The sequence below is a fragment of the Talpa occidentalis genome, unplaced genomic scaffold (genome assembly GCF_014898055.3).
Source record: "Talpa occidentalis isolate TD23 unplaced genomic scaffold, MPIMG_talOcc4v2.1 talOcc4.15, whole genome shotgun sequence".
NCBI lineage: Eukaryota > Metazoa > Chordata > Mammalia > Eulipotyphla > Talpidae > Talpa > Talpa occidentalis.
This window is the reverse complement of record NW_023601543.1, coordinates 53675423-53747219: the sequence shown is the minus strand read 5'-3', so window position 1 is coordinate 53747219 and position 71797 is coordinate 53675423. Positions and strand designations below refer to the sequence as shown.

At 44.4% G+C, this 71797-nt stretch overlaps 2 protein-coding genes and 1 pseudogene across 2 annotated transcripts; 2 read left to right on the top strand and 1 right to left on the bottom strand.

Moving 5' to 3' along the window:
- The first annotated feature begins 22079 nt into the window (after positions 1–22079).
- On the top strand, positions 22080–29272 carry TSR2 (TSR2 ribosome maturation factor). Its single transcript, XM_037512348.2, has 5 exons — positions 22080–22189; positions 22346–22436; positions 24543–24634; positions 25170–25340; positions 25574–29272. The coding sequence occupies exons 1-5, from the start codon at positions 22106–22108 to the stop codon at positions 25706–25708; spliced, it is 573 nt and encodes a 190-aa protein (XP_037368245.1). The 5' UTR covers positions 22080–22105; the 3' UTR covers positions 25709–29272.
- FGD1 (FYVE, RhoGEF and PH domain containing 1) lies at positions 26551–67805 on the bottom strand. The gene is given in 19 exon segments (XM_037512347.2): positions 26551–27467; positions 27993–28136; positions 29651–29812; positions 29989–30114; positions 30468–30569; positions 31369–31399; positions 36979–37058; positions 37223–37315; positions 37707–37853; positions 37990–38048; positions 43748–43886; positions 43993–44149; positions 46397–46545; positions 47270–47359; positions 48582–49020; positions 49146–49323; positions 49606–49779; positions 67498–67783; positions 67785–67805. Coding segments are annotated over 19 exon segments (2883 nt in total). The 3' UTR covers positions 26551–27161.
- On the top strand, positions 33551–34121 carry LOC119246133 (40S ribosomal protein S15a-like; annotated as a pseudogene).
- Positions 67806–71797: the final 3992 nt, after the last annotated feature.

Sequence of the window (71797 nt, the reverse complement as noted above, 5' to 3'; positions counted from 1 at the left end):
CTCTAAAATTTAAAAAATTCTCCACACTAAATTATCACACTATGCTTTTGGACTTAATTTTCAATGTTTCTTTTTGTCATCTTTACATGTTCTTTTACCATTTTTTTCCTACACAGTCAAATCTGTCCTGGGACTTTAAATTAGAACCAGCCAAATCCCCCAAAACTATTAGGCTCCACTATTGAACCCAGATAATCAATCCAGATTCTTGCTGCCTCCAAGATTGACCAATTGCTCTAATATGCTTATCTCAAATCATTGTTTTTGACATATTTGATGTTATTGGTCCTCGTCTAAATTGTAGTGTTAGTGCTTTGACTTTCCATTAGTATTTTTATAACATGAAAAGAGAAAATGTAATAAAATATTTGAATTAGTGTACAAAATCTGCTCCATCAAGATGGCTGCATTGAAGTAATGGGAAGGTTGACTGGAAGCTTGAAATGTTTGTCATCTGAATTATTCAAGTCCAAATTCAGCACAAAGATGATTTGTGTATGTGTATATAGAATTTATGACTATGCCTATTTCATAAGTTAAATGTACAAAAACTGAGAACCTCCTCTAAAATCAGATAACCCTGATATAAAGTAGCAAGTATTAAAAAAAATCCAACTTAGAAGAACTAGGGAAGTTGTGGGAAATCAAGTAGATGTAACATTGGATGTAGGCCTTGAAAGATGAGTAAAATTGAGACAGCCCAAGGTGGTGGGAAATGGGATTCTGGGGAGAAGCAATAGCTTAGATACTGAAAATGTACAACTGTTTTGGGTTAGTAAGAAGAGATTGAATTTTCCTTACTTTCACCTACTCATGCTATGGAGAACTTGTGATAAGGCTCAAGGACACATAATTTGGTCACTTTCTTGGGAGTTTTATGAGGTAATAATTGAGAGGGTAAAATGTGTTGCTATGAGGATCTATACTTTGACATATTTTATCCTGAACTTCTCCAATCAGTTTCTCTTTCTCAAGAATTTGGAATGGGGTTCAGACACTCCAGTTATCTACAGGTTCTAAAACTGGTCTGGATTTAAATTTAAAAGCTTGGATAGTTTCCTCTTTCCAATTAACCTGTTGGATTTTGCCTTTTCTCCTATGCAGGTGGTGGGGTAGCAGTGTCTATCCCCAGACCATCATCTTTCACTGAGCAGGCTAAGTGGGAACTCAGAGTCCAAGAGTTTAAACATCTAGATATGCTGTTTATAAATGAGGCATATTCTGCTCTAAACACTGTAGCTTAGGGTTTCTCAACCTCAGTACTATTGACATTATTTGTGGGGAGCTGTTCTATGAACTGAAGGATGTTTTGCACCATCTCTGGCCTATACCAAGTAAATGCCAGTAAGCACCTCCTCACCCCCACAACTGTGATAAACAAAAATATCTTCAGACATTGCCAAATGTCCGCTCGGCACGGGGGAAGGGGACAAAACTGTCCTTGATTAAGAACCACTGCTCCAAGCCTTATTAGAAGGTTTTTCTCTGCCTCTTACTGCTTGTGATCTATGTACCAAGATGGAAAGGGAGAGAATTTAGGGCTATGAACCCAGAGGGAAGGAACTAGGAGATTCATTGGCCAGTCTCCAGTTTAAGTGTTAAGCTGGACACAGTCATTGCTTTTAGTCTCCTTGTGGCTCATATGCATTCTAATTCTCACCAGTGTAAGATCTGGATGTCTTCCTAATCTTGCGTTTTGACATTTCTTCTCATAGAGCAGAATTAACATCTAATGTGTTTCAGTTACTTATGATGAATATATACACAAATAATGTAGTGATGCTAGTACCTCTGCTTACTGTATGGGAAATGATGGTAGATACCTCCTGAATCCTGTGAAAGTTTGGGGAATGTGCAGAGATCATGAAACAGAACCTAATGGTCTCTCACTAGTAAGTTTGTGGATCTTGCCATCTTATACATCTCAGGGTAGAGAAGACCGGAGTAACCCTCAGTTTCATCACAGCAACAGCTAGGCCTCTCTCTTTCTGAGGACTTTTCCCCAATGCCAAACAAAACAGAACAACAGTGAAAGATGGCTCAGGTCATAACAACGAATTAGGATTTCAGGCACCTGGATAGGTATGCATTGAGAACCTCTGACTGAAGAAAATGTGAAAAGATACTTTGGATATATTTGCAGCTCTAATTTTTCCTTGGGGAGAAAAGGTTCACTTGCTCATATGAAGGACCTGATATTATTAAATTTTGTTGGACATTATAAGGGCCATTGTAGTTACCTTATATACACTGTGGAATCCAATAAGTATAATTGGGTTAGATAGCAGGTCCATATTTTTTTAACTACCCTCTCCACCAGTCACCTCCACAGAGGCTCCTCACAGCTCCACTGAATGGACCATGGGTCGCTGTTACCTCATTCCCAGGCTACACCTGACTGGACTGGACCAGGATACACATAAATTAAATTGAGTCAATCAGTTTCTCTTTCTCAAGAATTTGGAACTGGGTTCAGACACTCCAGTTAGCTACAGGTTCTAAACTGGTTTGGATTTAAATTTAGAGTTTTGGAAGCTATGTTTGGGTCACATGAACTGATGAACTGGAAGAGAAAGTGAATCCTCATTGCATCTGTTTAATGTGTGTCACCCCTACAAGATTAGAAGCTGAAAGAGCACAGGAACCATGTCTCTTTTGCAAACCACTGTAGTCCTAGAGTTTGGTACAGCACCTGATGCATAATAAACCCTCAAGCATTGAGTAAATTTATGTCCAGTCTTATCACTTAAGAGTATAAATAAAGCCTATATGTCTTCTTTCCTGATTAATGGTTTAAACTCTCATCTGCATTTATTTTATTTTTAAAAAATATTTATTTATTTATGTTTGTTTGTTTGTTTGTTTATTTATTTATTTATTTATTTATTTATACAAGCACTGGGTACAGTCAGAAGCACAGGAGGGTGAGAGAATTCACCAGAGCCAGAGCAGGGAACAGAACAGGCGGACTGACGAAACACTGCTGAGGGGAGCAGCGGGCGCGGCAGGAGAGGTCTGTCACGCCATGTGGGACACTCGCCAGCGGCCAGAACCGGCGCTGCAGAGGCAGCGGGCAGCTTTGCAGCCCAGCACTCAACAGCTGTGCCACCAGGGGAGGCTCTCATCTGCATTTATTAATAGGAGGTTACCATCTCCCTTTTGAGACTGCTGTCTCCCCTAATTTGGTAAAGAATCTAGGTACCTATTCATTTCAAGGTGATAGGTACTATTTCTAAATTCTAGGCAGAGAGGGAGAACTAGAAATTCCAGTCAGTCCACTAGCCCCATTGTGTCTCTTGCTGGCTCCCCAGATCTTGCAGCCTGCAAGAGTCTAGAGTACCAAGATTACAGTAATTTTTCATGCTTAGCTGTTGATCCACAAAACACATACCACTGCCTGCCAGATTCAGTCCTGGGACTTTAAACTTAGAACAAGCCAATCCCCCCCCCCAAAAAAAAAATATTAGACTCAACCGTTGAACCCAGATAAGCAATCCAGATTCTTGCCGCCTACAAGGTAATTTCTTTTTGGGACCACCAGAGTTCTTTCTTGCCACTCCAACAAATTTCTAAAATTATAAATCTAAGTAGAAGGGATTGGATTCTGAGACTTTGCCTCTCAGAAAGCCCCTTGCCTTCTTATTCAAATTGGTCTATTACCACCCAAGACTCTCCAGAACTCTGAATAATATTGCTAACACAGAGAAAAAAATCTTATTATTCCTTAGCAAAGAGTACCTTCCTGCTGTCCATCTATATGATTTAGGGAAGTAACCAAATAATAATAATTTTTTTTCTATAATAAAAATGTGCCCAGAGTGAGCCTTCATCTTTAGACATCAAAGACATGGGTATCACTGCTCTGTCTCTGGTGAATCCTTTCACCCTCCTGCGCCTCTGGCCTATACCCCAGCTCTAGTATAAAAATAAATAAATCTTTAAAAAGAAAAAGAAAAAGTAAAAAAAAAAAAAATAAAAAAAGACATGGGTATCATATTTTAAAATTCTACTTTACTAGGTACCTAGTTATGAAAGAACAAATAAAGGTGCAGTTACCAGGAATATGTTTTCAGTATAACTCTTTCAGGAATCTCAGTGTTCTGACTGTCCTCTGAAGTGCCTAACCATGCAAAGGCAAGAGAGAGGAGTGTCCATTAAGATCTCATCTTAATTTGATTACATCTGTAAAGACCTTATTTTTTTAAAATAAATTTTATTTTTATATTCCCCATACAATTGCAACCCCCTTATTTTGACCCCAATCCCTCCCCTTCCCACCCCCCAATCCCCATAGAATGTCTCTGGTTCATAGTTTTTTGTTGATTTTGATCTTCACTTTCTTATAGTTATTCATTTTCCTGGTCCCTTATTTAAGTTTTCTAGATTCCTGCTATGAGTGAGACCATCTGGTATTTTTCTTTTTCTTTCTGGCTTATTTTGCTGAGCATGATCCCTTCCAGCGCCATCCATGTTGCTGCAAATTGCATGTGTTTATCTTTTGTAAAGACCTTATTTCTAAATAAGCTTGGCCACATTTACAGGTACCAGGGTTAGGACTTAAATATATCTTTTGGGGCAATACAATTCAATTCACAACAGTGGCTAACACCATGAGAACATCAATACTTGTGTTAAGGGTTTTGTCTTTTACTGCTTCTAATCTTTGAGGTGCTAGAGATACTTGGTTTTGTATAGAAGCCAGGATAAGTTCCATTTCCTCCACTCTGTGTCATTGAAATAGGGGCACACGGGGCAACAGGGCAGGAGGCTGGATGGAAGGATTGAATGGCCACCCACCTGCCTGGGCTCTGAGACAAGAGAGGCACCTCAAAAGGCCAAAAGGCCAAAAATCAAAACCAAGGGGTATAGCTATACAATACTCACACAATAGGGGCCTATGGGCTATAGCCTAACAAAGGACAGTGCCCGATAAGAGGACAGGTCACTGTCTGTGGGTTCTCACCTGCGCACACAATTTTAAGAGACCTCAGTCTCCATTAACCACAACCATGGAGTTTATTTTACAAATAAGGGAAACACAGAGCTTACTATATCCACAAGTGGCAGGTTATCTCACCCAGATAGCATCAGTGATGGTCGCCACTGGTCACCGGGGGTGCTGGACAACACCGGCCAGTAGTGATGGTAATTATCAGTCCCTTAGAGGCGGTGTCAGAGACACTAAGTGTTAACAGCTCTTCCTGAGTTGTTGGGTTATACCAATAACAAACAGTTCTTTGAGACACCAGGCCCAGGGACTTTAGTGCTCCCTTCAGGCAACGTCAGAGACAGGATCAGAGTCTGGGCCTCTGATAACAGTGGTCTTTGGCTTTTCATCCTTCTTTGGAGGTTGTCTGCTGGATGCTTCATTTCTTCTTTCTTTGGAGGCCAGGAAAAGAGTCTTCTTCTCCCTTTGGGTGCTGGAACCGTCTTCTTTCTTCCTTCGAAGGCTGGAACCATCTGTCCTGTCCAGGGTCTGACATCATCTCTCCTATTCAGAGGCTGGCATTGTCTCTCCTTCAGCTTCTTCTGACCCTGACTTATATCCTCTTTCAGAGTGCCCCACCGACAAGTCTGATTGGACCATTTTTTTTAAGATTTATTTATTATGCATGCAAGAACTGGGGTACAGGCCAGAGGTGTGGTGGGGGGGGCGTTGAGAGAACTTACCAGGGACAGAGAGGGGAACAGAACAGGCAGAAACTGACTGAAATATACTGCTGATGGGAGCAGCAAGGGAGACTGGAGAGGTTCGCAATGCCATGTTCACTGCTCCCTGGCCAGCTGGGGATCGAACTCATGCTGCAGAGGCAGCCTCACAGCGCTGTGCTCAACCCCTTGGGCCACCAGAAAGGGCCCCTGATTGGACCATTTTTCAATCCTGTGGCTGATTGGACCATTTAGCACCAATCAGCTCATAGCTCACACCTGATTGGTCCATTCCATGAACCAAGAAGTACACTGTTACATAAAAGGGCTCTGAAGAGCAACTGCCACAACTGACTTATAAAGAGAACACAACCGTATAATCAGCATCCAGATCCCAAAACAGAAATGACTAATTCTCTAGGAGCCTTCTTCATTGCTCTCTTTGTTATTACTCATCTGAAAATTAATGCTATCCTGATTTCTAACACCAAAGATTAATTTTGTCTGTTTTATGTCTTCATATAAATTGAATCATACACTATGGACTCTATTGTTTGGCTTCTTTTATTTAATGTCATGTTGGTGAAAGTCTTCCATGTTGTTTCATGTGGAAATAATTTGTTCTTTCTCATTGTTATGTTATTTCATTGTAAAAAATATAATGTATACTACCCTTTAACCACTTTACTGTTGATGAGTATTTGGGTATTTTCTTATTGAGACTATTTTAAGTAGTGATACTACAGTCTTACATGTTTATTGAATGAACATATGTATACATTTACCTTGGGCATATATCTAGAAGTGGAACTTCTGGGTCATTGGGAATATTTATGCTTAGGTTTAGTACTTATTGCTAGTTTGCCAAAGTGTTTGTGCCATTTTATGTTTCCAATTAAGACATTCCATATCTTTGCCAACACCTGGCATAGTCAGTCTTTTCCATTTCAACTACACTTTTAGGTGTAGAGTGGTGTTACTTATGATTTGAATTTGCATTTTCATAATGACATATGAAACTGAACTATAAGTAATATGTTTGTTAGCCATTTGGATGTTCTCTTTTGAAATGCTGATTTTTTCTTACTGATTTGTAAGACTTCATTATATATTCTTAACATGAATCATTCATAGGATATGTGCATTTTAAATAGCTTCCTTCTCTTTTTTTGACTTGCCTTTTCACTTTCTTAACAGAGTCTTTTGATAAACAATAGCTTTTTTTGTAAGGAGCCCATTTTTTCCCCCATCTATGGTGAGTACTTTTTTTTTATAATAAATTTTATTTTTATATTCCCCATACAATTGCAACCCCCCCATTCTGACCCCAATCCTCCCGTCCCGCCCCCCCCCAAAAAAGTGTCTCTGGTTCATTGTTTTTTGTTGATTTTGATTTTCACTTTCTTATAGTTATTCATTTTCCTGGTCCCTTATTTAAGTTTTCTAGATTCCTGCTATGAGTGAGACCATCCAGTATTTTTCTTTTTCTTTTTGGCTTATTTCACTGAGCATGATCCCTTCCAGCGCCATCCATGTTGCTGCAAATTGCATGTGTTTATCTTTTTCGAATGCTGAGTAATATTCCATGGTATATATGTACCACATCTTCTTGATCCAGTCATCTATTTTTGGGCATTTGGGCTGTTTCCAAAGCTTAGCTATTGTAAACAGTGCTGCTATAAACATAGGTGTGCAGGTGTTCTTTGGAATTGATGTTTCTGTGTCCTTTGGGTAAATACCTAGGAGTGGAATTGCTGGATCATATGGAAGCTCTATGTTTAGTAGGTCCAGAAATCTCCACACAGCTCTCCATAGCGGTTGGACCAGTTTGCACTCCCACCAACAGTGCAGGAGAGTTCCTTTTTCTCCACAACCTCGCCAAATTTGTTGTTGCTAGTTTTTTTAATATGTGCCATTCTCACTGGTGTAAGATGGTATCTCATGGTAGTTTTGATTTGCATTTCCCTGATTACAAGTGATGTTGAACATTTTTTCATATGCCTGTTGGCCATTTGCATTTCCTCTTCAGAGAAGTTTCTTTTTAGCTCTTCTGCCCATTTTTTGACTGGGTTATTTTCTTTGTTGTTGCTGAGTCTCATCAGCTCTTTGCAGATTTTTGTGATCAGTCCTTTATCATTAGTGTCGGGTGCAAAAATGTTCTCCCAGTCAGTGGGGTTTCTCTTTGTTTTTGTTATTGTCTCTTTTGCTGTGCAGAAGCTCTTTAATTGGATGTAGTCCCAGCTGTTTATCTTTGCCTTCACTGTCACTGCTTTGGGTGATGTGTCTGTAAAGATGTCTTTGATGTGCAAATCACGTAGTGTTTCGCCTATATTTCCTTCTATATATTTTATGGTTTCAGGTTTTATGTCTAGTTCTTTAATCCATTTTGAGTTGATTTTTGTGTATGGTGTGAGGTAGTGGTCAAGCTTCATTCTTTTGCATGTAGCAACCCAGTTTTCCCAGCATATGGTGAGTACTTTTTGAGCCATATTTAAATACATTTTTTTATCTCTAGATAATATTTTGAAATATTTAAGCTTTTTCCCTGTATCTCACTCCTTCCTTTCTGGCAGGTAACATACTCTGTTTCATTGCCTTCTAGGAAGAATGTTGCTGAGTTGAAAGCAGATTAATTGGCAAAATAAGATATTTGAGCTTTCTTTTCTAAAAACCCAAGCACATTAGGAAGATTTGGGTTTGAGGGAGAACAGAACTTCCATCAGATTCAAAAGAAATATCCTTTGGGTTATGGGGAGAGAAGGTGGAAATAGTTGTCTGGAACCTAGACTTTGCTTCTTGGTCAGGCTCCAGAGAGCAATGGTTACTTAATGAACTTGAGGAATAGAATTGCAAGGCCTAGGGTTACAAACATTATATAAACATTTCTGTGTCTCAAGGCTGGCTCAGAAGCCAGAGAGGGCTTGTCAATCTAAAGATGCCAACCACAATTACAAATATTTGTGAGCTCACTTATCTTTTCATGAGACTAGATTCTATGTAATCTGTATTTTGTTACATGTACAACTGAAAATCAAGAGGGTAGAATATTTGATTTTATTTTTGCCGAGAAAAACCTCAGAACCTTTTAGTATTCTATACCCTTCCCTGGTTTATGTGGACCTATCAATTGAAAAATGAGGAATCACTTCATTTACTTTTAAAATTTGCTACCTGCCTAAAGGGAATTTAGAGAGTAATAAATAAAAAAAATTTAGAGAGAAAAAGAAAACAAACAAAGACGCCAAGAGGATAATATCCCTCATTAGTAACCTGTGAGGACAAATGACCCTCCTCAATACCTACCCCAGGTTTGGTGTTGCATCAGACCCCAGAACAAGTTAAGGAAGTCCCAAGAAAATAACTGAGATTAATGCTCCCCCCAAAAAAACTAGCACTAATAGAAATAGTTGCATCAATCTCCTTATATGACAGTTTGTGAAGTTTGAGATTGATTTGAGAAAGAGAAGCATGAAAAACTATTTAAAAATGTAGATGCAGAATATGGATGGAAATTGCTTTATGTGAACTGCAGATGAAGGTATAATCTTCTTAATATATTCCAGTTTTAGCCAGCATAGCTTCCTGAATGATCTAGGATTAAAATAATAGCATGCTTCAAAATGGAATTTTTTTCCTATTTCTCTGAACAGTATTATTTTTCTTGATCCTCTTAGGAGATCACCGAACTTTATTCCTCCTGTATTTTTCCTTTCCATTAAAAAAATGAAATTTGTTGCTTTCTTTAGATGCTAAAAAATGTTCTTAATTTTCCAAATAAAAATTAAAATGCTTATTTATCTTTTGAAATATTTAATGCATGCAAAAATATTTATCTTACATTGTTACAAATTTGAATATTAAAATAAACACCAATCTGTGAACCTACCACCCAATTAAAAACTAGACTGTTACCAATAACTTGCTTTAATCTGAATGTTTCTCTTGCTCTCATACCCTGTCTCTCCATATCGCTAAATTATATTTTGAATTTTATAGTAATCATTTGTTTAAAAAAGTTCCCATTGCCTGTGTATGTATTCATAAAGAATACAATATTTAATTTTTCCTTATTTTCAACTTTATAAATAAAATATACTTTTTGTAGTCTTCTGAATCTTCCTCTTTTCTCTCAGTATTATGTTTCTAAGGTTAATCCATTATTATATATAGCCATAATTCATCCTTTTTTTAATTAATTAATTTATTTATACAAGAACCAGGGTACAGGCCAGATGCGTGGGAGGGTGAGAGGATTCACCAGAGACAGAGTGGGGAACAGAACAGGCAGACTGACGAAATACACTGCTGAGGGGAGCAGCGGGCATGACAGGAGAGGTCCGCCTCACCATGTGGGACCCTCACCAGCCCGCTGGGATTGAACTGGCGTTGCAGAGGCTGCGGACAGCTTCATAGCGCATCGCTCAATGCCTGCGCCAACAGGGAGGCCCATTTTTAAAGATATATAATATCCCATTGTGTGCACATATCACAATTTATTTTTCTCTTAATGAACTTTTATGTCATTTCCATGTGTTTGATAGTATCGATAGTGTTGCTATCGTAGTATACCCATGAAAGACTATTTCCAAGGCACATACCTAAGATTGTAGAATATGGGTATGCTCAACTTTATTGGTTAAGTAATACCAAAACGTGTCTGAGTGGTTGTCCCAGATTACATTCCCACCGTTACCTAACTATCCCCCTTGCTATAACTATGCATTGGCAGACTTCAAAAATTTTGGTAATTCAATGATTGAATTGGCACAACACTGCGGTCTTACTATGCCTTCTTCTGGATACGAATGAGCTTGAATGTCCTTTCATATGTTTGACATTCTTGCTTCTCACCCAGTGAAATATTTGTCTTTATTTTTTTGTCCTTTTTAAAATTGAGTGATTTTTTTTTTCCCCAGTTTGATCTGTGGCAGTTCTGGATAAAAGTCCTTGGTCAAGCATGTGTATTTCAAATATTCGCTTCACAATTTATAGCTGTATGATTTCACTTTAATTATATGTCTTTTGTCAAACTAAAGTTCTTAATTTTAATGTGGTATATGCCAGCTATTTATTAATGTGTAATAAATTATTTCAACACTTTGCAATTTATTTATTTTTTAAAGATTTATTTTATTTATTTATGCATACAAGAACAGGGGTGTAGGCCAGAGATGCAGGGCGGTAAGAGGATTCACCAGAGACAGAGTGTGGAGTAGAACAGGCAGATCTATCAAAAGACACTCATGAGGGGAGCAGCTGGCAAGTCAGGAGAGGTCTGCTGCCCCTTGTGGGTTAGCTCCCTGGCCATGGATTGAATTCTTGCTGCAGTGGCTGATGATAGCTTAATAGCCCTGAGATTTAACTCCTGCAGCACCAAGTGTATTACCAGTTTAAAACAACAAACTTTAATCTAACATTTTCTGTGGGTAAGGAATCTGCACATAGTTTGACTTGTGATACAAGGTCTGTCATGAGGTTGCAGTCAAGCTGTTGACTGAGGCTATGATCTCATCTGAAGGCTTGACTGAGGGAGGATCCCATTCCAAACTCACTTATGTGGTGGTGAATGGACAAGAGTGTCTTGTCCTGGCTACTTATCCATAGAGCTGCCTCATCACATGACAATTGGCTTCTCTCAGTGTGAGCAATCCAAGAGAGGGAGTGAGTAAGGAAAATTACCCAAGACAGAAGCCACAGTGTTTTTATGACCTAATCTCAGAAGTGATATCCTATAACTTCTGCCTATTGTATTTGTTAGAAGCAAGTCACTACATCCAGCCCACTCCCTTGGAGGGGGATTGATCATACAATAGTATGAAAACCAGGGGGGCAGAATATTGGGACCATCTAGAGGCCGCCTACCATACACTCACATTTTTTCAATTTTATCATGTATCTTTTGTAATTCTGAGTCTTATTAAAAAATATTTTCCTGGGGAAATATTTCTCCCCTCTCTGAGGGGAGAAACCAACTGTTGTACAAAAATGAACAATAATGTAAGAAAATAAAAATAAATAAAACAAAAAAAGGAGAAATACTTTCCTGTCCCAAAGTAGAAATATATTCTCCATAATTTTCTTCTAAAGGATATTAAATTGTCAATATCCTCCAGCCAAAGGCCACCAGTAACCCACCTATAATTTAATACATTGGACTTTATTGCTAATCACAGGGAAGGAGAATACGTACCATGAAGAGTCAAGGGATGTTCATTATATTACAAAAAAATCTATTATTGGAATTGAAATTTGGTTGAGTGATTTGGAGGCAGGTCTATAAAAGTGGAAGTTTGGTCTAGATTGGATGCCATCAGAAAGTGGGGAGCAATTCTATAATTCAGTATCTCAATAAATATTATCTGTAAGGTGGGGAGAACAGCATAAGGCTAAAACTGCCAATGATAAGTAAGTTTCCGACACTCAAGAGAGGAGACATTTGTTATTTTGTGAGCCACACAGTGCTTAGACAAAATTATGAAGTGACTTTGCTTCACATTATGGTCTCAGAGTAATCTTGTCTGAGGTTTTCTTTCCTTCCTTCCTTCCTTCCTTCCTTCCTTCCTTCCTTCCTTCCTTCCTTCCTTCCTTCCTTCCTTCCTTCCTTCCTTCCTTCCTTCCTTCTTTCCTCCTTCCTTCCTCCTTCCCTCCCTTCCCCCCTCCTTTTTCTCCCTCCCTCCCTCCCTCCTTCCTTCCTTCCTTTCTTCTTTTTTTCTTTCAAGATACAGTTGACTCTACCTTTTAAAATATATACAGAATCTGACTTCTGCTCCTAGCTCCATGTCTACAAGCCAGCCCACCTCTTTCTGAGTGTTGACATTGGTATTTTGTGTTTATGGCTGAGCAGGAAAACAGTATGGCCTAGTTGTGAATGTCAGGCCAGCTCTTTTTTCTTTCTTAAAATTTTGCTTTTATTTTCAAGTGTCTAATAATCTTGTAATTGGATTTCATATGTAGTATAAGGCTCCAACTTCATTTTTCTTATCTATAACCAATTGTCTTACTATCATTTGCTGCCAATTTTAGTAAATATTGTATAAGGTGATTGTTTTACTAATACTGAGGAGTCGATATGTTAGAGATATAGACAATGTGATATCTTTTATATTTCTCTTTAAACACATTTTTTTGAGGATTCATGTGGTATTTGCAGAGCAGGAAAGGTTTTACTTGATTCTTTAAGGAATTCTATTAATATAAACTCTTCATGCCTTTGTGTTTACCTTAAAAAGGATCTCCAGAAGAAAATCATCAGAATTTACTGAGGTTAACACTTATATGGACAACTGATCTTTGACAAAGGAGCAAAGAATATGCAATGGAACATGGACAGTTTGTTCAATAAATGGTGCTGGGAAAACTGGACCACCACATGCAAAAAAAAAAAAAATGAAACTAGATCACTACCTTTCACTGTGCACAAAAATCAACACAAAATGGATAAAAGAACTGGACTTAAGACCTGGAACCACAAAATATATAGAAGAAAATAAAGGTTAAACACTACAAGACATACATCACAATAACATCTTTAAAGACTCATTCCCCCAAAGCAAAGAAAGTCAAGGAAAACATAAACGCCTGCGATTACATCAAACTGAAAAGCTCTGCACAGCAAAAGAGACATTAATCCAAACAGAGAGACACCCCACTGACTGGGAAAAAATATTTAGACTCCAGTCAACTGATAAAGGACTGATCACAAAGACATACAAAGAACCACGCAACTGAACAAAAACAAAATAAACAATCCAGTCAAGAAATGGACAGAAGAACTTAAGACATTTCTCCAAAGAGGAAATGCAAATGGCCAACAGGCATATGAAAAAATGCTCAACATCCCTTATAATCAGGGAAATGCAAATTAAAATTACATTGAGATACCACCTTACACCAGTAAGAATGGCACATATCAAAAAAAACCAAGCAACAACAAATGTTGGCGAGGATGTGGTGAAAAAAGAACTCTCCAACATTGCTGGTGGGAGTGCAAACTGGTCAAGCCACTGTGGAAAGCTGTCTGGAGTTTCCTCAGTCTACCAAAAATGGGGCTACCATATGACCTGGCAATTCCACTACTAGGGATTTACCCAAAGGACACAAAAGCATTGATTCAAAAGAACACCTGTATACCTATGTTTATTGCAGCATTATTTATAATAGGTAAAACCTAGAAACAACCCAAATGCCCAAAAATAGATGACTGGATGAAGAAGATGTGCTATATATACACAATGGAATACTATTCAACAATCAAAAAAGGTAAACTAATGCCATTTGCAGCAACATGGATGGAGCTAGAAGGAATTATGCTCATTGAAATAAGTCAGAAAGAAAAATAAAAATATCAGATGGTTTCACTTATAGGAGGAATATAGGGGAACCAAATAAGACATCAGTGGGAAAAATAATAACAATATAAAAGAAAACAAAAGCAAACAGACAAATATAAATCAGACATCCTAAGGGGAGTGAACGGAAGAGGGATCAGAAGGAGGGAGGGAGCAGTACTGGGGACTGTGGTGATGGTGCACGGGTGAATTGGTGTGGAAATTCTATGGGGACTACACCTGAGAGAGAAAAAAAGCAGGGCCTCCCTGGTGGCACAAGGGATTCAGCACAACACTATGAAGCTATCCACAGCCTCTGAAGCACAAGTTTGATGCCCAGCCAGCCAGGGAGCTACCCACATGGCGCAGCAGACCTCTCCCATCTTGCCTGCTGCTCCCCTCAACAGTGTATTTCAGTCATTCTGCCTATTCTGTTCCTCACTCTGTCTCTGGTATTCACCCCCTGCACCTCTGGCCTCTATCCCAGTTCTTGTATGCATAAATAAATTAATATTTAAAAAAATAAAAAAGTAATCATTGTTTAAAAATGAACAATGATGTAAAATATATATAAATAAATTAATTAAAAAATGAAACTATTGTTTCCCTGTTAGTTTTCTGCCTAGTTGATCTATCCATTTATAAGAATGGGGGCACTGAGGCCTCCCCGGTGGCGCAGCGGTTGAGCGCTGGGTTGTGAAGCTGCCTGCAGCCTCTGCAGCGCCAGTTCGATCCCCGGCCATCTGAGGAGGGTCCCACATGGTGCGCAGACCTCCCCTGCCGCCCGCTGCTCCCCTCAGCAGTGTACTTCAATCCTTCTGCCTGCTCTGCTCCCGGCTCTGGCTCTGGTGAATTCTCTCACCCTCCCACACTTCTGACTGTACCCAGTGCTTATATAAATAAATAAATAACTAAACTAAAAAAAAAAAAAAAAAGAATGGGGGCACTGAAGACCTGTAAAACTATTGTGTTGTTGACAATGTCTGTTTTCAGGTTTGGTAATAATTATCTTTTATATTTTGATTCTCCTTCATTTGGTGCATATATATTGAGGAGTGCTGTATCTTCCCGTTGTATTGTACTTTTATTTTTTTTTTAATTTTTTAATTTTTTTATAGAGGCATGTTCTATTTATTATTAATTTGTTTGTTTGTTTGTTTTGTTTATACAAGCACTGGGTACAGTCAGAAGTGCGGGAGGGTGAGAGAATTCACCAGAGCCAGAGCGGGGAACAGAGCAGGCAGAAGGACCGAAGTACACTGCTGAGGGGAGCAGCTGGCAGCAGGAGAGGTCTGCGTGCCATGTGGGACCCTCCTCTGGTGGCCGGGGAGCAGTCGGGGATCAAACTGGCGCTGCAGAGCCTGCGGGCAGCTTCTGAACCCAGCGCTCAACCGCTGCGCCACCAGGGAGGCCCAAGTACTTTTAATCATTATGTAATCACCATGCATGTCTCTTGTTATATATATATTTTTTAGCTGGAAATCAATTTTATCTAATATACATATGGCTGTACCTGATTTTGGGTCAGAGGCGGGGAGGTGCCATTTGCTTTTAAGATTGTTTGCCAACCATTTACTTTTAAGATTGTTTGCCAACCATTTACTTTGAACTTAAGTTCATCTTTGGAGCTCAGATTGGTCTCTTGACCTAACTGGCCACTCAGTGACTTTTGATTGGTAAGTTCAGCCCATTCACATTTAGGGTGATTGTTGATATGTGAGGATTTGTCACTGCCATTTAGCTTTCTTTTCTTTTCTTTTCTGTCTATTTCCTTGTGCAGGTTTTGGTGGATTTTCTTCTCTTCAAATTAGATAAGACAGCTCCTTTCAGCATTTTTTTTTTTTTCCAGAGGGACTGATGTCTGTAAACTCCTTTAGCTTCTGTTTTTCTGGGAAGGCCTTTATTTCTCTCTCACTTCTGAGAGTCTTGCAGGGTATAGTTTCATTGTCTGGGAATTTTTATCTGAAAGCATTTAAAATATGTCATTCTGAGCAACTTTACCTGTTTGTATGGTTGTGTCAAAGAAGTATGATATAAGTCAGGCGGAAGTACCCCTATAAGTTATCTGTTTGTTTGTTTGTTTTCTCTCACCACTTTCAGTGTTCTTTCTTTATCCTGAACTCATGGAAGTTTCATAACTGCATGTCTTGGTATAGGCATCTTTACATTTAGGTAGCCAGGTTTTCTTTTAGCTTCATGAACTTGCTTGTTTTGTTCCTTTCCAAGATTTGGGAAGTTTTCATTCTATTATTTCTTTGAACACAATCTCTGTTCTCCTCTCATTCCTTTTCCCTTCTAGAATACTCATTATTCTTATGTTCCCTTTCCCAATGGATTAAGAAAATTCTAGAAGTGTTTCTTCTTCTTTTTTTCTTCATGTCTCTTTCTTCCTCCACCCAGGACCTTTGTGAACTATCATCTTTGAGGTCACTGATTTGATTTTCCATTTGGTCTTGTCTTCTTCCAAAACTTTATCTAGAACTTTTAAAATTGTTTTTTTGATATTTTTGCATCTGTCATCTCTGTTATGTTCTTATTTAAACCATGAATTTGTATTTTCTGTCCATCAATTTTATTTCTCATGTCATTCATTTTTTTTCTCTCAGCTTTCTTCCAGTTTTCAATTTTTTTTTATCATGGCAATTTTGAACTCTGTATCTGATAGGAGGATAAAATCTTCCATGTTTTAGTGGTTGGATTCTGGAAGTCTGCTCCTTCCTTGTAATGACATTCCCTTGAGGTGTTAATGTGCCATGTATTATATTTTTCTGTCTCCCTGCACATGTCTCTCTCCTCCACTTGGCCCTCCTGTGTCTTCTTCTGAGTGTTCTATATATTCACCTGGCAGCTTAGCTCTGCCCCTCCTGAGGTGGGGCAGGGAACATGGAACCTCCCACTTTCATGGAGATTACTCTCCAACAAGTTCAGTCTTCAACATAAGTATGTGGTCATCACCATCTGAAGGCTTGATCTAGCTTGAATTGTTTGCCTTAACATTATTAAACTATTTAGATCATGACAACCCATGATCACGGATGGGAAGAACCAGTATAGTCAAAAATATTGACCTAGAGCAATATATCAATTTAACACAACCCCATCAAAATACCATCAATATTTTTCAAAGAAATTGAAGAAAAACACTAAAATTGTTATGGAGCCAAAAGAGGCCTCAAATAATAAAAGTATCCCTGAAGAAAAAGAAAATGGTGGCACCATGTTACCTGACTTTAAACTACTCTATAAAACAACAGTAATTAAAACAATATGATATTGGAATAAAAATAGACATAAGGATCAATGGATTGGAATTTAAAACCCTGAGGGCCTCCCTGGTGGTGTAGGTGTTAAAGACAGTGCTATTGCCAAGGTATCACCAGCCACTGCAGTACCAGTTTGATCCCCAGACAGCCAGGGAGCAACCCACATGGCACAGCTGACCTCTCCTGATTCACCCACTGCTTCCTTCAGCAGTGGATTTCAGTAGATCTGCCAGTTCTGCTCCCCACTCTCTCTGGCGAATCTTCTCACCCTCCTACTCCTCTGGCTTACACCCCAGTTCTTGTATGCCTAAATAAATACTTCTTTAAAAAAAAGAATTTAAAACCCAGAAAGAAATCCATAAACATATTAATACTAACTTTGTGATAAAGCAGCCATGACCATACAATGGGGAGTGGAAAGTCTCTTTAGCAAATGGTGCTGCGAAAAACAGACAGATACATGTAAAAGAATGAAGTTGGATCACTCCCTAATGCCTTACACAAAAATTAATTCCCACTGGATTAAAAATTTAGATACAGGGCCTACCCGGTGGCACAGCGGTTGAGCGCTGGGCTGCAAAGCTGCCCGCAGCCTCTGCAGTGCCAGTTCATTCCCTGGCTGCCTGGTGAGGGTCCCACATGGCGTGCAGACCTCTCCTGCCCCGCCCGCTGCTCCCGTCATCAGTGTACTTCGTCTGTCTGGCTGTTCTCCTCCCCGCTCTGGCTCTGGTGAATTCTCTCACCCTCCCGTGCTTCTGACTATACCCAGTGCTTGTATAAATAAATAAATAATTCTTTAAAAAAAATTAGATATAAGACCTAAAAATTAACATGTAGAAGAAAATACTAGTGATGTGTTCCTTGATATCAATGATAAAGATATTTTTTGAGATTTGACATCTATGGCAAGGGAAATAAAAGCAAATTTAAAAATTGTTATTAGGGCCTCCTGGTGGCACAGCAGGTTGAGCGCATTGCTGAGAAGCTGTCTGCAGCCTCTGTAGTGCAGGTTCGATTCCTAGCTGGCCAGGGAGCTACCCACATGGCTCAGCAGACCTCTCCTGTCTCTCCCGCTGCTCCCCTCAGCAGTGTATTTCAATCTGCCTGTTCTGCTCCCCACTCTGTCTCTGGTGAATCCTCTCACCCCCTGCACCTCTGGCCTGTACTCCAGTTCTTGTATAAATAAAAATAAATCTTTAAAAAAATTGTGATTACCTTAGATAAAAAGCTTTTACACAGTGAAAATGTAAGTCAATTTAAGAAGCATCCTACTGAATGGGAGATAACATTTACACATTATACAATCAACTGTTAGAGGGTCCTGATGCAAAAGAATGGGTCCTTTGCCCTCTATGGAAGAATTCTCCAGAGAGCTCTAGGTGTGGTTGAACCAGGTAAGGCTTTATTAGAGAGGGTCGTTCAGGAGGGAGCCAGTTTGGGAAAGTAGAATATAACCTGGCACTCTGAAGGAGTTAGGAGAAGATATTTGAAGGGTAAGTCCAGGAAGTGGGGAGGAAGAGAGCAAATTTATAGCTTGTTCTGTCTTGGGCTATGCCCAGGCACATTCCAACTTAGCATTTGTGCTCTCAGTTTTCTCTCTCCAAGAAATTGTGAGATAATCATTAATTAGCCTCTAATACTTTTTAATTTATCATGGCACCTTGTGGTCTGTGTGGTGGGTCCAATTGTTTGGACAGACTAGCCACTGCATGATTTAGTCCACCTGTTCAAACAGGCCCTGGGGCAACTCATCCTACCAGCTCATAGTTCCTTTTACCTGGGCTGTCTCACAATGAGGAGTTAATATTCAAGATATATGAAAAATGTATACAATTCAACAATAAAACTCCAAGTAACCAAATCATAAATGGGCAGTAGACCTGAACAGACAATCATCAAAGAGACTATCCAAAAGGCCAATAGATATATGGAATAATGTTCATCATCACTTTTAAAAAGGGATATTCAAGTTAAAAACCACAATGAGATATCATCTCATACTTGTGAGACTATCATATATTAAAAAGACACTCAGCAAGTACTGGACATGGAGAAAGTGGATCACTAATAAATTGTTGGTGGGAATGTAAACTGGTTTACATAACCATTTTGGAAAGTAATCTGATTTGCATAAAAACTTAGGATGGAAATACCATATGACTTAGCAATCTCACTCTTGGCATATAATCAAAGAACATGAGCCCATCCACTCAAAAAACTACTACACAATATTTATTGCAGCACTATTTACAATAGCTAGGATATGGAAGCAACCTAAATACCCATCAATGGAAAACTAAGTCAGAAAGGGGTGACATATCCACACCATGGAATACTATCCTGTCATAAAGAAACACAAAATGTCACCATCTATAGCAAAATGGAAATAATTCAAGGGAATTATGTGTAGTAAAGCAAGTCATTGTGACAAAGGCAAATATTGGGCATTTGCACAGTAGACAATTTGATGCATTAAAATATTTATAAAAACTAGCAGTCATTAATGAACAAAGGGAAGTTTCTGAGGTTAAAAGGGAGGGGGTATGGAGAAAGGGTCAATGGTGATATAAGGGATAGTCATAGGAATAAAAAATAATCATCATCAGGAACTTTGAAAAAAAAAGGAAATGTTTGCTTTAGAATATGAAGTAGGAATACTTAACCTGAGAAGCATGAATTTGTAAAGTGTCATGCATAGAATTCAAAGTGTCTGTATACTTGGATACAAAAAAAGACATCTTTTTTTCACTAACCTCCAATAGAATTTAGCATTTCATTCAATAATGCTGTAATAGGCAACCAAGCATGGAGGTATCCTAACAAACCTCTTAAAATACTGTTTATATTAATCACTAATTTGAACACCCGTAGTCATTTAACATGCTAATAGTTCAGATTAGTTAATGCATTGATAAAGAAACATGCATATTAAAATTAGTTTTTGTTTGTTTTTTAGAGTTGTAGGTAGTAAAGCCAGGACTTGAACTGGGGTACAGGCCAGAGGTGTGGGAGGTGAGAGGATTCACCAGAGACAGAGCAGGGAATAGAACAAGCAGATAGACCGAAGTACATTGCTGAGGGGAACAGCGGGCAAGTCAGGAGAGGTCTGCAGTGCCATCTGGGTAGTTCCCTGGCCTGGGATCAAACTCGCACTGCAGAGGCTGCAGACAGCTTCACAGCGCTGTGCTCAACTGCCTGCACCACCAGGAGGCCCTGTCCCAATCTCTTCTTATAATGATACCAGTCATACTGGATTAGAGTGTGCATGAAAGGCCTTATTTTACCTTATCTCTTTAAAGGTTCCAAATACAGTCACAATCTGAGCTATTGGGAGTTAGCAATTTAATATATGAATTTGGGGAGAGGTACAATTCAGCCTGTAACAGCAACTATCAGCACACCTAATTTTTGAACATTTCATCACCCTCAAAAGAAGTTCTGCTGGGCCTCCCTGGTGGCACAAGGGGTTAAAGAAGAGCACTATGAAGCTATCCACAGCCTGTACAGCATATGTTCAATCCCCTGGCTGGCCAGGGAGACCTGGCGCAGCAGACCTCTCCTGTCTCGCCTGCTGTTCCCCTCATCAGTGTATTTCAGTCAATCTGCCTGTTCTGCTCCCCACTCTGTCTCTGGTGAATCCTCTCAACACCCTCCACCCCACACCTTTGGCCTGTACCCCAGTTCCTGTATGCATAAATAATCTTTAAAAAAAAGAAATTCTGTTTCCATTTAGAGTTACAAGCTATCACTCTTCTGTCCCCAATCCCTGAGCAACCATTAATCTCTTTTCTGTCTCTAGATTTGTTTGTTCTGTAAATTTCATATAAATGGTATCACATGATACATGGTTTTTTCTTGACTAGTCAGTCATGGTGTCCCCTTTCATTCCTGATTTCAGGAATGAAAAGCATTCCCTCTTTTTCTTAGTCATTCTAGCTAAATTTTATTTTTTTCAAATAACCAACTTTTGGTTTCACTGATTTTCTGTATTGTTTTTCTGTTTCCTATTCCATTTATTTCTGTTTCAGTCTTTATTGTTTTCTTCCTTTTGTTTGCTTCGGGATTACTTTGTTCTTTTCTTGGTCTCCTAAAGTAAAAGGTCTTTGTTATTTTTAAATATGGGTAGGTGTTTATAGCTACAAAATTTTGTTTAAGCACTGATGTAGTTGCAGCTCATAAATTTTGATATGCTCTGATTTCATTTTCATTCAAGATATTTTCTAATTTCCCTTGTAATTTTTTCTTTGATCCATTTGTTATTTAGGAGTGTGCTGATTTACACATGTTTGTGAATTTCACAAATTTACTTGCTATTGATTTCTAATATCATTCCATTCCAAAATCAGAGAACATACTTTGTGTGACTTCAATCCTTTTGAAGGATTTATGCTTTATAGCTTGGCACCTGGTCTGTCATGGAAAGTGTTTCAGAAAAAGTAGCATTTTGATGCTGTCGGATGCAGTGTTCTACAGACGCTAGGATGCTCTTTTAAAATGCAGGGATTTTCCTTTACTTTATGCTCCCTAAAGAAGGTTCATTACTTTGAGTGGGTAGGTGGGTGTGCCGAAGGCAGCTGTAATCTGCAGCTTCAATAAATGCCCCACAATTTTTCTGCGTAGTACCCAAAGTCAGGAACCTATAGCCCCACATGGCGTCCACTTCTGGGTCCTTTGATGTAATTATTACCTGTGAGAAATTGTGGTGGTGTCATCGACTGCTCGGATAAATTTTTCTATTGCTCTAGTCTTGCTGCCAGGTCAGCAGAAAGGCAAATCTGCGTTCTCAGACTAGGCTTCCGGCTTATTCGGCCTGGGCCACAAGGCGGAGGGATTGGGTATTAGTAGCGTCACGTGGTCCGTGCCTGGATGATGGCGGGCGCGGGGGAAGATTCGCGAGCGCTGTTCGGGGCTGGCGTCCGCGCGGCGCTGGAGGCCTGGCCGGCCTTGCAGGTAAGTGGGGCAACGGATGGGGATAAAGGTTAGAGCCTGGGAGAGAAAAGGAATTGGCGGGGCAAAGGCTTGGCTGAGCGACGTAAACTACGAGCCCCAACGCCACCCTAAACGGACTCCCAGGTTGACGTGGTGGCCATGGGCCTGTGTTTGCAGATTGCTGTGGAGAACGGCTTCGGGGGAGTGCACAGCCAGGAAAAGGCCGAGTGGCTGGGGGGTGCTGTGGAGGAATACTTCTTCCGCAATGGTGAGTGAAGGCACTGCGACTTGTCAGTGTGGGGCCAGGGGAGTCGGGTACTGGACCGCTTGCACTTCCTCTTGAGCTGTTGTGGGTTGATACCTGAGGGCGAGGTGGAATGAGTACAGGGTTTGAAACCTTGTAGAATGTGCCACTGACTCATGATATTACACTGGACAAGTCATTTTACCTCCCCAGACTGTTTCCTAATTCCCAGCATGAGCATGAAACTTTTAGTACATCTCAATTTGGCCGCCCCACATTTTAAGTGTTCAGTAATCACATCTGGCTGTTTGTCTTGCGGGTCATGTAAGTCCTTGTCTTGCGGGCCCTGCGGAGGAGCTTTTGCATAGTGTGATTTTTAGAAAATTCTTCATTCAGTTTTTCAGTCTTAGACATGACAATAGGCAGAGTTCTTTTCTGAAGGAAGCTTACCATCTAGTGAGGGATCCAAACGAATAAATGGGCATTTACACACAGGGTTATAGGTGTTGTGATATAAGGGGCTCAGGGTATTCAAGTTCACTAGGTAGGGGAGGCAGAGAAGGCAACACTCAAATTCTGTGGTATAAGGAGATATGTTATATTTGGAAAGTGGCAAGGATGTGGTTGCTTGCATGTGGATTGCGGCTTGGAGGAATAGTAAAGAATGAAGTCGAAGGTTGGGGAGGCCCCTTGAAAAGGTACTAGGAAGGGACTAAGAAGACCTTTATGTGTCTTTGATTTTATCCCTTAGGCCAGTGTTTGCCAAAATGCATGCTATGGAAGACTAATTCCATTTAGATGTTCAGTGAAGAAAAAGTGCCAATCATGTTATGCAAGAAAAGCTCTTTAATTCCTAAAGAGTCACAATATCATTAACATATTAAAGGCTTGGATAAAGATAAGAACCACCAAAAAGAAACCTGTTTGCCTTTTTTCCCATTAGCTGTCTATGGATAGCTCCCCATAAACCCAGCAGATTATGAAACACTGCAGTGGGTAATAGAAATTCGTGGGCAGGTTCTAAGATCAGTAATAGGGTGGTATTTGCTAGCTAGAAAGTTCAGAAAATAAGCAGGATGAAGCATTGACTAGATAGGGAAAGATGATGATTAGGCAGTTTCTGTCTAGAAAATGATGAGGCCTGAAGAAGGGCAGTGGCAATGGTCATGAAAAGGTGGATTAGGGCCTTGGAGATTGTTTGGCTATAGAGTAGGAAGGAAAAGGAGGCAGGTTTCTGGATTAGGTATCTTTTGAGGGAGTTAAAGCAATCCTGAAGGATGAGAAGTGGGTTTGGAAGGTAAAGTGATGAGTCTGGCTTTGGATATGGTGGTTCTGGGGTACCCGTGAAACAGGCAGAGAGTTGGAAATGGATTTGGGAGATATTAAGTTAGAGTGGTAAGGAAAGGCAAGGGAGTGAAATGAGCTCTCCCAGAGGGCAGAAGGCAATGAGCTTTGTGGAAAACTTCCTTGAGTTATTCTTTAATTCAGAAAAAGAAAGAGCATGGCTCCATAAGGTAACTGAAGCTCAGACAGGAGGGCTAAGCCATTAGGATGTTGGCTTAGGATGTTGATGTCAAGGCTATGATGACTTCATTATTGCAATACTTGCATCCATTACTTCTTACCCATTCCGTTGGTCTGTGGCTTCCTTTATCAGTCAGTGGAGCCAAGGTTGTGAAGGGTCTCTATACTTCAAAAACTTCAGCTTTTAAGTGATGGAAATTAACATGGATTTTGGGTTTCCCCTGTGCTCAGCGTTGTGTTAGATAACTCTTCATAACAGACCAGCTACTGTTAGTCCCACTTTTCAGATGAGAAAACAGGCTCAGAGATAATAACTTGCTGAAGGTCACAGAGAACACCAGTTAAGATACGCCAGATCCAAGTGCAGGGCTGGATGCTGTGTGAATAGAGGGTTTGGTAGGGTGCAGGAAATTGGAAATCAGGTATTTATATTTAGTGTTTTTTTTTAACCATATTAAAACCTGGAATGCAGAGAACTTGAGTGAAATAAAGAGTCACTCTTTGGGCCTTTATCCACCCACTAGATATGGACTCAGGTATTGAAGAGTCATAGGCAGCAGTGATTAATTTGACTGGTCTTTGATCAAAGTGTCCTTTCCTACTCAGCTGACTTAGAGATAGATGAGGTGGAAGACTTCCTTGGTGAGCTCATGACCAATGAATTTGACACGGTTGTGGAGGATGGCAGCCTGCCCCAGGTAAGCCTGTTTTGGACACAACTGCCATCTCCTATCCTGCAGTTTTTTCCTTCAACTGTCTTGTTTTGGGCTGGCTCTTGATTTTAGCCACTCTTTTCTTAAGTACTGCACAACTTCCTATGACTCTCTAGTGCCTAGAGGAGAAGGTCTAGTTTTCCTAGCCTTCCCAAACCCCTTTATTTCTCTTCGTACATCATTCTCAGCCAGTTCAGTTCTTCACCCCCATCCCAGTGGCAGATCTAGCCAGGTACATTTCCACCTTTGCCTCCCCCCACTGGGATTGCCTTCCTTTTTATTTTCTACTGTTCAAACCCAGTTCTAGTGCTTTCCCTGGTAAGAGGCCCTACTTCAGTGCTTCAGGCATTTATCTAAGCCCTTCATATGTGGTTGCTTCATTAGTGAACTCCTTGGGGAGAAAAGAACCCAATTCTCTTCTGGTAGATTCCAAACTGCTCCCTGCTCTTGCTGCAAACATGGGCTGGTTGTGTTGTAGGTTCTCTGGAAAAGCCTAGCTAGTTGGATGTTTTTTTGGTAGGTGAGCCAACAGCTGCAGACCATGTTCCATCATTTCCAGAGGGGTGATGGGGCTGCTCTGAGGGAGATGGCCTCCTTTATCACCCAGAAGAAGTGCAGTGTCAGAGCCACTGCACTTTCGACAGCCAGAGAGACTGATGAGGATGATGCAGATGGTGTGGAGGAGATGGAGGTAAAAGGGGTGCCCCTTGTGTGGGGGGATGTAGATATTCTTGATTTTCTGCGAGGTCAGCTAGTTTAATAAAGAAGTGATTGGGTAAGTGGTGGTAGTGGTTGTATTATACAGAGAGGATGGGGAACTTTCCTAAGGACACAGTCCTGGCAAAGCTGGGAGGGTGGTCTGGGTCTCCAGGGGCCATAGTTGGAAGGTATTGTATTTAGCTTTCTCTTGTATTTCTCCTCCAGGTCACAGCTACAGTTGATGGGGCAGCAACAGGTGGGGTTGGCCCCCAGCCTGAACCAGAGGGTCCAGACTCCCAGACTATTAAGGAAGAAGATATAGTGGAGGATGGCTGGACCATTGTCCGGAGAAAGAAATGAGTGGGGCTGGAAGTGGTTTGGGCTTTTGTTTGCTGATTATTTTGAGATTGTATGTAGGGTTTTTTTGAGGGTTGTGAACCCCTGAACTGGTTACCCCATCCCTACTTTCTCCCAGTTCCCCTGTCCAGTTCCCTCCAGGGGAAGAAGAGGCCTAAGGTCCTTGGTCTTGGGGGTGACGAGACCTGTTTCACCACCCGCCTTGGCTCTTAAATTATCAACTGAGTGAAGAGGCCTGTTTTCTCAGAACAGTGCCTTTTCAGGTATAGACACTGTGAAGAGGGAGAGACGAGTGGGTGTGGCTGGAGGAGAAGCTCAATGCTGGTTACAGTGAGCAAGTGGATTTGCGAAGGGAGAGGGCCAGGCTGAGAACCAATATTCCTGCTGGATCAGGAGTGGTGAGATGAACATGCCAACAGAAGAGAAATTAGTTGGAAGATGTGAAAGACAGTAGCTGTGGTATCTCTCTTCTTTCTCCTTCCACCATATACTGAGAGAAGCTGTGTTGTACCCCTGCCCAGTACTTGGAATTTGCCAGAGCACTCCTTTCCTGCAGCCCAGCCTCCAACCTTTAAAGTCTAATACCGTGGCTAGATTGGGGACTGGACTTTGTTTTCTCTTCCATCTCTTTTCTAAACTCTTCATCTCATCCCACTCAAGTCCAGGGATGAGGCTTAAGACCTCAATAAATAATACCTTACTGTTTAATATGTGGCTTTACCTGTGAATAACCTTGGAATCGGTCTACAGTAAATTGAGCTCAGCAAGGGAGCAGTTTCTGGGCCTACCCTAGCAGCCTGGTATTTTGGACAAACACATGGAGCACAGCAGCGCTCTGAAAGTTTCTGTAAGCCTGAAATAAACTGTATTTTTCTTTAAAAAACAAAGAGTATCCACTGTCTTCCCCCCCACCCAATCCCACCCCTGTTCCCCTGTCCTGCCCAGTGGCCCTGCCATGGGTCTGGACGATAAAATACTGGGTACCTTTGGGGCTGATAGAAACTGTAAGCCATGGAAGAGGCAGGAAGGGTCTGGTCAGCACCCCACATGAAGACACTGGCTAAAGAGGCAGGAGTAGGCCGGGGCTATGGGCCAGTGGCAGACATGGCACTTAACCAGATCTGCCCCCCCACCAATTTTGGGGGGGAATTGGGTGGAAGCAGGATCTGTAGGGTATTGATGAGGGAACATGGCCTAATTCAGATGGGTCTAGCAACAGCTTCCACCCTCCCAGGGAATGGGTTAAAAAAATTAACATCACTGTAGGAATATTTTTAAAAAGCTCACGCTTTGTGAAAAGATGAATTAAAAAACCCGAGACCCAGCATTCAGGATTGAAAGTGCCCATAATGGGAGTTCAAGTATTGACTGAGCTGGGAAGAGGAGGCTGGGGCCCCCAATTGAACATGAGCAACTCGAGTGTGGGGCAAAAGGGCCTCAGTTATCCCCAAACCGTCTAGGTCTTGTCTCGGGTTTGGGGAGGTTCGGGTGGTTCAGCAGTGGCTCCTGAAGCTGCCACTGATGCCTCCTCCATCTCCTTGTCCTCAGACAGTATGGGCCCTGGGCAGAATGTGTCCCCACGGCCTGCCCGGCCCAGTACAGCCATCCAGCGCTGCTGTAACTCCTCTGTCTCAGGGCTGAAGTACCAGCTCAGATGGCTCTGGGTGATCTTGAAAACATGCCGCCTGTCAGGCCTCTCCCCTGCATCAGGAGGCCCCACCTCAAAGCCAATGAGGGGCAGGCTGCGTTGAGCTTTCACATCCTGTGGAACAGACACAGCAAAGGTCATCTTGGGCCTAGGCTTCTCAATGGTTTTTTATCTACTCTTCCCCTCCCCTGCTTCAGAACCTTACATTGCATCACTTATAGCAAGAGGAAAATATCTGAATTGATGGTAGAATGAAGGCTATTTCAAATGCCTACTTCTATACACATCCAAAACCAACTGAGTTGATCTCTAGCAATATACCAAATAATGTATTTAGTAAGCTATTGCCCTCATCTGCTTGATTTTCCTTACTCCAAACTGGACCAATCAGTGTCCAGTCCCCACTCAGGTTTCTTCCAGGAAGCTAGGCCCCCAATTTACTCCAGTTTCCCCTATCTATGTTGGCCTACAATCACTTCTTGTCTCTAGCTGGTCTTTGTCTCACAGAGTGGGAGATTCTGATTTCCCCTTAGGCTCAACATGCCCTCCAAGGCAAGGGAGACGTAAAGGACTGAGGGGGTAAGGAGCTGCCTGATTTTGTTAGGTGGCTGAAAGGACCCAAAGGAGTAGGATGCATACCTGAGGGGCTCCATAGATGTACAGCACCAAGGGTTCATTCTCAGGGACCACGAACCAGGCCTTGTGCCACCCTTTCCCGCCCTTCTCCATGTAGTGCAGGAAGCTGCAGATGACGCTGTTTTCTGCAGCCACTGAGGCCTGTTTCTGTGGCCAGAGACATGGGGAGCATAAGTGTTGATAGAAGGCTCAGCCTGGCTACTCCCTCAGCATAGGGATTGTTATTCTCATATCTCAGATGAGGATGCTGAAGCTCAGCTGGCAGGACTGATTTGCCCAGTGTTACCCAGTGAAGCAGTAAATTTAAAGCCAGGCTTGTCTGCTGAACTTGAGACATGGCTGCTGACTTAAGAGTGATGGAAGTATACAGCTCTCAGTGGCCGGGGGGCGGGGCATCTAAATGCCAGTCAGGCATTCTTCCATCAGTTCATTTATTCCTCAAGTCATTTATGCATTTACTGCTCATCTTTTGCTCATGATTCATCACACATCCATTCCCTCATAATTAGAGGCCACTCTGCATTATGGTTAAGGTGCCTGGCACAGAAAAAGCACTCACTTTATATGTTAAAAGAATACCTTGAGGGCTTCCCTGGTGGTGTAAGGGGTTAAGTCTCAGCACTATGAAGCTCTCCGCAGCCACTGCAGCACGAGTTGGATTCCTGCCTAGGGAGCTGACCCATATGGTGCAGCAGACCTGTCTCACCTGCTGCTCCCCTCAGCAGTGTATTTAAGTCAATCTGTCTGTTCTGTTCCCCACTCTGTCTCTGGTGAATCATCTCACTTCCCACACCTCTGGCTCTACCCCAGTTTTTGTGTGCATAATTAAATAAATCTTAAAAAACCTAGATTTGGTGAAAAAAAAAAAAAGGCCAAAATTATATGTGCAAATGCCTAGAAAGAGGCTGGGTAAATGCTTATAGCAGTAATCCCGGGGTAGGAAGAAATAATGTTTTCAATATTTTTATATTATTAAATTTTCTTCAGTGTCCCTAACCTATTTGTAATAAGAATAGGTAATTTGTTAATTTAGAAAAAGCCCAGCTCGGGCCTCCCCTGGTGGCGCAGCGGTTGAACGCTGGGCTGCAAAGCTGCCTGCAGCCTCTGTAGCGCCGGTTTGATCCCCGGCCACCAGCAAGGGTCCCACATGGTGGGATCTCTCCTGCAGCGCCCACTGTTCCCCTCAGCTTTGTATTTCATCAGTCTGCCTGTTCTGTTCAGTCTGCCTGTTCTGTTCCCCGCTCTGGTGAATTCTCTCACCCTCCCGCGCTTCTGACTGTACCCAGTGCTTGTATAAATAAATAAATAAATCTTTAAAAAAATAATAAAATAAAAAAATAAAAATGAAAAAAGCCCAGCTCTACCACTCAGTGGTTGTGTGACTTGGGCAAACAACCTCTCTGGGCCTCAGTTTCCTCATTTGTAAAACAGAGATAATGAAATCGGTACTTTAGTTACTGCGAGGATCAAATGTCTAAAGCACTTAAATTACTACCTTTCATTCACTCTTGCATTCATTTTACTGCAGCCTGGGTCACTTGTTCAGTGGATGCATATGGCACCTTATGGTTTCTGAGATGCCCAGGCCTCAGTCACACTGGGTGGGTGGCTGGGGCCTGGGTTGTGCATGTGGGAGGGTTAGTTAGGGGTGTGGCTCTTACCTCCAGGATGGATCTCCGGCGCTGGGGCGTATGCTGGCTACAGGCTGGGCTGCTCCCAGGCATCCCATGCAATGCCACATAACAATCAGTACACACACGATTGGAGCGGTTGTTGTCATAGATGAGGCGGGCCCGGAACTCTGAGCACTTCCCACAAACCACCTGGGGTGACAAGTAGGCAAGAGCAGCTTGTTTCTAGTTGGCCTTCTGTTGCAGTTTACCAACTTCCACAGTGGACTTACAGCCTTCCCCCTCTCAGAGGGTGCCCATTCAGAAACGGGTCTTTGGGCTGCTAGTCTGCCCCCTCCCTAGCTCTGCCCCTGCCTCCCAACACTCACATGCCCACAGGCCTTGCAGTGGTGCCTGCGTTTGGTGATGGAATTGAAGGGCTCCTGGCAGCGCATGCACATGGTGACTTCCTTTTCTCGAATGGGTGTAGGTGCCCGCTTCCCAAGATCCACGTTCTGGAGAAAGGGCCAGGTCTCAGGTGAGAGACAGCTACTCCTCAGCCCAGCCCAACACAGACAGCCCTTGCCCCTACCCCAATGTTTGGGTCATCATTTTGGGTGGGGAAGGGGGAGTAGACACATCCAGAATACCTGCTTTTGAATCCTGCTTCTACCCCTACCTCACTGTGCTACTGAAGACATGTCACTTCCTGGGCCTTGGTATCCCAGTGATTTCTCCATGACCCTACCAACAAAAGACTGCTTCTGGCCTATCTGGTCCTTATTCTCTGAGAAGGGGAAAGGAGCATCTCAAGTAAGGTGGGGGACTTTGAGGGATGTCTAGAAAGGGTCCTAGTGAGAAATCTTACTGGAGAGTTAGGGGGTGTGTCTTCATCTTCCCTGTTTGTTGAGTTCAACAGTTTGAAGGTTTCCAGCGTCTGTTCATGTTTTATGAGGGTGGAATTGATGGCCTGGGGGGAGGTGTTAAAAAAAAAAGGTCAGATCACCCCATAACCCACACATTTTCACCCTCACTTCATCTTCCAATGACTAACTTAGAATCAGAAAATTTGGATTCTAGGTTCAGCAGTGCTCCTTGCTAGGCATATGGTTTTGATTTGGAAAGGGACTTTCCAAATCCAAGTCTGTTTTTATAGTTGTGAAATGTGGTTCGGGTGGGGGTAGGCAGTGGCTGAAAATCTTCAGAAGGCCTTCCTGGCCACTGTCTGGGTTTATGGTTTTACAAGGCTTAACTCACTGGGGTTATAGTCTCAGAGGAATCAACTTTCTAAAAGGAGAATTTGAGAGTTGGTTTAACCCCTGGACCTCCAGTTTGCTTATCTGTAAAATGGGAATGGTTAAGTTTGTTGGAAAGCAGCTGTCCAGACTCATTTTGTTAAGATGAGTTTTAGGGGTGCCTCGCCTGGTGGTGCAGCGGTTGAGCACTGGGCTGCAAAGCTGCCCACAGCCTCTGCAGCACCGGTTTGATCCCCGGCCACCAGCGAGGGTCCCACGTGGCACGCAGACCTCTCCTGCCGTGCCCGCTGCTCCCCTCAGCAGTGTATTTCGTCGGTCTGCCTGTTCTGTTCCCCACTCTGGTGAATTCTCTCACCCTCCCGCACTTCTGACTGTACCCAGTGCTTGTATAAATAAATAAGTAAATAAATCTTAAAAAAAAAAAAGATGAGTTTTAGGGGAGAGTCCACCAACATCTATGAGACCTGTTAATATTCCTCCAGCCCCCTACCACAAAGCCTTCTTGGATGTTACCTGGACCCAGTCTTTCTTTTCCTCTTCAGTCCTGTGCAGAGGGGTGGGGGAGAGGGGAGAAAGAAAGATGCTGGGTTAGGCAGACCAACCAAAAGCAACTGTAGTGATAAAGAGCAGGTGTTTTGGAGTCAGACAGACCTGGATATAACTTTGTTCCTTCACTTATTACTTGTGTGACATTAGTGAAGTCACTTAGCCTGTCTAGGTTTATTTATTCAACAGCTACTTTCCAGATTCTGTGAGGAAACTGAGCTCATAGTCTAGTGGGGTAAATAGACAAGGATGACCCAGGGGTATCAGTGCTGTGACAGTGACAATACTGCTGAGGAACCCTGAAAAGATCTGTCCTAGCCTAGAGTTTGGATGAGGGTTGCTAAGGAAAATTCCTTCAAGGAGGTGTTAGGCTTCAGGTAGAGGGGTATAGGTGAAGTGTGTGTTTAAGAATATGAAACAAACAAGAAACCATAAATATTGCTGCTGGAATATCAAGTTTGGGGAAAAAGGGCTGTTAATTACTTTTTTTCATTTTCTCCATTTTTAAAATGGAGATGATATATAATTATCAGTCACAGTAATTCTGAGTAGTAATGAGGTTACTTGTAAAATGCCCAACATAATCCCTGGTGTGTTACATACTCAATCGGTGTGTATTTACCCTGTGGTCTCCAAGGCTCCTCAGTGCAGTCCCATCAACTACTCACTAGGTATGGTACATAAGTTCTTCTACATCTGCATCCACATCCCTTCCACACTCCAGACATCAAATGCATTTTCTAGTAGGAAAATCTTACAACATCCTTAGAATCACTTTGTAAAAAATTAAGGATGTGAATTAATATTTAGCTACAAGAATGGCCATTTCAATGCTATTTATCATGGTGAAATGGAAGCTGCCAATAAAGGGAAATTGGGGGAAAAAAAGAAATGATGCTATAGCATTACTGCCAGAGAACATTAATGATATAGAAAACTTTTAACATGTTAAGTTTGAGTATAACATACTCGGTTGTCAGAAAAGTCATGATGCATTTTTGCTTCAAAAACAGAAAAAAATACATCAAGACTTTTCCAACAACTGGATAAATAAAACACATTCCCTTTTTTTAAAAAGCATATATGTCACATGAGTTTACACTTGTCAAAATTCATCCATGGTACCATTAAGACCTATGCATTTCACTGTGAAAATCTTGCCTAAAGAAAAGGAGAGGGGGGCCTCCCTGGTGGTGCAGCAGCCTCTGCAGCGCAGGTTTGCTCCCTGGCTGCCAGCGAGGGTCCCACATGGCATGCAGACCTCTCCTGCCGCGCTCACTGCTCCCCTCAGCAGTATACTTCGTCAGTCGGCCTGTTCTGCTCCCCACTCTGGCTCTGGTGAATCCTCTCACCCTCCCATGCTTCTGACTACACCCAGTGCTTGTATAAATAAATAAATAAATCTTAAAAAAAAAAGAAAGGGAAAGGAAAGGGGCCTCCCAGGTGGTGCAAGGGGTTAAGCACGCACTGTGAAGCTGTCTTTGCAACCTCTGCAGCATGAGTTCGATCCTGGCCTGCCAGGGAGCTACCCACATGGTGCAGCAGACCTCTCCTGTCTAGCCCGCTGCTCCCCTCAGCAGTGCGTTTCAGTAGATCTGCCTGTTCTGCTCCCCACTCTGTCTCTGGTGAATCCTCTCACCCCCCCACACCTCTGGCCTATACCCCAGTTCTTGTATGCATAAATAAATAAATAAATTTTTTTAAAGACTTATTTATTTATTTGTTTGTTTGTTTGTTTGTGTATTTATTTATTCAAGCACTGGGTACAGTCAGAAGCGCGGGAGGGTGAGAGAATTCATCAGAGCCAGAGCAGGGAACAGAACAAGCAGACTGATGAAATACACTGCTGAGGGGAGCAGCAGGTGCAGCAGGAGAGGTCTGTCATGCCATGTGGGACCCTCGCTGGTGGCCGGGGATTGAAAAGGCGCTGCAGAGGCTGCGGGCAGCTTCGCAGCCCAGCGCTCAACCGCTGCACCACCAGGGGAGGCCCTAAATAAATATTTTTTAAAAAAGGAGAGAGGGGTCTCCCTGGTTTCACAGGAGTTAAAGACCGCACGAGTTCCATCCCCGGCCAGTCAGGGAGCTACCCACATGGCACAAGAGACCTCTCCTGTCTCGCCTGCTGCTCCCCTCAGCAGTGTATTTCAGTACATCTGCTGTTCTGCTCCCCACTCTCTCTGTGAATCGTCTTACCGCCCACACCTCTGGCTTACACCCCAGTTCTTGTATGCATAAATAAATAAATCTTTTTAAAAAAAGAGGAGAGGCTTTTCCCACCATGTTTCCTGCTGCCATAATGGTGCACAAGAATGTCTTAGCAGATGCTCTCAAGAATATCAATAACCCTAAAAAGAAAAGCATTAGGCTATGCTCCAAAGTCACTGTCCAGTTTCTAACTCTGATGATGTAGCATTGTTATAGGAATCAATTTGAGATCATTGACAGTCACAGAACTGGGAAAATTGTTATGAACTTCACAGGCAGATGAAACAAGTGTGAGTGTAAATGTCCCCGATTTCGTATACAACTCAAAGATCAAGAAAAATGGCAGAATAACTGCTCTCATCCCTGTCAGTTTCGTTTCATTGTACTGACAGCCTAAACTGGCATCATGGACCATGAAAAAGCAAGATGAAAACACACAGGAGGGAATATCATGGAGTTCTTTATCTAAGGATGTAAAACATGTTCAAATAACATATGTGACCCAATGGAGAAAAAAGGAGTGTATATTCAATAAATATTGAATTTTAATTTAAGATATATAGACCAAAGTCATTAGGGGTGAGGTGTAATGTCTACAATTTGCTTTGAAATGCATTAAAGTATCAGTTGGATTGATTAGTGGGTAGATGAAAGAATAGATTTGTGATAAAGTAAGTACAGCACAATGTTAACACTTGATGGAATCTATATTAGACACACATACATACACATGTGAATAGAGAAAAGGCCTGAAAGAATTCTGCTAACACATTAGCACTGGTTATCCCTGGATGGGATTGCACTTTATTCTGATGGTATTATTTTTTTAAAATTATTTTAATTTATATTTTCTGATTTGTAATTTCTTTGCAGTGAGCAATACTGCTTATGATTTCCCCCTCTCAAACTGTATTGATTTGCCACTCATTTACATAACTATGATTCTGGGAGTACAACTTCACACCTCCATATGTATACATGCTTTAATCACCCTCTTTACCAAATAACCAGTGCTACAACCCTATCACAGTCCCTCCTCTATTCCCTCTTTCCTATCCCCACCCCTTCTGGTATAGTTTTCACAGTCTAAGAATTATTCTTGTTGCTTTACCAGTTTGTCTTCTTTGGTTATTTATTTTCCGCAAATGGCTGAAATTTTCATTTGTCTTTCACACTCTAACTTATTTCACTTAGCATAATCACCTCATGAAAACATCACTTATTGTGTAGGAAATGCAAATCAGAACTACAATGAGATATCACCTCACTCCTGTGATAACAACCTATACCCCCCCAAAAAAAAAGGAAACAAAAACTGTTGGCGAGGATGTTAGAGAAGGATGTGGAGAAAAAAGGACCACTCATCCACTGTTGGTGAGAATGTAATTTGGGGCAGTCTCTGTGGAAAAAGGTATGGAATTCCTCAAAACAAACAAACAACAACAACAAAAAACAAACAAACAAGGAAATACCACATGATCCAGTAATCCCACTGTGGTTATTTGCCCAAAGAATTTGAAAACATTAAAACAAAAATATTTATGCACTCCTACATTCATAGCAGTATTGTTCACAATAGCCAAATTATGGGACCAACCTAAGCGACCACTGACAGACAACTGGATAAGGAATTTATGGAATATATACTCAATGGGATACTAATCAACTATTTAAAAAGGATGAAATAGTGCCTTTTGGGACAAAATGGATGGATCCTGAGGTGATTATGCATTTGACTTTTAAGAGCCACAATAGTGTTTTTGGTGATGCATGCTGAAGTATGTAGGTGCAAAGTGTCCTATTTGTACTTTACATCAAAAGATATATATGGTAAAATGTCAATAGATACAAACTTCTATGTCAGTGATTCTATACCCTGGTGCACACATTAAAATCACTTGGGGAATTTTAAAAACTTCCCATATTCAGGCTATATCCTAAACAAATTAAATCACAGTCTCCAGTGGTGGGTCCCAGACATCATTTTTTAAAAGCACCTGACATCAGCAAAAACTCTTTTGTAAAAACAATTTAAATAAAGACATTACATCTAATAGTTACAATTAAAAAAGTGATACTATCAATTTCGTATCTGAAAATATTTGGTGATGGATTTGTCAGAATTTTTTAGAAAAAAAGATGAAAATTTTATAATATTAAATAATATTTAATATAAATATTAAAAATAAATTATCTAATGGCACTCTTTGATATAAAATTTACAATAAAGACACACACTAAAAAAAAAAAATAAAAAAATAAAAGCACCTGAGCTGCGTCACCAAGGTTGAGAACCAGTTGTCTAAATGGTGGGCATATGGGTATTTGTGACATTTCTACTTTTCTGGATGTTTGAAAATTTTCATTAAAAATTTTTTAAGGGCAATAAAAACCTTTGCAAAGCAAACCCTCCATGTCTTTTTCTCTGCCATTAGGAGGAAATCCTACACTGCTCATGCACCCCCTGGGCCCAACATCCCACTACAGCCCCTCCATCCCAGCCTCCCAGCAGACCTTAAGTCTGTGCTTGTCCCTCAGGCCAAGCTGGATTGGGCCCCATACCTACTCTCCCATGGATGTGCCAGTCACTGGATTTTTTCTCCATCTCTCCAACTGCAGGTCTCTAGGATACTCTCTCAGTCTCCCAGAGCCTGAGACCCAACTCTTAGATGACATCCTCCAGGATACCCTGCAGCCTATATTTATTTCTCTCTTCCTCTCTTATTTTAGAATTTTCAAGCATACAGAAAAGCAAGACAGCATATTTACAATAAATATATCCACCATATAGGTTCAAAAATTTATTATCTTGCCCTCTTTATATATATATATATATACACACACATACATGAATACATGTATGTATATATGTGTATACATATATGTTTTGGTTAATTAACCATGTAAAAAATATATGGCAACACTAACTCCTCAGCATGCACCACCAAAAACTAAGGCCATTCTCGTAATAACCACTCTACCATTATCACACCTGAGAAAGTAAGCAATACTCCCCCAATATAAAATACTCAGTTTACATTCAGATTTCCCCTGTTGTGCTACAAATGTCTCTCTCTTAGGGTTGTTTTTCTCAAACAACCTATCATGGACTAAACATTGTACTTGGTTGCAGTTAATTTTCTTAAATCTCTGAATCTACAATAAACTATGTTGCTATTAGTCATGTTCAAATTAATATTCCATTCTTCCCTTTCTAGGAAAACCACCAGGAAAGCAAGCCTTCATATTTGGGGAAAGGTGCTCACTCTTTCTCTGGAACCATCTTTTCCTTAGGGAATTAAATCTGCCCTAGAAATGCCTTATCTGAAGGGAAGAGGGCACTGGAGGGAAGGTAGAGGCAAGGACAAGTACCTGGCCTGGAGCTCCAGGGAGCGCTGCTTTCCTGACACCAGGAAGGTCCGAGGCAGATTGAGGTTAGAGCTTTCCTTTAGCTGAATAGAGGGAGAAAGAGGCTCAGTGAGGCATACTGAGCTCACAGAACTCTTGCCCTCTGCACTCATGCATTCAGACTTGAAGTCAAAGTCAGCATGACTTTGATTCTTCCCAGCACTTAGACCTCACACCAGCTCCCCATTTTCTACCTCCTAATACTCACCTCCATGCCATCTACATCAATGCGTGCCCGCACGCTAAACTTCTGGCCAAGGAGCCGCAGCCTGGGCACACAGTAAAGGAGGCGGTCGTTGAACTAGAAAGGAAAAGGTTGGAATATGTGTGCAGAGGACCTGGAAGGGGTGTGGCCCAGCTCCCTACCCTTATGGGACTCCTGAATCTTTATTGCTAGAGATTCAAGGCAATAGATGGAGAAAACTCCATCCAGATTAGGCACAAAGATTGCAAGCAAAAAGCTTAGGCATAGAAGTCACTTCAGTTTGTTGATCTTGGGCAAGTCACTTCTCTCTAAGTCTTAGTCACATCATGTGTAGAGAAAAAAATTCTAGTGTAGGTCGTGAAGACACAATGAATTAGTTGAGGAAAGAGTGGCCAGCAGGAGGTACAGTCTTGAGTGAATCTCAGGTCAGTGTGTGTGTATGGTGGAGTGGGCTTGGTGTACCCACAAACCCATAAATAGCACTTACTAGTATGAGGTATCGGTCTTGAGTGGTCCCATTCTTCGCTGAAAGCTTAAGGATGTGGCCTTCTTTTATGAGCTCTTTGGTGGGGCTGACAATGTCTTCCTCACCCCCTAGCAGCTCATATACCTTCAGCAGCTTGTGCATTCGTTCCTGACAGAAGATAGTGAGCAAAGGCAAGGTTGAAGTGCAAGCCTCCCCTCAAATGTCTACAAGTCATAAGCCCCCTGGGAGAGATATACCACAAGTTAGTGGCTAAAGAAGAACCTTAGGTAAGGGGGTCACTCACCATTTTGCGGATGGCAGCGTTGGAGTGTTCTGCTGCAGTGGCTATCAGCTCAAGAGACTCTGAGGGCACAATGAGAGACTCTGAGGGCACAATGAGAGTTCAGATGGGGGACTAACACAGAAAGACTCTTGGGGGATTTCTTTCCACTTTTAATACCTCTTCCTGTCTTGATCACACCCTTCCCAACCCAGAAATCATCAGCTTTAAAGATGTACATAGTAATATCATTTAAAATCAGAAACTGTGGGCCTCCCTGGTGGCGCAAGGGGTTAAGCAACCTACGAAGCTGGCCGCAGCCACTGCAGCATGAGTTTAATCCCGGCCAGGGAGCTACCCACATGGCGCAGCAGACCTCTCCTGACTTGCCCGTTGCTCCCCTCAGCAGTGTGTTTCAGTTAATCTGCCTACTCTGTTCCCCACTCTGTCTCTGGTGAATCCTCTCACCCCCCACACCTCTGGCCTGTACCCCAGCTCCTGTATGCATAAATAAATAAATCTTTAAAAAAAAAAGATAAAATCAGAAACTGTGTCAATGCCGCAGAGCAGAATCGTAGTACATGGACTAGTTGGCAGTCAATAAACCACAATTTTACAAGATTATTATTATACTTAAAAGTAACAACAATAGCTATATATGTAAATAAAAGAAAACATATCCATGTTTTATAAGTTGCCTCTGAATGTAGGACTAGAGGTGATTTTTTTACTGTCTTTAGATTTTTCTATATTTTCCATATTTTTGACAAAGAACATGTCAGAAAAGTCATATAAAGAAATAAAGATGATCCTACTCTTTGTCTCAATAATTCTGATTATGTGAATCTATACACTTTCTATGTACAAATACACTAATTTGTATGTATGAGTAGGCATGGGAGTCACTTCTGTTCGGTGACCTTGGGCAAATCTCTTCTCTCCAAGTCTTAGTTACACCATGTGTAGTTCGTCTGTAGTGTGTGTGTCTCTCTCCACACACTATAAATCCTACCCATACTTGAGGCCCAACTGTAGCTGCAATGTACCCCACTCTTTGTCTGTATGGTGCTAGATCTTCCCACTCAGAGAATGCCTTTCTGTTGCAGTGGTGTTTGTAACAGTATCAAACTAGAAATAAAAATGCCCAATGCAGAGGTTCAGTTAAATAAATTAATGTGTATCCATGTAACAGAATAGTAAACAACCTTTACAAATGTTGCTTATGTACGGTTTTTCACAATCTGGGAAATGCTCAAGAATTTTTTTTTTTAAGATTTATTTATTTATATAAGAACTGGGGTATAGGCCAGAGGCACGGGAGGGTGAGAGAATTCACCAGAGACAGAGCGGGGAGCAGAACTGGCAGACGGACTGAAGACACTGCTGAGAGGGGCAGCAGGTGAGACAGGAGAGGTCTGCTGCACCATGTGGGTTTCTCCCTGGCCGGCCAGGAATCGAACCCGCGCTGCAGAGGCTGTGGACAGCTTCACAGCTTGGCATTTAACCCACTGGGCCACCGGGGAGGCGCTATGCTCAAGATATTTAAAGAAAAGAGGAGGACACAAATTTATATATACTGAATGTCAAATCTGCAAATGTATGAAAAACACTAGCAAGAGTATACATGTCAAAATGGTCCTCGTACTTATTCTCTGGGGACCTGTATCACAAGTGATTACTTTGTTCTTTCCTGTAATATCTGTATTTCCCATAGTGACCAGGTATCATCAGGAAAAAACTGAAATAAGTCCCTCTATCTTTCCACACACTAACAAATCCTGCCTATACTTGATGTCCACCTGTAGCGGCACTGTATCCCACTCTTTGTCTGTACGGTACTAGATTTTCCTACTCAGAAATGCCTGTAATGGAGGCACAGCTGCCTCTGAAGAGGATTCATATGGTTGGCAAACCATGTCTTGTTTTCCCAGGAGGGTTTTTGTCCATGATCTGTCTTGGAGCTCAATATCTGTGGCCCATTTCAGCTCAGGCCATTCGGGTGCCAGTTTCTAAGCTGTCTTCTGCCTTAGCTGCCTGAGAGCACTTTCTCTCATGTGACTTGCTGTCATTCCTTTGCACAGACCTGTCAAATGCTCTCCTATGCCTAGAGGATAAAGACCCAGCCCTTTGGCCTGGCATTCAAAATCCTTGGTGGTCTGGATTCTGTTGACCTCCCCAGCTTTCTCTACTTGCACCTACCTACATGCTATGATTGTTTAGTGGTTAGAACTCTGTGTTGTTGTCCACTAACTCTGGATTAGTTGTCCATCTCCCTTCATATATTCTGGCTTGCTCCATCTGGCCAACTGTTACTCAGTCTTCTGGATTCACCTCACCTCCTCCAGTAAGCCTGCCCTGAGTTCCGAGGCTAGGTTAGGGTCTGGGTTCCTAGATTCCCCTTTGCTGGCTCTGCCCATTAGTCACACTGTGTGTTCATTGTGCATTTACATATCTGTATCTGTATCCTTCAGTAGATTAAGAGCTCCCTCAGATGGGGTCAAGGTCCTATCACCCTCTCCAGGGCTTCCCAATAAATGGTTTCTATAAATTAGCTCCTTCAATCTTTACAATAATCCTATTAAGATAAATGTGATTGTGCATTTTTTGTACAATGAGGCAGCAGAATTGATATCAGAACTGGGACTGCTCTCCCAGCTGCCCTTTTTCCTATACATTCAGTATGTCCCCCATCCCAGGACAGGGGTCGTGGAGGTAGGAGGTGCCCAGGGAAGATGATAGGAAAAAGGCTCTGGCAAGCTGTGGGCATATGAAGTGAGGCCTGTGTAGGCTGCTGCTGATCTTAGAGTAGAGGCTTTGCTAGCTATCAGGAACTCTGCCTATGGACAGCTTATATGGGGTATAGACTGGCATTTCTGGGTGTTCAGTGTATGTAGGCTCTGACTGAGGGGTCAGTGCGGGGATGTCAGTCCAGGGTTTCACTTGGCATTTCAGGCTAAGGAGTGAAGAGTGGGGGAACTTGGTGTATGGGCTTGGTCTGGAAGCTTTGGTCAGACCTATACTGGGGTCGTGATTTAGCCTTTGGTCTTGGGTTCAGGGTAAGCAGTTAAGGTCAGGCGTTTCACCTATCCTTGCTTGAGGAGCCCAGTCTAGGGTCTAGGTTCCAGAGTTCAGTCTGGGAAATAGATAGTAGGGGAGTCAGTCTGGGGAACTAGAAGAATGAATCAGTGGGACTCAGATCTGGAGGTACTTTCTGGGGCTCTGCATGGGGATTTTAGTCTGAGGGGTAAAAAAAAGGGAGGTCAGCTTAAGATCTTTGGCTGAGGTGCCTAGTGAGCAGATCTCTAGTTGACTCTCAGAGATTTCATTCTGAACAGCTCAGAAAACCAGACTGGGAAATTTTTTCTGGGGGTTTGATTTTTGAGCTCAGTGTAGGGAGCTCAGTTGAACAAGGTTCACTCTGGGTTCACTCTGGGGTCTTAGAGTTGAGATTAGTCTAAAACAGAACCTAAGTTTGATGAACTCAATCTAGGGCTGATTCTTAGGGGCATTCAATATGGAGGGCATGAGCCAGTCCATTCAGGGATGAAAACAGCTAACGTTTAGCCTTTACCATGTGCCATGCTAAAAGCTCTACTTGAATTATCTTACCTATCCTCCAAACAACTTCATGAGGTAGCTGTCATTATCATTCCCATTCTATACATGAGAAAATTGAGGCTGAGCAGTTTTCCCAGAGACACATAGTGGGTTGAAAATAAAACAACAAGGCCTCGCTGGTGGTGCAAGGGGTTAAGTCTCAGCACTATCAAACTATCACCAGCCACTGCAGCACTAGTTCAATCCCCGCCCAGCCAGGGGGCTAACCCACATGTTGCAGCAGACCTCTCCTGTCTTGCCCACTGCTCCCCTCAGCAGTGTATTTCAGTAGATCCATCTGTTCTGCTCCTCACTCTATGTCTGTTGAATCCTCTCACCTCCCGTGCCTCTGGCCTGCACTCCCATTCTCGTATGCATAAATAAATAAAAATAAATCTTTTTTTAAGATTTATTTATTCATGCATATAAGAACCAGGGTACAGGCCAGACACGCGGGAAGGTGAAAGGATTCACCAGAGCCGGGAACAGAACAGGCAGACTGACTGAAATACACTGCTGAGGGGAGCAACGGGTGAAACAGGAGAGATCTGCCATGCCATGTGGGATTCTCACCAGCTGGCCGGGAACAAACCCGCACTGCAAAATCTGTGGACATCCTCACAGCACTGCGCTCAACCGCCTGTGCCACCAGGGGAGTCCCTACTAATAAAAATAAATCTTAACAAAAAACAGCACTCTATCTCAGGCCCAGTTATACTGGCAGCTCACTTTAAGTTTATTTTTATTTTATTTTTTTTAAAGATCATGTATTTTTTTTTAAGATTTATTTTTATTTATTTATACAAGCACTGGGTACAGTCAGAAGCGTGGGAGGGTGAGAGAATTCACCAGAGCCAGAGCGGGATGCAGAGCAGGCAGAGGGACCGAAGTACACTGCTGAGGGGAGCAGTGGGCGGCAGGAGAGGTCTGCGTGCCATGTGGGACCCTCCTCCGGTGGCCAGGGAGCAGCCGGGGATCGAACCGGCGCTGCTGAGGCCGCGGGCAGCTTCGCAACTCAGCGCTCAACCGCACTGGCAGCTCACTTTGAGGGTATAGTCCAAGGAGCGCATTTGGGGAATTTCAGTTTAGGAATGTCATGCTAGGAATCCAGTGTGGAAGTAAAATTGTAGAACTCAGTCCTGGAAGCTCAATGTGGACATGTGATTCTGTGGAATTGTGGGCCATGAGATGGGAGACCTCTTCGGGGGACCCCATTTTGAGGGATATAAAATGTGGAGACTCAGTGAGGCAGTGAGATGTCCTTCCCAAGTCTGAGTATGGGTTTTAGTCTAGCGGCCTAGTAATCTCAATCTGTGAATCCATTATCTGGGAAGTAGAAAACAGGATACTCAGTCTGGGAAGTCAGTCTGGGAGTTGAGACTGGGGAGTTCAACCTTGGAGATTGGCCTGGGTAGCTCAATTTGGGGGATAAGCTAAGCCAATAGTGTTAGGGCTCAGTGAGAGGGATGGAAAATAGAGGTTTTCAGTCTAGGGAATTTGGGTTAGGGAAAACACTCTGAAGCTCAGTCTGGGCAGCTCAATCTTAGGTTTCCCTTTGGAATTCACACTGAGGAACTTCCTCTGGAACTGAGAGCCCTGAGAGGGACCCCACTCTGAGAGCTCAGGGTGGGAAAAGCATTCTGGAGATCAAGTCTGGGAACCTTAATCTGGGGGAATGAGTGTGGGGTGATCTATGACTGGGAACTTAGACTGAGTTTAGCCTGAGAGCTCAGGTTAGAGATGTCATGGGGTTCATCCCCTGGACTCAGCCTAGAAGGCTTTTTCCAGGGGTTTAGTTCATGTAGTTCATCCTAGTACCTGAGTGGAGAGTTGCATCAGGGGGAGGTATGAGGTACTCTGTTTACATATATCTGTAGAGTTCAGTTCTCAAAATTTCTATAGTTTTAGTTCTTGGGAAATGAATGACTCCCCTTAGGGGGTAATTCTGGGCAAACTCTGGGATTCCAGTTGTAAAGTTCAGACTAGGGGACTCCTTCTGAATATTCTGTCTTGGCACTCAGACAAAAATCTCAACCTAGAGGTTCATCCTGGGATCTTATTCCAGAGCTTCAATGTAGCCCTTTCACTTTCGAAATCCTATTCTGGCTCTCAATTATGTGGTAATGTAAGGCTGACCCTGAGGAGTTAAGTTTTGTCAGGGAGGGCAGCAGGTGTGTGCACTCACTTTGGGCGTCCTTGCTGTCCGGGGAGCCGTGGGGCAGCTTTAACAGATAGTCCTTGAGAAGCAGCTCATATCGAGGGATGCGCTGCACAGGTTCCAGCATGTGGTGCTGTAATGTCAGGTTGCCACAGGCTTCCTCCTTCTGTGACAGGCAGAAGCAGAGGGGCTCAGGTCTAGCCACAGATCCTCCTACTGGGTCTTTGGGGACCTTGCCCTCCTAGTCTACCTCATCCAGGTTCACTGCTTACCTGCACTTCATGGATGATCACTTTAAACTGGGTGGAACGTTCTGTCCAGGTGTTGACTAGCTCCACAGCCCGGTCAAAGTTCTTCACATACTCGCCATACATCTTCAGGAAGGGTGCCAGCTTCTGTAGGATGTCTCCAATGCGTGGGTAACGGTCCCTGGAGTGAAAGCAGGGTCTGAGATGGTCCTGGCTATCCTTGTCTTGTATCCTTATCTTCAGGCCCAGACAGGCTGCTCTCATTTCAGTCCTGGAAATCTACTTCTCAGTCAGCTCCTTTTGAAATGCTGCTTATGTTATAGGCCAAATAGGCCAAGAGGCTTAATCTGACCTGAGACCACAGCCTGGGCTGCCAGCCTCCCCAACTCTGCCCTGCTTAAACACATGGTTTGGGGTACCTGATCTGACCTCAATGCAAGTGCCACTTCATACTTACTGATTGTGTGCCCAGCCTTGTGTTAGGTGTTTCTAAGGACAAATGAGTCACACTCAGTTGAGACCTGAGAGAGTCACTGTCTGGTAGGGGAGGAAAAGTGATGAGGCCTGGTCACAATCCTCACATTTCACTAGACCTAGTACTCATGCTCACTGGTTGCAGTATGCTGAGGTAGACATAGGACCAGGCCTGGTCCCAGCCATCATGGATCACTGTGTTGGGTGAGTTCACTAGCCTCCTCAGCCTAAAACCTTAAGCTGAACTCCCTATTTTTTACTCCTCAGACTAAAATCCCCAGGAAAAGCCCCAGAGCCATGCTCAGTTCAGCCTTCAGAGGACACAGCCAGTTGTGGAGATGTAGGAACTGGCTTCATGCCAGCTTTGTGTGCTCATAGTCTAGTAACAGTGACACACTTTATCCTGTGGGAGTAAGGAGTATGGCATTGATTTCAAGCAGGAAGTAATAAGATCTTATTGTTTAGAAAGACCATTATGGCAGGTGGCATAGACTCTAAAGGATGGACTGGATGAGAAGCGTCTGGAGGCCAAGTGACTACCTATAAACCCTGCCTTTTACTTTAGGACTCTCATCTCAGGAATTACCTCCTCCCTGAATTCCTCTGTAACGCCCATGCTAGCTTTGTTCCATTTGTCTGGTCTCCCACAGTCTCCTATTCTCAGCTCTAACATAGCACTGACAAAAAATAACAATAGCTCATGTTCAGTAAGCATTTATTACATATTGGGTGCCATGGATCAACTCATCTAATCCTTAAAACAACCCCTCAAGGGAAATTATTGTTATTACCCTCATTTTATAGATGAGTGCTGCACCCCCGCCTGCAGTGACCTTCAGGGCTAATGGCTGTTGCCATGGTCCCTGAGGTCCGGCGTGGGCAAGGAACCATGCGCGCAGGGGGAGAACAGCAAACTCCCTAAGATGCAGAGAAGCCGAATGCCTGCCAAGAAATAATGACCACCAGAAGCTGCCACAAAGATGATTAAAAGAAATGCTGACCACCTGGAACCTTATCTCGCTTTCTCAAGGCCCACAAACTTTATTCTGCTACAACTGTCTTTCTAAAATCTTTCCTTTTTCTGGTCATTGATTGCTAATTAAAAAACATACGTAATTTAATAATTAGGCTAATGCAAATGAAACATTACTAAACACTGTGTTATAATAGAATTGTTGGTTTAATAATCTTTCTATGTGCTTAACTTTAGTACCTTTGATATTAACTGCATTATAATATAAATTTACCTATGACAATTAATTATGAGTAAACATAAGTAGGTAATAGTAGTAGTAGTTAGTACCAGAATATAGAAAGAGTTAATAACCTGTCCAATTAGGAATGAGGCTAGGTCCAGGTGTAACTTCGGACATAAATCACTGCCCTGTCAATTAAGCTAAGCCTATGAGCAAACTGATCTCTTTGATGTTCACTGTTCCTATGCCTTTAGAAAAAACATATATATACTGACCACTAGCTTAATAAAAGTGCACTCAGATTTTCACTCTCTTGAAGTGTGTCTGTGTGTCATTTATTCATCGAATCCCTGACTACCCTGCGCAATCTCTCAACCCTGAGACGGCCTCATCGTCCATCGCTGTGCTGGTCCGCGGCAGATGAGGAAACTGAAGCACAATAATATAAGAAACTGACTTAATGTCACAAAGATAGCAAGTAGCAGAGCTGGAGTTTGAACCCAGCCAATTTGGCTCTTGATCTCACACTCTTAAGGGCTAAGCTCATTGGCAATTAATTTGTGTCTCAATTTTTTGAGACCTGGTCGTGTTTAACATTATATTGGGAGGGCCTAGAAAGCAGAGCTTGGGGCTGATTCTTTTTGTGAAAGGCGGTAAGAGGAGAGGGCAGCCAGGAATGAACTCTCATGCACATATCCAGCTGGGGTTGACAGGCAAGTGGACAAGACAGTGTGCAGCCTAGATCTGGGGCCCCTCACCATTCCTCCATGCGCTTCTCTAGCTCAGGCAGCAGGAACTGCTGGTGGAAGCAATAGATGGAGCAGATGTTAGAGAAGATACCGTGGACAACATCAGCCGGGAAGGAACTGCGGTTCCGAGCTTCTTCCAGCAGCCGGGCACAGAACACCTGTGGGGCAGGGCAGTAGTACTCAACCAGCTGGGCCTGGGGCTTGACTGAGGAAGGGGAGCTTGCAGGTGAGGGCAGTGGTTGTGGGCAACTCTGTAGAGCTCTGAGCAGCATTTGTCTTGAGACAGGGGAGAGAGTGAATAGAGTTAGGCTTATATGTAGAATTGGATTTTAGGTTGTCAACATTGGGACCCGGAGGAGACACTGGAACAATAAATCAGGATCAGGGTCAAAGTCAGAATTAGATTCAGGGTCACAAAGCAGGTTGAAATTAGATCCACTCATTTAACAAATATTCTTGAGTGCCTACAGTATGCCAGGAACAGTCCTAGAAGCTAGGATAGAGCATTGAACAAAGCAGACAAAAGTCCCTATCCTCAGAATTTTAGTGGATTTGGGGTCAGAAACAAGATCACAGTTAAAATGAAGTGCATGGTCTGGTTCACAGGCAGGAGTAAATTCAGGATCTGGGTCAGAGCTGCAGTCAGGGTTGGTGTCCCCCTTGAGTATTCCAGGATTAGGAATGAGGGTTGGTACAAAGATCAAGCATGGGATCATAATCAGAGTTGGCTTCAGGGACAGAATAGGGGTTAAGATCGGAAAGGGACCTTACCAACTCTAGATTCTAGCCCCAGTGGTAGAGTTGGACTCAGGCCCTGGTACTTCCTCTTTAGCACTCACTTACCAGGTCCTGGCACCCCAGGACCCTTGAGGGGCCATTCACCTGATCCAGGAGATGAAGCCTGGAAACGTAGGCCTTCTCAGTTTGCAGGAGTTCATTGGCAATATGGAACACCTTCTGCTGCACAGTCAACTGGAAAGGAGAAGAGGCAACTGCTGATCAGTCATCCTATACCCTAACACTCACCCAAGCCCCTATAATTCTCAAAACAGCTCTACTACTACAGTAAGCTCAATTTTAGCCCAAGATAACCTCACCCCCACTTGTAGACCCATAGGCCACCAACTTCATCCTTGACTCACCAGTGTATTATAAAGTCCACCCCTCGATTCTGATGACATGTACCCCCTTACTCAGCTACTCATTCACCCAGCTGTTGTCCTTTAAGTGTAAGTTGTCCTTTCAGTGTAAGTATGTGAGCCAAGAAGTCAGACTTCCTGGGTTCAAGTCCTAGCTCTGCCATTCATTAGCTTGCATATATTGTGTAACTGCTCTGTATTTAAGTCTCCTCATCTCCAAATACAGATAATAATAGGATCTAAATCCATTTGCAATGAGACAAACATAAATAAGACAGAGCTGACTGCAGGTTAAATAGTCTGCAAATGCTCCTTATTATTCAACCACTCAGTTCACTTTTAGCAAAGGCCTGCTGAGTACCTAGGATGTAAGGAAAACACAAAAGTATAAAAATGTATTAAACTCATTGCCTGTTAGCACAGTTCATTGGATACATGTTTTCTGAGTCCCTGGCCTCAACCCCCACATTGGAGTTGGGTTCTGGGGGAGCACGCATTCTGGCTGTGACCTAACTCAAGTGCAAGGATGCCTTTGGAAGCAACGCCAGGCTGCCAGGACACAGAAAGGGGTTCTTCCTGCCTTTATTCCCACAGCCTCAAGTTCTTGGAGGACTCTAGCTCTGGCGCCCTTCTGAAGGTAAGGAAGTCTCTCTGACTCTGATAGCCTTTCCTTTTACAAATAAGGAAACAGAAGTTTGTGGTCGGGGAGCAGAGAGAGAAAAGATTTGCCCAATATCACATAGCTACCAAGTCATGGGATTTTCCAGCTGGAACAGGACATTAAAGATCCCCATCCAGGATGTCCATCTTCAAGATGGAAAAATGAGGTCCAGCTAGTGATTCTCTGGTGAGAATGAAACAACTTTCCTAGTGGATACCTAAAACTACATGGTCATTTTGGTAGTCAGTGATTGAAGGGGGGTGGACAGGAGACTACGGAAGTTAAACATTTAAAGTGGAAACAGAAACACTGAACTAGAGGGAAAAGCAAGCATAAAAACCAGGCTCCTGGTTTCTCCACATGGTCCTTTCTCTTGGTGTACATGAATTAGTACCTCCACAGACTCCTGTCTCTCCATCAGGGGCATCGGGATTTCTCTGTCCTTCTCATCCTCTTCCTCGTCGTCCTCCTCCTCCAGATCACTATCAACCTCCTGGGAGCTAGGCCGGTGGGGGTCAGCCAAAGCAACAGAGACACTGGCCAGGGCAGGGGGCCCAGGGTAGAGGCTGTGGCTGTGGGGCCCATCATCACTGACGAAGCAGGTCTCCTCGCTGTTGGATGGTGAGCTGATGCTGTCAATGCCACTGTCCCGGTTGGGCACTTTCTCATCATCCCGGGGCCCAGGAGCCAACAGGAACAGGCAGCGGGAAGCCTCACCCTCAGGGAGCTGGGGCACTGGTGGCTGTGGGGATGGCTGTGACAACATGGCTGGTTCTGTGGGACCTGGGCTGGGGCCAGGGGCTGGCCTATCCGAGGCGACAATCACAGGCTCTCTAAGGTGGTTGATGAACACACATAGAGACAAGGTATGAGTTTGACTAAGGAGCTTGTCTTATGACCCTCCTTCCTATGACCCTCCGCACCCTTACCCCCAGGGTCCTCAAAGGACCAGACTCACCTTTCAAATTTCTCAATCAGAGAGGACACTGCTGCAGAACTGGGGCTGGCCTCTGCCCTAGAGGCTAGACCCTTGGCCACTCGGGGGTCTGCAGGCAGTGGGCGTGATGGTGGTGGGGGGATGGGTTCAGATGAGGGGGGCATCCGGGGCATCTGTAGGTAGCTGGGCTTCGGGGGCACTGGAGAAATGGATAGGGAAGGGGGGATCCCAGTGAGCTGGGTTTGGAAGTAGCTGTCATGAACAGGCCACAAGCCCCTTCACAAACCCCCATCTGCACCTTTGCCCAGGTAGGCACAGAGCATGTCTGAGGTAAAATCCTAGTATGCAGCTAGGCCACAATCCTCTGCCCTTACACCATGATGCTTCCTGTTCTTCTAACAAGCTCTCTCCTCTGCCACTGGCCAACCTCTTCTCTCTCCTTTCCCGGGCCATTTCTCTGTCCCTCTTTTGAATCACTTACCCTGTGGCTTAGGGCCTGGTGCCCGCTTCAGTGGTGAAGGACGTTGGCTGGGGCTTTCAGTGGGGGGGCCTGGGTCTGAGCGAAGCCGCTGGGGACCTTCTGGGTGAGGCTCAAGGCTCTGACCAGGGTCAAGAGACAAGCTTTTCACCAGGATCCGGTTTCCCTGGTGTAGTCCTGCAGAAAGGAAAAACTAGGTATGGCTACTGACTTTACCCTAAAAGGGGCTGGGAGTCACATGTCTTAGAAGGCATCTGGGGTGTGGGGTTTCCCTGAGGCCCTCTCTTGGCCACACTGCTTTTCTGGGAAGCCCCTACCCCAGCCCTTAGATGGGAAGCCACAGGCTGTGGTTGGCTGTTTTCATCAATAGGCAATAGTTCTTTGTGATTAATACATTGATTCCTTGTATGTCAGTAGACATTATTATTAGGAAGTATAAGCAGGTTGCAGGTGGGAGTGACCATCCTGCAGTTTGTGGACTCATTTGCAGCTCATTTGCAGCTCTTGTTTCTATAGCTCTAGTAGTCATGCCAGTCTAAACCATTCTTCGTCCTGCTTCTTAAGGTCCTGGGGATATCTGGGCTTCCTTGGTTATGATTTTATACAGCTGAGCATGCTTGAAAGTAATGAAACTATATTTCATGAACAAAAGTCTTGCTTCATAAAATCTCAGCTTTTCACTAATCTGTACTACCCTCCTCTAATTCTACTCCACCACACACCCACACATATCCAGTACCAGAGTACAGGTCAGAGGGACAACTTTAAAACAGCAAGCAATGAATTGAAAAAAATGGAAATCTTTTTGTACTGTCCACTTCCCTCACTGTCTGTCTTTGGTCCTGGGGGAGCTGATGGTCACACCTGGGAGAGAAGATCTGGTCTAGGAGGCAGAGAGGCATACCTCTGGTATGTCATATCCTGGGGAGCAAGTATCAGGGGCAGGTGGGCCTGGCTGGGCAGTGAGATATGAAGAGGTCTCAGATGAGAGAGAAGTTGGGGAGGAGGGTTGGCATGGAGGGAGATGGGACCAGAATGGAGAGAACAAGCTCTGGATGGCAGGCTGTAAAGCCAGGCAAATAATCTATGGGCTGAAAGGCCAGAATGCAGGTGTGAAGATGAGAGAGAGTAGCAGGTAGTGCTCCCAGAATTCCCAGTGCACATGGTACTGGTTTTGCTGTGCCATATCCACATAGCTATAGATGGTCTGTTACCTGTGTCACACAGTCTTATGTGAAACCAGTCACAAATGGGCCCTCTCAGTCACAGAGACATTATTTACACTGTTACACACAACTGTGGGGCCATACAAATTCAAATATCCAATTACATGCTATCACATTCCTAACAGTCTGATCATAGTTACAAAGACCCACAGTCACAATCTCACATATCCTCACAGTATCACATGCATTGGAAAACACGGTCACACACAGCCCCAGAAATACAGCCACACAATGGTAGGCCTGGTCACACACAGCCTCACACAACAATCACCCAGCCACTTACTACCAAATACCCACTTCCAAACTCACACAAGATCCATGGAGTCACAAAGATACACAGTGTCATTTACACTGTGTCTCACAGTTTCAGGGCCACAGAGTATAATACATACCATAATGTGGCATTGTAGGGTCACACAACTGTAAACAGTTCCCACGGTCTCAAAGACTATAGCCACACAGGGTCATTATCCATGTCAGACACAACCTCACACAATGAAAAAACAGCACAAAATCACACACCACCACATACCCAGAAACACAATCATAGGCACAGGGAATAATTTATTGTGCCGTACTTATTAGAAACAAGTCTGTGGTGTCCCTGAGTCTCATGGGCTCAGGCATACATACATGCACACCTGACACTTGCCTCCTGGTCTAAATAGTCATGGTATTACACATAGCCACTGTTGTAAAAACACAGTTACAAAGCACGTGGAGACACCCTATTATGTCACAAAGGCAGAATCACAGGGAATTTTAGGTCTTCCAATCCTAAAGGGAAGGAGTAGCCCAACTCACAGGGTTCTGGAAGCTTCCTAGGGTCCCTGACCCCACCCAGGCCACAGTTCAGCCAGGTAGGCCACAGGCTATGGTCATCTGCCAGCCCTAAGGGAACATGGTGTCCAGGCCCCAAGCTGAGCCCCCTCCCCCACCCTGTACCTTGCTTTGGGTATAGTCTCCTCACTTCCTTTCCCACCTGAGCAGACAGGGCCTTGGCAGAGAGGGAGGAACTGTTCCTCTCAACTCAGCTGGGCTGCTTACCCTGCCCAACTCAGGACATCCTGGCCTCATTCCGCCCTGCCCTCCCCCTGGGTGTGGGGTTGAGGAGGATGAATCACCTGGAAGGCTGCACACGTGGAGGCAGAGTTTGATAGACATATGACCAGAGAAAATGAGACAGAGAGTGTAGCTGGCAGGGTCAGAGATCCAGCAGGTAGAGCCAGGTACAGCCACCATGCAGAGCAACACACATAGGTGCTAGGGGCCTAGGTGCCCCCAGTCTGTTTCCTCAGGCCTGGAGGAGCCCATTTGGCAAGGTCTCCACAGCACAAAGCCAGGCAGTTCTCCCTGAGCAAATCCTCCCTACCAAGTCTGTACAGGGCATGATCCTAGCTGAGGCTTCTCCCCCTCTGCACTGCTGCTTGTTCTGGGGATAGAGTGACCAAACCACCCTCCATGGCCCTGCTATGGCCCACCCTCTGCTGCCTCCTCACCCACCTCACCTTGGAGCCCACAGATGGGCCTGCCTCTCCTTTTTGGTGCCTCCTTGCAGGTAGCCCTTCAGAATTGGATACTGAATGAAATTCAAGTATTCTGGACACCCTGGGTTCCCAGGTGAGAAGGGCAGAACTATTAGCATTTGTCAGCCCAAACGCCAATGAGATGAAGACAGAGAGAAGGGCAGTGACTTGCTCAAGGTCACACAGCAAGTCAATGGAAGTCTTTCAGGCAGACTGAAATCATTTCTTAACCCTTTTCAAGAGGAAGCTAGAGAAGAGGAGAATGGGGGAGGGGTAGGGTATGTCCTGTGTTAGCAAGTCATGAGCTTCAGTGTGGCTAGTGAGGGCAACATCCCCAAGCCTGCCACTAGAGAGATGAACAACATGGGTGCTGGCTCAGGAGCCAATGCCCGGCAAGGTCCCATTGAGGGAAGAAGGTTCAAGATCCTTCTGCCAACACTTCCCTGTCTCCTCCTATATTTTCCCTCAGTGGTTCCCTTGGCCCCAAGTCTTGCTCCCACCAGGTGGCAAGATGAACTCCTAGCTCAGGACATGTCACTTACCTGCATAAGAATCTTCCTTGACTCCCACTACCCATGGGAAAATAGGAACTTCTCAAACTTTATGGTCCTCACAACTTTGCTGAACTCTCTCTGTGGTTTCACTTGGCTTAGTTTAGTCCTCCAGATAATTCTGAGGCCTGCTCTAAGCCTGGCAGACTGCTGAGAGATGTGAAAATCCTATTGCTGCCCTATGGGCGCTCCCAGGAAACTCCTCTGCCACTCAGCTACAGCACCTTCCCACTGCCCTATTCCATCCCTACCAACTAGGTCGTGCATTGGTTTTCTCTAATATGGCTGATAAACCACAACATTCTGTTATACACTCAATATTCACACCCATATCTACATACTTGACAAGGTCCTCCACTAGCACTAGCCCTACCATGACTAGGTTTACCAGAGTTCCCAGTGCCCATTAGAGCAGAGGTCACAAACCCCTGCCCCGACCCCCATGCCTAGAAGTCATACCACCAAGCTTTGTAACACTGTGAAAATGTACTCAAAAACCTAGCATGGACCACAGAGAAGCTCATGTGTCCCAATGCAACATGCTCAGCACAAAGTACACAGCCACAACCACCACTGTCGCCTGAGTTTCTCTTGTCACCAATGGGAAGCACACCTGGGGGTAGGATGGGGGTGTGCACCTCACAGATCCTCAGCAGGTCCAAAGGCAATCTTGACCCTGGTCTTCAGGGAATACCTAATCTTAAAGACAAGAGACACTCATTCAGGAAAAGCTAAGTATGGCTCAGGAAATAAGGGGAGCTCAGCCTGTGGAGACTGGGGAAGTTTAGAGGAGGGAGAGGCCAGGGACAGGGTAGCCAGATAAAATAAAGATACTCAGTTAAATGTGAATATCAGATAAACAGTGAGTAATTTCTTAGTATATGTAATCTTCATGCATACTTATGCTTAATATTTATTATGCTGTACTAAAAAATTATTTGTTGTGTATCTTAAATTCAAATCTAACTGTAATTTTTTAGTTAAAGGTGGCTCTGAGCAAATGAGGCAGAAGCAGGCCTCAGGTAGCACCAGGCAGCCAGCACCTCACCAGACTTATTTGTTTAATCCTCAGGTAAGCTGTGGGCTCCACCCAATTTACCTGCAATGGGCACCTGAGTGCTTGAGAGTGACACTATTTTAGGAGTAATCCTGAATCTGGTCCTATTTATTAAAAAAACAATAATTTAAAACAGTTAATAATTTGTTCCAAAGAAGGGTGGCATGATCATACTGACCAAACTGCATGGGGTAAAGTGTTATGGCACCTTCCTTAGGAAGAGCTGGTTGAGAAGTCACACAGACCCCAGTTAAATGCTAGTACCTCCATTTACTAGCCGTGGGCAAAGATCTCCATCTAACTGAGTCTCAGTTTCCCTGTATGGAAAACTGAATAAGCACAATTCCCTGTTTTTGAGGAGTCCATGAGAAAATGAAGTGAATGAACATAGTGCCCCCTTCCCCAGAGCAATGTGAGTTAAACTAGAAAACCAACAGAATTGCACATTCAGAGAGACACAAAATGACATATGCAGATACAGAAACCCAGAAATTGCAGAGAGCAGGCTGTACCCCCACACAAAGCTATTGCCACACTAAAAAATGCAAGCAAACCCAGCCACAGATGGATACAGAACTTGGCCCTACTCTCCACAATAGCTCTGCAGTTCAGGGCAGGATTCCCACTAGAGACAGTATGGAGAGGGAAAGGAAAACGGTGCCTCATCCCCCGATTCAAATTCAATTCAAAATATATAACATCCAAGCTGCAAAATAAATGTTAAGAAAAAGAATAATTTTTAATTTCCTTATGATAATGTAATGTTATTGAAATAGCAAAATCAGTCCAAAAATTGTTTCTGGTTGCTGCATGCCCCTACTTGGCAAATGCTCTGAGCACATGCTTCTGAGTGTAGTGGCACGGCAGTTCTATCCTCCAGCTGAGTTTGAAGACAAGGATATCTCTGTTTGCCCAATTCCACTGGAACCAGACCCTGCTTCTTCTTTATCTTTCTGGGAATTTCAACTCCAAGCTTTCCCCCCTCCCTGACCAGCAGCACCACCTCGCCCTCCTCCCATCAGTATCCTCTGGCTACAGGTTCCAGAGTGAAGTTGGCCATTAACTCCCTGGTGATCTGGGAGTCACTTCACAGCTCTGGACCCCAATTTCCCATCTGCAACATAGGGAGAATGTGTTGTTGCACCTGCCTGTGAGGAACTGGTGAGATGTAGTACAAGCTAACCTTTGCATTCAGGTCCTGACCCCCACTGCACATTTCTCCCTACACCCCGGAAATCTCTGCTTCTCTAAGCTAAGAGGTAGGCTCCAGAGAAAGCTGGAATTACTGGGGGTGGGGTGAGGTGAGGAAAGGGAACAGAAGTGGAGAAGAAAGAATGGCAGACAAGAAAGTGCCTTTTGGGAAGTCAGCGCCATGGGAAAGGGGAGTTACTCAGCTTGAGGGAAAAAAGCTGGGGATAATGGCATAGCTGCCCCACCTCTTCTCACCTGCTCCTTGAATTTGAGGTCCAGCCCAATAGCCCTTCTCCAACTTTGAGGCCAGACTGCTTGGCTGACAGATGTTATCTTTGAAAGTTTAAATACAAAGTTCTGTTTAGTGTGAGAAGTGCAGAGGGAGCTACAAGGGAAGTCTGGGTAGCTCAAAGGTTTCTTCCTAACGTGGACTGGCATTCTGAATGTAAGGACTGTGCAGAAAAAAAATAGAAGCATCTCCTGCAGAGTGAAGGACCTTTTGAAAACAGGGAGCCATTTCGGCAAGTAAGAAGCTTCCTAAAGAATGTTCCCTGCGCCTGGTGGCACAAGGGGTTAAGACCCAATCTATGGGGTTATCCGCAGCCACTGCAGCATGAGTTCAATCTCCAGCCAGGAAGCTGCCCACATGGCGCAGCAGACCTCTCCTGACTCACCTGCTGCTCCCCTCAGGAGTGTATTTCAGTACAGCTGCCCGTTCTGCTCCCCACTCTGTCTCTGGTGAATCCTCTCACCCCCTGCATCTCTGGCCTATACCCCAGTTCTTGTATACATAAATAAATAAATCTTTTTTTAAAAAGAATGTTCCCTGGGCCTCCTGGTGGTGCAAGGGGTTGAGCACAGCACTGTGAAGTTATCCACAGCCTCTGCAACATGAGTTTGATCCCTGGCCAAGGAGCTACCCACATGGCGCAGCCAACCTCGTCTCACCCACTGCTCCCTTCAGCAGTGTATTTCAGTCAATCTGCCTATTATGTTTTCCACTCTGTCTCTGGTGAATCCTCGAGCCACTCTTCCCCATACCTCTATCCTGTGCCCCAATTCTTGTATGCATAAATAAATAAATCTTTAAAAAAACATGTTCCCTCCTGTATTATGCTAAGGAAAATAAGTCAGAAGGAAAAAGCAAATATTGGATGATTTCACCCATATGCAGAATAAAAATAAAATAAAGAAACAGACAAAACTAAATCAAAACAGGGCCTCCCTGGTGGCGCAAGGAGTTAAGACTCAGCACTATGAAGCTATCTGCAGCTACTGCAACATGACAAAGTTCAATTCCCAGCCAGGAAGGTGACCCACATGGCACAGCAGACCTCTCCTGTCTTGTCCGCTGCTCCCCTCAGCAGTGTATTTCAGTCAATCCACCTGTTCTGTTCCCCACTCTATCTCTGGTGAGTCCTCTCACCCCCTGCACCTCTGGCCTGTATCCCAGTTCTTGTATGCATAAATAAATAATTAAAAAAAAGCCTAAACCAAAACAAATGCTAGGAATATGACTGAAGAACTGAGGCTGCCAGAGAGGGCAGATGTGTTAAACAAAAGGCCTCCAGCAGGCCTGGAAGTGTCCAATAAACCAAGGGGACATACAACTAGGAGAGGGAAGGAAAGCGTGGAGCAGGCTTAATGGATTATGGTAAAGGGTCAGTGGTGTCTTGGTGGTGGGTGTGATGTGGTAACACATATCTGAAGAGGCATGAACCTATTCTGTTAAATTATATAGTGTTGTAAACCAAAGTCACCATAATAAAAACGAATACAAATTTAAAAAGTAGTAAATAAAACTGTAATATTTATACATATTTATATATATATGTATATGTAAACATTCCTTTAATTAAGGCTGAAAACATTATGCAGGCAACCTGTTATTGCCTGGTTTTCTATTTATTTAAATAGATTATATTTTCTAAATTTTTACACTTTAGTACATTAATATTTCTACATGATAGAGCTTTGCTGTTAATTGTTTGCTTTACCAATATTATTTTTCCCTTAAATGCTTTTTCTTGCATTTCTGGGTCTGCCCATCTACCTATATATGTGTGCATGTAAAATGTGAATACACACACACCATTTTCTTATCTATTGAAGTCCACAATAAAAAAAATGTTTCACTAAGTGTACCTTTTGTAAGAAGTGCATGTATTTCATAAAAAATAGAAAATAAAATTTATAGAATTGAAAAAAAAGTGTCCCTGCCTACAAAATGGAGAAACTTTCCGTAAAATGGAAGTCTCTTTGATAAAAAGAAGGCCCTTTCCGTAAAGGAAAGATGTTTCTACAAAATGGAGGAGTTTTCTTCTGAATGGAAGACATTCTGTAAAGTGAGGAGAGTTCTATAAAAACCCTTTTATAAAATGGATGACCTATCTGCAAATGAAGGACTTTTTGTCAAAACAGCAGACTCTTCTGTAAAATGGAAGAACTTTTTTTAATTTTTATTTTTTAAATTTTTTTAAAGATTTATTTATTTATAGAGCACTGGGTACAGTCAGAAGCACAGGAGGGTGAGAGAATTCACCAGAGCCAGAGCAGGGAACAGAACAACAGGCAGACTGACGAAATACGCTGCTGAAGGAAGCAGCGGGCATGGCAGGAGAGGTCTGTCGCGCCATGTGGGACCCTTGCCGGTCGCCAGGTATTGAACTGGCACTGCAGAGGCTGTGGGCAGCTTCGCAGCCCAGAGCTCAACCACTGCGCCACCAGGGGAGGCCCGAGCTTTTTTTTTTAATGTGTGACTCTTTCTATAAAGAGAAAGACATTTTTGTAAAGTGAGGACCTCCCTGTAAAATGGAAAACTATAAGGCAATAGAGAACGATGAGTAGGGTAAATTAGAGAGCACATACCTCACTAAAAGTAAAGATAGCAGCTCTTCTTCATGTAATTAATAGTCATCTTGCAGTAACAGGCCCTGTATTTTCAGATCTTCCAACATTTTGAGAGAATCAGAAATCCAAACTTATATGTGAAATTCTCTAGTTCTAAAAACAGTACATAGACCAAATGAAATTTGGGGATCAAGTTTAACGTGTGGGTCACCACTTAGCAAAAACCGAGTTACATAGTTCTTAAGGGCCTGAGGGCCCTTCCACCTCTGGTATTTACTCCCCACCCTATCTAAAATGCTCCTGTCCTTGGGTAACAGCTTTAGAGGTCCCCTCAGTAACCCTTTTGAAGGGACCAGTCTCCTCTGGGACTGAGCAGGCTCAGGGAACTGGCTCATGCAATGCTTATTAGGAGTTCCCTAAAAACTGGAATCTGCCTTTTGTTCTCTCTGGTCCAGTTCACGTTCTTCCCTGTACAGGATGTCTGGAGAAGAGAGAAGGATTGCAAGAAATTCCAGAATTCTCTGGAACTTAGGTGCTCACTTTTTAGTGGAGGACATAAGGTATGGGGATTCAACTGTGTGTCAAGTACCCACTTCAGGCCAGGCAATGTGATGATGCATTTCTTGTACATCATTCTCTACTAACCCTGTGTACTATTAGCTCCATTTTTCAGGCACAGAAACTAAGGCACAGAGAAATAAAATAACTTGCCTATGGACACACAGCTAGAGATGGTGGAGCTGGGACTGGATCCCAAGTAAGTCTGTCCAGAGTCACAGAGCACATCCTTAATCAATGTTTGTTGAGAAAGAAATCACATTTGGAAGGGGTAGAGGACAGGATTTTCCAAAGGAGATAGTTTTTGAATTCAGCTACCTAGGATGGGGTGTGTAATTTTAGATACAGTTGGGCTAGAGATGGTCCCCAGGCAAAGGAAGAAAAGTCAACAAAGTTGTGGATGCTAGTGTGGTGAGTTGAAGAGTGTGATTGAAAGACCTGGGTTTGCAAGAAGTTCCAGAACAGGAGGAAGGATCAGGAAAGACCAAGAGACAGGCAGGTACTTCCTTCCCACATCAACTACCACCATCAAGATACAGACCCATCATAGGGGGCATACAGATACAAACACACACACACACACACACACACACACACATAATCTATATACAGAGAGCCACACACTGAAACATTTAGAATACCCCAGGGCTTAGACAGAGCCAAGGGGACATACAATTAGGCATACAGGAAGATACAACATATATAGCCCCAAAGAGACACACACTCAAATATACATAAAGATACACAAAAACAAGAACATTGAGATACACACAAGACAGACCCATGGGGGAAAAGACAACCAGGCAGCAATAATATAGGCATGTATGCATGTGTATGTGTGTGTGCCCATGCACATACACATCACAGCCACATGGGAGTACAGGCAGCTCATTCCTTCTTCATCTGCTTGACTGCTCTGTGGGCCTGGTAACCTCTTCCCAGTGTCTTTGGACCTAAGACCAAAGAAGGATGAGGGTGGTAGCTCCACCCCTGGGAGGGGCTGGGGACTTCAGAGGACTAGAAGGGAAGGGAGTGGAGCTGCAGCTGGGAGCACTGGGGGCAGTAATTACCCGGTTCTGGGGCTGCCACGCTGGCTAGGATTTCCCTTCCTGGGAGGACAAAGCCACTAAGGGATGGTCTCTCTGACCCTTGCTGGGACCCCAGTGACCCGCAACACCCACTATCTCCCCTCCCCACCACCACAGGCCTGGTGGAAATTGGAGGTTGGTAACAGAAGAAATTATGAAGGAAAAAGACAGAGACTGGGACAAAGACAAGGAGGGAGAAGGCAGGAAAACTACAGAGACTCAGAAGAAAAGACAGCTAGAGAGAGAGACAGAAAGGGGTGGAGGGCAAGTCAGAAGCATGAGATGGAGAGTGTGAGGGATGCAGGCCCAGAGAGGCAAAGAGGCAGGGACAAGTGCAAGTCAGGGCCAACTGTTGAACATGGCTATAGTGTGCCCTGCAAGTGCTATGGACATTATTTGTGGCATTTAATCTGTACCACTCTGGGAGGTGGGACCATTAACCCCATCTTACAGATGAGAAAATTGAGGCTCAGATTGGTGAGGTGTCTTGCTCAAGGTCCCGTAAAGCTGGCAGAGTTGGGGTGGGGTGGGGGGGGGGGAACTCCCACTGCTGCCTGACCCTGTCAGAGACACAGGACCCAGAGATCCCTGAAGGAATTCTCTGGAGACACAAGCAGTCAGTGAGACCCGGAGATTCCAGCCCCTAAGAGATACAACACAAAGTGAAAGAGACCCACAACTTCTCATTCCCCTTATGTGGGGTGGGTGGGGGAGGGGCCATGTCTACACCTGGAATGCATTATGCAGGGAGGCCTAGCCTAGGGGAACAAGGAAGAAGCTGGAGTGGGAGCAGGGAAGGTGAAGGCAAAAGACAGCAGTACAGGCGGCCTTTGCCTGGGCCTGCCAGGTGGAAGGATTTCTATGCCAGTTACAGCTCCTTCCAGCCCTGCCAATTCTGCCTTCCCCTCTTTCTACAGGTGCCTTCCCTATGTGACCTAATACCTTCCCTTCAGGAACCACAGGGAAGTGCCATGGAGAGCTAAATGAAAGGCCTCCAGCAGGTCTGAAAGAGCTTTTCCTTCCCTCCTGGGCCTCAATCACACACCTGTGCCCCTCACCTTTCTGCCTTCAGGTCCCACTTCGGGATCCAACCAATGCTTATTGGATACTACCACCTAGATGCCCAGTCTTCAGGCTCCTCTAATTCAGTGCATCCTAAACCATAACTATACCTCAGCCTCTAGTCAGATCCTTCTGCCTTCTCCATCTCAGCAATAACACCTCTATCAGTTCCCCAGTTTCTCCATGACTCATCCCTCTCCCTCCAGCCAGACCCCAAATACTCACATCCAGCCAGACCCCAAATACTTGCAGACTTGACTTCTTAGTAGCTATAGCATCCATATCCTCCCACTCCATCCCCAATACGTGCACTCCAGTCTCTGAACTGATTTTTCTTCCATGCTAGGGCCCTCTACAGGCACTCTTCAAGACCCAATCAGTATTTGGAAAACACAGTCCCCTTCAATTCCTATAGCCCCATGAAAGGCTCCCCTTGCCTTGGGCTGAACTGTAAACTCCTGAGCAGGGAACAAGTAGGCCCACTTCTCTGCCCCCATCCTCCAGCCACAATGGCCTCTTGTTTGTTCCTAGAAAGTGCTCCCTTCTGCCTAGGGCTTTGGCACATGTCCTTCTGGTAGCAAGAATGGCTTTTACATTCCCCCTTACCTCTGGGCTCCTATTTATCCTTCAGGTCCCAACTCAAGTGTCTTTTTTTCCCTGTCTGCCCCTTCATCATATGTGCCTATAGCATTTACCCTTGGAGTTATGTCTTCCCTGCTAGAAAGAAGCTACATTAAGACCAGGATTGTGCCTGCCCCACTGCTTATCCAGCACCTCACTGAGGGACAAGCACATGTAGATACTTATTAAACATTTTCTAAATAAATAAATGCTCCCCCTCTTTCGCTTTACCTTATCTGCTTACCAAGTTATTTATTGTCACCCTTGGAAGCCAGACAAATGCAATGACCAGGTCCTTGATATTACAAATGGAGAAACTAAGTCCCTATGAAGGGAAGGACAACCTGGGGGCACAGTGAATCAAAGTCAGAGCCAGGAGTGCTGAGGCCCCTTAGCCTGCTGTAGTCTTGTATATAGCCCTGTACGTGTCTGAAACACCTCTTGGAAGTGTGATTTTCTAGGGCCGAGGACCTGGGTATTGGAGCCAGAAGAGACTGGGCTCACTGCTCCAAGGATATCTGCTCTCTTTGGATGAAGGTACTTTACATGGGTGGCCAATGGGAGGCTATACTGCCTGCCCTCATTCTAGACAGGTCCTAGCTCCACCCAGCCAGTGTTTGGCCAGCTCCACATCTGCCTATGGCATTTAACTAACTGGTCCCCAGAAAGCTATCATTTGTGCCTATCTGAGGTAGTTAGCTGCCACTCATGTTTGAGGAAGCAGGTAAACACAACTGGGCCCCCCTTCAGAGATGGGTGCACTGAAAAGGCTGAGGAATGGGTGTGTCAACCATCTGTAACTTGGAAACTTCAATTCTTTTAGTCCTGTCTGGGAAAATCCTTTTCTACCCAGGGTCTTTACATTTGGTTGTGGTTGTGCGGAAGGCCCCACCTGACTCCTTTCCAATACATTGCCCTGGAATCCAAACTGCTGCTCTCCAAACATCCCAGCAGAGTCTACCACTCCTTCTTGTCATGAACCCCCTCCTCTCCTTTCTGTAAGCAACCTCTTTCTCTGTGTCCTCTCAGATGCCATAAACAGGGAAAACATCAGGGAGCTATAGGAACTTAATTGACCAATGTTTGATTTGCTTTTCAGTAGTACTCCCTCAGTTCTTTGCAATAGCCTCTGACCTGGATATATAAGAAGTGGATCTCAGCTTTATGCAAATGTGTTAAAAACTGTTTTCTCCTCTACCCTGAAAAGGTATTCCTAAGACAAAATTTGGGCAGGTAATGCATGATCCACCTGAACATGACTCTGCTGACCTTATTGTCTGTGTCTTCAAAGATGGGCCTGGCCACCAGAACCATGCGCTGTCCCCATGGCTGCTGTGTGGTCCATGGTATGCATTAGAGGTGAGAACTCTTTAATATCTCTAGCCCAGATCTCTCTTCTGAACGTTCCAATTCTATGTCCAGATGTCTGCTAGCCACCTCCACCTGGATGTCCTCCCAGGTCCCTCAAAGTCAACACATCTCATGCACAAGTCACCATTTTTCCCCAAAGCTACTCCTTCTCTTACATGTAGAGGGCCTGACCAGCATGCACCAGGTCACTGTAGTTGCTTTTGGAAAACCCAGACTCATCCTGGGATTTTCCCTATTCTTGGCTTCTACATTCAAGGCCTGTCCATAGTAGAACCTAGATATCTCTCAGATCTTACCCTTCCTGCTACTTCTCTAACCCAATCCAGTCACCTCTTGCTGGGATGACTGCAACTCCCCACCTGCCTGTCTCTCTGCTTATGATCTTGTGCACATGCAGCTATGAGGATCTCTCAAACACCCACATCAGAGCACACTGCTCCTCTGCTTATTAAACCCTTCAATGGCTCCCCTGTACCCTCAGGATAAAGTCCCTTTACCAGCCTTATCTTTATATTTCTCCCAATATCAGCCCCAGTCCCTGGGATGTCCCATGTCTCAGTGCTTTTGCTCTTACCAGTGCTTTTGCTCCCACCAAATGCCCTCCATGTCCCTCCTAGCTCTACAAACCTTGCTGACACCTACCTAGAGCCCTTTCCTTCTTCCTTTGGGCTCCCTGCTCATACCAGGGTTTCCTCTGCCTAGAGTCCTAGAACTGCAACTGCCTCCTACTTGAAATGCCAAATGGCAGTCATTCATGAGTATTGGGCGTGGAGGTTAAACCAAGGCAGCCAGTATTTGTATGTATATGGGTGAGGGGTTGGTTCACTCCTTTTAGTTTAGAGCCCACACCTCCCTTTGAGGTTGGGAGTAAGGAAGGGATGCCCACAGAGGGCTTTGGGGAGAGGCCTCACAGGGGATCTTGCTGCATTCTCCTGGCCCTAATGATGCTGATTCACTGTAGGACCATGGTTAAACTGCCTCTACTGCCCCAACTGGAAAATGGGCTTGACCAGTGGTTCTCACTCTAGGCTGCTGTTAGAATCCCTGGGGAGCTTAGAAAATAGATTCCTAGTTAGAACGTTCTAATGCCAAGATTCTGGAGCTCTGAAGTGGAGTCAAATGCATTTATTTTTTCAAAGTCAACATGGATTCTACTATTTACCCAGTTTGGGCAACCCAGAACCAGATGATGTCTAGGGACCTTTCCAGCTCCAATTCTAACTCTTAGGGTCTCAGAAGATACCCCAAGCTCCAAATCAGAAGAAGTCAACTCCTCTTGCTACCTCCTTGATTGACTCAGTCCTTCTACTACCCACAAAAAGATTCTAACATCAGGTGTAACTCTTGATTGAGCTAGGTCAGGTCCCAAGCTACCAAGCATCTGGAAGGATATTCTAGGCTTTGACCCTATAGGTTCTCCCCAAATCTCTGTGAGCAAACCTATACCTACAACTTCTTTCTGACTTTCTCAAAGCCTTTTCTGGCATTTTGCTGTGTTATCTCAGTGACCCAAGGAGGCCTTAGGTTTTATCCACCTAGGAAATGAGCATAAAAACAAATGTTCCTGGGCCTCCCTGGTGGCACAAGGGGTTAAGACACAACCTATGAAGGTATCCACAGCCACTGCAGCATGAGTTCAATCTCTGGCCAGGGAGCTACCCACATGGCGCAGCAGACCTCTCCTGACTCGCCTGCTGCTCCCTTCAGCAGTGTATTTTAGTCAATCTGCCTGTTCTGTACCCCATTCTGTCTCTGGTGAATCCTCTCACCCCCAAACCTCTGGCCTGCACCCCAGCTCTTGTATGCATAAATAAATAAATCTTTAAAAAAAAAATGCACCTCCCTCTACCAGATAGGGCAACTAAAAGAGAAAGCACTCTGAAGCACCTGAAGATCCTTTACATGCATAAGATATAATTCTTTTAAAAAGATCTCCCATCATGGGTCACTGGGTCATAAGGATAGTGATTCAATAAGGCCTCAAGTGGTCTGAAGAAGAAAGCTGGCAAGCACACAAAATCTTAACATGTGGATTACAATGTTTCAAACCTTTATTGAAGCAAAGGTCTCTCTTTTATGCTGGGGCACATGGGCAAGCACAACACAGTGCACACGGTCGCACACACACACACCCCCTACAACCACCAACTCTGCCCTTTTGAGTCAATTATAGGCAAGTCCTGTGGAGAGACAAACAAGTCACTCCTGCCTACCCTTGGGCTGGCTGGGCAGTGGGGGAGACAGGCCTCTCACTTCCCATGCTGCTGTGAATCACATGGCCCAGCACCACCTTGCCAGAACCTGAGTAAGTCCTCCACTTTCTCTTCAGAAGGTTTTCTCTTACTATTAAAAAAAATCTGGGCCTCTGTGGTGGTGCAAGGGGTTAAACACCGTACTATGAAGCAATCCACAGCCTGTTCTGTTCCCCACTCTGTCTCTGGTGAATCCTCTCACCCCCCGCATCGCAGGCCTGTACCCCAGCTCTTGTATGTATAAATAAATAAATCTTAAAAAAAAAATCTGTAAGATTTGCAACCAGTATCCCTAGATGAGGAAATTGAGGCTCAGAGAAAGGAAGTCACTAACCCAAGGTCACACAGTGAGTCAGTTAGGAGTGGCTGGATGGGAGGCCAGGTACTTCCCTAACACTCTTCTTATTCCTAATTCTCATCTTGGAAAAATAAAAAAGACACACCTATTACAGAGGAATGAACCTCAATGGAGAAAGGATCCTAACAACTTTTTGGGGAGGAGGAGTGAGGTTCAAAAAGGGTATTGTGATTTGTAATTTGCAAGTATTGGTGGAGTGGAACAGCAACTAAGAATTGTCATCAATCAGAGGTCAGAGACCAGGGGTCTAAATGCTACCCAGCTGCTGTTTCCTAGACAAAGAATATTTGGAGGGCAGGGGTATTCAGCTGTCCTTACTTTAAATAATAGTTACTGAGGGCCTACTATGTGCTCCCTTAGTATCTGTCCAGGTGTTTGTTCAATAAGGATTTATTGAGCACCTACTGTGGGCCACACATGACGCTAGTCATTGGGGATACAACAGTGAGCAAAACAGATACAATCCCTTTGCCCTCACAGAGTTCACATTCCACTGGAGGAAGGTAGGCAGTAAACAAAGAGACACATACAATAAGATACTGCAGACTGTACTAAGTGCTAGGATGGAAGCGCACTGACAACTATAATTGGGACTCTAAAGCAGCCCTATGGAAAGTGGTCAGAGAGGTCTCTTGGAGGAGGGGATATCTGCGCTGAGACTTGAAAGATGAGAAACAAATAGGATAGAGAGCAGGAAGAGCTGCCAGGTGGAGGGAGAAGCAAAAGCAAAGGCCCTGAGGTGGAAGTGCTTGTGGCATGTTTTGGAACTGGAGAGAAGACACTACAGTAAAGTGGGTGAGTAGCTTGCTCCATACTGTCTGCCAATGGGAGTTTGGAAAGGCAGCAGGAGCAACACGGAGGGCAGGATATTAAAGGCCTGTTGTCAGCTGGATAGCTGTAGCCCACAGAGAGGGAACAGCACCCTTGAAAATACTTAGTTTCCATGACTAACCCAAGGTCACAGCAGCAGCAAGGGGCAAACTTGCCTTTGATATATGTGTGGATACTGATAGTTGGTGTTGGGCCATAGTTCCAAAGACCTGTGGAGCCTGGGATGTGAGCCCTGCGGGTCTGCAGAGTTTCAATAGCTCCTTAAGTATTACCCACTGGAAGGCAAGAGCTAATGTACACTGCTCTTCCTTGTGGCTCCTGGACTCAAGTCCCCATGGAGATGTCCCCAGATGAGGAAGGCTCTGTTAGATTCCTCACTAAGATTTGTACAGCACAAAGGTCTCTCCAGGCAGAGGTCTGTGGCCCCAACCTGATTTAGAGGTGCTCCACCTCTGCAAATTCAAGTTCAAGCATCTGATTTCTCCTCACAACCTTGCAGTCCTGAACTCTCCAGCTCTGCTTCAAATGAATTCTCCCCCCATCTCCTGACCTTTCTTCTGTCTCCCTACCTACCAGTCAGACCCCCAAGGCCAACTTCTTCATGTTCCTCTCTCATCACCTTTTATTCCCTCCTTCCCTTGTCCTCCCACCACACATATCTGGCAAAACCCCAACCTTGGATCAATCTACCATCCTTCTCCCCCACCCCCTTACTCCAGAGCTGTTGAACAGCACAGGAGAAAATCACATAAACAGAAGGCTTGGCATTACTTTCATGGTCTCCAACCTCAGTTTGGGAAAACAGAAAGACCACAGACTTTGGACTCAAATAGATCTGGTTTTGAATCCTGGCTCCACACTAGCTGTGTGACCTTGGAGAAGTTACTTGTCTGAGCCTCAGTTTCCTACCTCACAAAATGGGGCTGATGATACCTACTTCACAGGAGACTCCTGAAGATAAAATGACCCAAGAAAAGCAACCACCCTAGTGTCTGGCACAATATAGGCACTTTGGCAAGTAGGAGACTCCTTTTCTTCTGTTCCCCCAACCAAACCCCCTACAATTCTGCCCCTTTTCATGGCGTGCTCCGTCTCCCATTAGTCTCAGCAGACAGAAGAGAAGGGGGGTCAGAAGGAGTACAGGGGACACACAGAGGATAGAGGGACAGAGGTTAAAAGAAGTGGACAGAAAACTGAATGAAGAACTAGGGAAGGAGGTGGGGGTTGAGCAGACCTGAGGGCCTGGGTGAGCGGCCTGGCCCCGAGATGAGGTTTAGAGGGTCAGAGAACAAGAATCTGCTCCCAGGCCCAGGCCCTTGGCCCGGGCTCGCGTGCTCTCTCTCGATCACTCACCAAGCCGGGGCTGCGAGCCCTCCAGGTGGTAGGAGAAGCGCAGGGCCCGGTGGTGCTGTGGACTGGGGCCGCAGGGCAAGACCCGGGGGCCTGGAGCAGCGCCAGCACTGGCGTCCGAGGGTCCAACAAACTGGGAATCCAGGGGCCCGCCGAGAGCCGAGCCTGAGCCCCTCGGCACCGGCAGTCCGGGCTCCGAGGCTCCAGGGTCCGAGACGGCAGAGGCCGGTGGAAGAGAGCCAGGGAGGGTCGCAGCCGTGTGTTCGGGCTCCGAAGGCCCGACGCCCCCCAGGCGCGCGGTGGCCCTGCATGGTCCGGGCCTGGGAGCGGGGTCCGGGCTCCCCGCTTGGCTCCAGCTCCAGGGGCGGAGGCGCCGGCGGAGGAGGCCCGGCGCCCGGCGGAGCAACGGCCTCAGGCTCGGGGGGCGGGGCTGCGGAGTCAGCCCCACTGCGGAGCTTCGAGACCCCTGCCCGGGTCCGGACCAGCAGTTGTGGCAGCGGTGGCAGTACCAGCAGCAGCCGCGGCCACCGCCGCTGCCGTGCCAGGCATTGCCGGCCTGGGCACCGCGCGGGGAGTGGGTTCGGCGAGGCCGGGGGCCCGCTGGGGAGCGCTGTTTACGCGGCAGCGGCTGGGTGAGGGTCAAGGGGCTGCGCTCCGTGCGATCTCTCCGGTCGGCGGCGAGAATGTTTGCAGCCCTGGGGCCAGCAGTCGGTCAGTACGGAGTGGGGGGGTGGGGCGGTCTCCTTTTTTCCCCAAATGGGAATCGATCTGGGCTCTCCTGGCTGGTCGGAAAGGGTTCTTCCTCCCGCCGCAGTGGAGGCCGGGGGTGGGGGTGGGGGGCGGAGGGAGAGGATGGGAGGGGAGAGAAGGGAGGAAAGGACCGTGGTGGCGGGGGCGTGCGTTTGCGCCGCGCGCTCGGACTGCGGGGCGCGCACTCAACCAATCGCTCCGGACGTTGCTCCAGCCGCGGGGGCAGGGGAACAGCCTGGACTGGGCTCCACCGTTCTTCCCATTCCCAGTCTCAGCCTGGGTCTCGGCAGCGGCGGGCGGGAAGGAGCCCCAGGAAGGGGGGTGGGGAGGTAGGAGCCCTAGCTGAGGCAGCCGCTGCCACAGCGGCGCTGGGACCCAGCTACCCGGCCCCGCCCCCTCGGCTGGATTTACGCCTGGCCACACCCCCTCACCCGGGCCCGCCTCACTTTTTGCAGCTATAGCCCTCCTTTCTGCTGCTTAAAAATCCTCCCCTCAAGCCTGCCTTCCCCATCCCTCCCTGGTCCCCCACACACGTGTCTCCGGGCTCCCCCCAAATCTGCCTTTCTGTCCTGTATCAGGTCTCCCCGCCCCCCCACTTTGCTCTGCCTTCAATCTCTTTTCCAGAAGCCTTTCCACAAGCTCCAGTTTCCCTAGGACTTGGCTCATGGAGGACTTATCTTTGATGCTCTTCACTTTGCTCAGACCAGACCTCATGGTCCTTTCCTTTGCCGCTCTCTTGCCACTGGTGCATCTGCCTGACAACATCCCAACCTTCAATAATCCCACTGTCCACCTATTGCAGGCCTGCTCCCAGGCTGCTAAACACTACTAAAGAGACCTATCCAACTTAACATTTGTACCACTCCAAACTTATCGTTCCAGCTTCTACCAGACTTCACTGCTGACCCACAACTCTACTGTGCATCCCTACAAAGTTCTCTCTCCCCCATTCTCCACAGCAGCCATTTCCAACCTTCATGCTTCTCAAACTTCCAACTTCTCCAAGTAACTCCCACCTCTTCACCGACAAGGCATCAAAAAACAGAAATCCTTTCTTCTTCCTATCAAACTAAACATACTCAGGTCTCTTTCATCTAAAAACAAATAAACAGGGGCCTCCCTGGCAGTGTAAGGGGTTAAGCAAAGCACTGTAAAGCTATCCATAGCCTCTGCAGCACAAGTTTAATCCCTGGCCAGGGACCTACCCACATGATGCAACAGACCTCTCCTGTCTTGCCTGCTGCTCCCCTCAGTAGTGTATTTCAGTCAGTCTGCCTGTTCTGTTCCCCACTCTGTCTCTGGTAAATCCTCTCACTCCCACCCCCGCACTTCTGGGCTGTACCCCAGTTCTTGTAAACATAAATAAATCTTTAAAAACAAACAATTACCAAAAATTCTCCCTCTCAGACCATCTCCCTTATTTCTCCATTCTATAAACATCTCAAGAATTGCCTACACTTAACTGCCTTAATTTTCCCACTCCCACCGCCTCCACAAATTGCCTGATACTGCTTTCATCAAGGTCTTCCAAAGCACCAAATCCAATAAAATCTTTTCAGAAATTGTTCCACTGGATTTCTTAGTAGCATTTGTCACTAGTGAGCCACCTTAAACCACTTCCATGACACTGCACTCTGATTTTTCTACTACTTCCTTGGTAATTCCTTTCTACTTGTCCAGGTTCTTCTTTGGCCAATCCAATCCTTACATGTGGGTATTCTTTGCAGCTCTCCTGGCTTCCCTGTTCTCTTTCTTCCATTATTACATTCACTCCCATGGGGTCAATTATCATCTCTTTGCTGATGACTCACAAATTGATACCCCAAGTCCAGATATTTCTGACACTGCATTCCACTAGTAATTAAACAGCTTTAACTGAATACTCCAGAGGACCACAACTCGAGGCATCATCCTCCTAACCGGTTTGGCCTTTGTACTTTACCTAAGTGAATAACCCCAGTCAAAGCATAAACCTGAGCTACACCAACTCTTCTCTCTCCTCCACCCCTATGCAATCACCAAGTCCCATCTTTTTTTAACCTCCTGAATATCTCCCAAATTTAATTATGTAGTCTCATTTCCACGGCCACTATCTTAGTCTAGGCCAGCATCATTTTAAACTGCAATACTGTCACAGCTTCCCAATTTCAGTCCTGTTCTCTGAAATCTATTCTCTATGCTATAGACAGTGTGATCTTGTGTAAAGGTATATCAAATTATATCACTGTCATGTTTAGAACATTATATCACTGTCATGTTTAGAACAATGAGTCCCCATTGGCTCGAAAAGAAACCTACCATCCCCAACAGTGATGATTAACCAAGTCTTCATGATCTGACTCCTGCCAGCCTTTCTAGACTCCACACCTAAGTAAAAGCTGAACTTCATAGACTATTCCTTAGTGTCTCTAGCTTCTGAGGCTTTGCATATGTTGTTGCTTCTGCGGGAAACTCCACATCTCCCCAGTTCCACTTCATTTGTTCTTTAGATCTCAGCTCATTTGATGAGTGTCTTGTGTACACACACTATGGACCAGGTACCAGGTGAGGCACTGGTTATGCAGTAGTATATAAAATAGACATGAACAAGACTCTCAGGGATCTCAGAATTTACCCTCTGGTCCTGGAGAGAATGTGAAGTAAATAAACATAATTACACATAAACACACAATCACAAATTGTGATAAAGTTATAAAAGGCTCTAACAGGGTGATAAGAGAATAACAGGGTGGGGGCAATTTAGCCTGGGAAGTTAAACAAGGCCTGATATTTCAACTGAGACTTGAAGGAATGGGAGTTAGCAGATGATGAGTGAAGGCGAAAATGTTTCACGCAGAAGACAGCAAGTGGGAAGTCCTGGGGAAAAAGGGACATGGTACATGTAGGAACCACAGGAAGGCCAGTGTTGCTGGAGCACATGAACTGAGGGCAAGATGGGTGGGATATGGGGTGGAAGAGGTAGGTAGGAGTCAGATTATTGAGGGATTTAAAGGCCATGGTAGAAAGGATGAATATTATTCTATGATCAATTGAAAGGCATTGAAGCAGTGCTCTTTAAGTGAGTCAAACTGCAGAAGATACTGAAATGAATTTGAGAAAATAGAAAATATCAGCCTCCCTGGTGGTGCAGGGGGTTGATTGCCGCACTATGGGGTGGTCCACAGCCTCTGGGGCACGAGTTTGATCCCCGGGCGGCCAGGGAGATTCACAAATGGCGAGGCAGACCTCTCCTGTCTCGCCTGCTTCTCCCCTCAGAAGTGTATTTCAGTTGGTCTGGCTGTTCTGTTCCCGACTCTGTCTCTGGTGAATCTCACCCCCCCCCCGCCCCGCATCTCTGGCCTGTGCCCAAGTTCTTGTGTGCATGGATAAATGGGTCTTTAAAAAAAAAAAGAAAATAGAAAATATCAAAATATATCACAGGGTAATGTAGGAAAGGTAAGTATGTTTCATGAAACTTTTATTTCAGTTTGGTATTATTTTAACACAAGGAAATAGTATCTTTTAGTAGGTACTTCACATCCTCCCAATGCTGAAATAACATGACACTAAAAGG

What these genes read in the sequence shown, in the direction of transcription:
- TSR2 (XM_037512348.2), top strand. Translation starts at nt 22,106, where the DNA reads ATGATGGCGGGCGCGGGGGAAGATTCGCGAGCGCTGTTCGGGGCTGGC. An exon ending in GGAATACTTCTTCCGCAATG is followed by an intron (nt 22,437 to 24,542) that starts GTGAGTGAAGGC and finishes TTTCCTACTCAG; the next exon opens with CTGACTTAGAGATAGATGAG. An exon ending in ATGGTGTGGAGGAGATGGAG is followed by an intron (nt 25,341 to 25,573) that starts GTAAAAGGGGTG and finishes TTTCTCCTCCAG; the next exon opens with GTCACAGCTACAGTTGATGG.